Source organism: Musa acuminata, chromosome BXJ1-7 (assembly GCF_036884655.1).
Source record: "Musa acuminata AAA Group cultivar baxijiao chromosome BXJ1-7, Cavendish_Baxijiao_AAA, whole genome shotgun sequence".
NCBI classification, from domain to species: Eukaryota; Viridiplantae; Streptophyta; class Magnoliopsida; order Zingiberales; family Musaceae; genus Musa; species Musa acuminata.
The window spans coordinates 26,997,983-27,070,071 of record NC_088333.1 but is presented as its reverse complement, the minus strand read 5'-3'; the positions used below and the strand labels follow the sequence as shown (position 1 = coordinate 27,070,071).

Below are 72,089 nucleotides of genomic sequence, written 5' to 3'. Positions count from 1 at the left end.
TTCCCAGGAACAAGCGGAATGCAGGCATATATGGGAAATCAATACTGAACTACCACCAACACTGGAAGAATGCAAGTGTTGCAAAAGAAAATCACAAAGGAGGCATAGGAGACATTGTCCCCTATGCAAGATAACGTCATGCGGAATGTGCAGTATCTACTATTTTGACAAAAGAACACCCATCATGATGGAGGAACCACCAAGGTATGAACCAAAGAACCTGCTTCAAACTCAGCAAGACTTTATTAATCACTGTGAAGCAGAGATAAGAAGACTCAAGCTAGCAGTCGAGTTTAAACAGCAAAAGTCCAAAGAGCTTGAGGAAATAAATATTCAAGCTATAATAACAGCACAAGAGAATCTTCAGCTGAAAAAGGAGCTCTCAAAACTACAAGAGAAATATGGAAAATTGGAAAAAGAAATACTAGAGGTAGATCAACTACGACTGGAAAAAGTAGATCTACTAAGAGAAATACAAAAGCTCGGAAAAAGAAAAGCTGAAGAAAATGAAGAAGATGAAGAGGCCTTTGTCCTCTTAGAAGACGAAACTCAAAAGATCCTCTCTATGGAGACAAGAGAAACAGGAGGATCAAGGAAGTCCAAGAACATGCTCTTCAACCTCAAGGTACAAATGGAAATCTTAAATATTCCTCCTTTTGAAATAAATGCAATACTGGACACAGGAGCCACAACCTGTTGCATAGATGAAAAGGCTGTACCAAAGCCGGCGCTAGAAGAAAATCCCTATGTAGTTCACTTCAGTGGGATTACCTCCAAAACTACCGCTAGTAAAAAATTAAGGGGAGGAAAAATGACCATTGGAAATAACAGCTTCAGAATCCCATACACCTATGCGTTCCCGATGAAGCTCGGTGATGACATCCAGATGATAATAGGCTGCAATTTCATAAGAGCCATGCAAGGAGGAGTAAGGATAGAAGGTAACACTGTTACATTCTATAAGAATCTGACGACTATTAACACTCTACCTTACATCTCAGCAGCCCCAGCAATAGAGGAATTGGATTTAGAAGAAGATGATTACATACAAATACAAGAATCAGTGTTATATTCAGCAGAAGCCCAACAAAGTCATGAAATTATAAGGGCTAAATTCGGAAGCCTACTAGACCAATTGAAGGCTCAGGGATATGTTGGGGAAGATCCCCTCAAACACTGGAAGAAAAACAAGATAATGTGCAAATTGGAAATCAAAAATCAGGATTTCACAGTAGAAGACAAACCCCTGAAGCATCTAACACCGCAAGCGAAAGAAGCTTTTTCTAAGCACGTAAAGGCATTACTGGAGATTGGGGTCATCAGACCTAGCAAAAGTAAGCACCGAACAACTACAATAATTGTCAATTCAGGAACAACGGTGGACCCCATAACAGGAATAGAAAGAAAAGGAAAAGAAAGGATGGTCTTCAATTACAAGAGACTCAATGATATCACTGAAAAAGACCAATACAGCCTTCCGGGTATCAACACGATTCTCAAAAAGGTTAGCAACAGCAAAATTTATTCAAAATTTGATTTGAAATCTGGATTTCACCAAGTCGCTATGCACCCGGAATCTATTGAATGGACTGCATTCTGGGTCCCTGAGGGATTATATGAATGGTTGGCAATGCCATTCGGCCTTAAAAATGCTCCTGCGGTATTTCAAAGGAAAATGGACAACTGTTTCAAAGGCACTGAAGATTTCATTGCAGTATATATAGATGACATCTTAGTCTTTTCAGAAAATGAAAGGGAGCATGGACAACATCTCGCTAAAATGTTGGAGATATGCCAGGAGAATGGACTCATTTTGAGTCCAACAAAAATGAAGATAGCGGTAAGGGAAATTGAATTCCTCGGGGCAATTTTGGGAAATTCGAAAATAAAGCTCCAGCCCCACATTATCAAGAAGATTGCAGAATACAAAGAAGAAGACTTGACCACAAAGAAAGGCCTTAGGTCATGGCTAGGTATTCTAAACTACGCCAGAAATTATATACCCAATTTGGGCAGACTCCTAAGCCCGTTATATTCAAAAACAAGCCCAACGGGAGAAAAACGAATGAATGAGCAAGATTGGAAGTTGATCAGAAAAATCAAAGGCCTAGTACAAAACCTTCCGGATTTGGAAGTCCCCCCTGAAAATTGCTTCATAATCTTAGAGACAGATGGATGTATGGAAGGATGGGGAGGGATCTGTAAGTGGAAGAAACAGAAGTATGATCCCAAAAGCACTGAAAAAATATGTGCATATGCTAGTGGCAAGTTCAGCCCGATCAAATCCACCATTGATGCCGAAATGCACGCCGTTATGAAGACTCTAGAAGCTCTGAAGATATACTTCCTAGACAAAAGGGAGATTATTATAAGAACGGATTGTCAGGCCATAATAAGCTTCTTCAACAAGTCATCTCAGAACAAACCTTCCAGAGTCAGGTGGATGGCCTTCGTAGATTATATAACGGGGAGCGGCGTGGACGTCAAATTTGAACACATTGAAGGAGAAAGTAATGTCCTGGCTGATTCATTATCTAGACTAATCAATATTTTGGTTGCAGGATGGCCAAGCGAATCTCTGTTTCTGATCCTAGAAGCCACCCAGGAGGTACAGGCCAAGCCCAATGCTCGGGTATTGGCTCACCTGAGTCAGATGATAAAGCAAGTGACCTCCTCCTACAGTACCAACAAGAATTGGATAAGATCACAGCCGGAACACGTGGAGGACTTTCATTCAATAAGATGGGATTATCAGAAAGAAGACTTGGAGCGATCCAGAAAGAAGCCTCCAGACAAGCGGTCAGTGCGCTCCAGCAATTCATCAACATCCACTCAATCAAAACAAAAGAATACAAGAAAAGAAGTGGAGGAAGGGACAATTGGTACAGGGATTGGTTACCGGTCATCATCCAACAACATGGCATATTGATAGGGGGAGTTTGTTTAAACTCTGGGAGTTAAGTTTAACTCCGTCATCAAGTGGTTATCATAATAAAAAAGGGGGAGATTGTTGAATCTCGTATTTTGATGATGAAACTACTTGATATATGTTTATGATTTAATCTGCGTTTTGAGTGACGCAGGATGCTTCGATCAGGATAAGACAATCAAAGTAGGAAAATCATGTTGTGCCGAAGGAACATGTCAGAAGATTGGACGTCGGGCCGGTGGATCGGTCGACGTATCGATAGAAGGCTTCGGGCCGTGGAATCGGGCATCGGGCCAAGAAGAGCGGGTATTGTGCCAGGGATATCGGAGTTGCGGAGTCAACTGGACGATTGGGCAATAGGCTGTAGGAGAGGACGATGCGCCGAAGAATCAGACGAAGCGTCGAGGGACCAATGACATGTCGGACAACTTGGTTAATTGCTTAGGATTAATTGTCTCGATCGAAGTTTTGTTTTTGTTGTGCAGGATTAACTATGATAACGATGAAGACATAAAGCGAAACAAAGTGTCGGAGTCAAGCGCGAAGGATTTGTTGCGAGTTCGAGAGTTCGACGGAAGTCCGAATGTTCGTCGGGAATGCTACCGGAACTAGCCGAGAATGAGTTGGGAGATTGCCGAAGGGTTTTTCGGAAGCTCACCGGAAGGTTCGTTGGAAGTTCGCGGAGCTCACTGAGAAAGATCGGAGCTTGTCGAAGAAGCTCGTTGGAACTCGCTAAGATCAAATCGTGAAGTCTAGGAGCTTGCCGGGAGTCCGCAGAATGGTTTCCGAGAGTTCATCGGAAGACCGTCAGAAGTTTGCCGGAAGCTCGCCAGAAGAAGTATTGACTTGCGAACTTTGTAATAGCTTAGAAAATGTCTTTAAATTCAAAGTTAACACGTTAATTAGGGTTAGGATTAGGTGTTAATCCTATAACCCAACTAGGGGCCAATTAGGCCCAAGTTCGGACTGGTTTGAACCAAGTTTGGAGACAAACCAAGTGAGCTGAAATAGTGAAAAAGGTGGCACCGCCAGGGTTGGAGGTAGCACCGCCCAGGAGAGGATCTCCCAGCGAAGCTGGGCGGTGCAACCGCCCCAGGCAGGAGGTGGCACCGCTTGGGCTCAGTCTCCGAGCGAGAAGGGCGGTGCAACCTCCCCTAACAGAGGTAGCACCGCCTGAGCTCGGTCTTCGAGCTCTGGTAGGAGAGGTGCAACTGCCTTAGTCAGGAGGTGGCACCGCTTGGGGCTCAGATACCGAGCCAGACTCAGGTGGTCCAACCACCCCTGATAGAGAGGTGCAACCGCCTGGGCTCAGTCTCCGAGCTTTGCCAGGCGGTGCAACCTCTCTAGTCAGGAGGTGCAACCGCCTGATCCCGGAATTTCGGGATTTGATCGTTTTGAGCTCCAAATTTGAACTGGGTTGGGGCCTATAAATACCCCACCCATTCAGCAAAGAAAGAGCAATAGATAGACACCGAAATCTTGATCTTTTCTGTGATTCTTAGAGCTCAAAATTGTGGTTAAGGCCTAAAGTTCTCCTCCATCTGTTCTTCAAGTTTTGAGTTGTAAAGAGAGGAGAGAAAGGTTCTGTAAGGGTTATCTCCTGAGCCCGTCAAAAGGAGTGAAACTGTAAAAGGGCAGTTGGCCTTCGCCTATTGAAGGAAGGCCTCTAGTTGACGTTGGTGACCTCGTTAGTGGAGGAAGCCAAAAGTGGAGTAGGTCAAGATTGACCGAACCACTCTAAATCTCTGGTTTGCTTTTACTTTGAGCACTTTATCATTACTGCAAACCTCCTACATAGCTCCTACCCTCTGCGCTTTTATGAACTAGTTTCTAAATGCTGATCTTTCTGAATCTGCATTCAGACGTAAATCGGTGTTTTCGTACAATCTTTACATTGCAGTTTACGTTTACGTTTTGATTCCATTTATAACTGCAAACTGTCTTCTGCGCTTTTACGAACGAGTTTCTAAGTTCTGATCTTTCCGAAACTATGTTTAGACGTAAAACTGCGTTTAGACGCAAACTGCGTTTAGACGCAAACTGCGTTTAGACGCAAACTGCGTTTAGACGTAAAACTGCGTTTAGACGTAAACTGCGCAAACTGCGTTTAGACGCAAACTGCATTTAGACGTAAACTACGTTTAGACATAAAACTGCATAAACTATGTTTAGACGTAAAACTGCATTTAGACGCAAACTGCGTTTATACGTAAAACTGCATTTAGACGTAAAACTAAGTTTAGACGCAAACTGCATTTAGACGCAAACTGTGTTTAGACGTAAACTGTATTTAGACGTAAACTGCGCTCAATCTTAAGTAATCTTAGAATCGACTTTTACATCGAAATCATTTTTATCGAACGAACGCAGCTTTCGTTTTTAATCGCTGAACGATTTCCGCTGCACTAATTCACCCCCCCCCCCTCTTAGTGCTCTCGATCCTAACATAAATAGCCATGTATTCCTCCTCTTTTCATAAGCAATAGATGAATCTTTTCTGCAGCCTTTGAGCAGCAAATTGGAGGGAGGAACCCCTATAGAGTTCCAAGGAGGCCGATCCCCTAAAGAGATCAACCCCAAGTTTAGAATCTGTAAGGGTTCTAACACAACTGTTCTCCGTTGCTATTTTTGAGTAGTCGAACCTTTGATTCGCCATGCTGCTTTAACTCGCTAATGACTCTGACTCTAGTGTGGGGTTGGCTGAGTTGTGTTGATCCCTGTTGGTTCCCGCGGATCCTCTAGATGAAGGAAAAGACCATCCTGACTATGCGCCAGTCTCTCAAATGCCTCATGCTGCTTGAACTAGGTGAATGCTTATTGGAGCTTTAACGAGCATCATCTCACAAACTTCTGAAGTTTTGGGTCCTTCCTCCACAAAATTTGCCTATTGACTCTTCTTTCACTTAGTTGTCACTTCCAAGTAGTTTCACATCACTTCCGCTTTCGATTGAAATCGTTGGGAAATGAAGCGGACAATCTATTCTCAGTAGCACTGATCACCGTTGGTGAGGATTTGACAACTATTGTCTTCCATTATCTTCGAAGGGTCTTTGAACCTATGCAGAGCTCCTCTGTTAGATAGATAAGAGAATTGGGGTACTCGGTTTTGCCCATTCTCTTAAGAGTTGAGAAGACAAAAGTTACTAGACTTCGTCCGCCTCCTCGAGGTTGTACTCTATGCAACGAGCTGGTTATTGGCTTTTACCTGTTCTTTGCTCACACTTCTGAAGCATTTGAAGTATTTGCACTCCTTGCGTTGAGTTAGTTACTGTAATTCACCTTCTCAATGCCATCGAACTTCTGGAATGCAGGAAGTTTTCACCCCAACTTGAAGTAATTCTCAAATAGATTTGGTCGCCTTTGGGATTGTATCATCTTCTCCATTAACCCTACCGCCTACTCCACTGAGTAGCAAAAGTACAACACCGCGTACTGCCTGCTTCGTTCCTTGGTCGTGCACTCTTGCATGACCCGAAGTCCTTCACTTTCAACTATCTTGATGAGAAGCTCGTTAACACCAATCTTACGAAGTTCCTTGGCCTCTACCCTTCAACCTTGTTTCGGTACTTGGAGTTTGCCTCTGTATACTCCACCTCCTTGGACCCTTTCACGATCGAGCACTCTCCCTCCATGAGAGCAAGGGATCAATGACTTTCATGGAAGTCCCGCCTCTACGATACCATGGCGCTACCATGCCCATGGCCCTACTATCCGTCGCCTCGTATATGCATCCCTTTTCTTCATGATCAGTAGATATGTCTCTATGGCACTCCTTCGAGTCCATCTCTATTCTAACTTATACTTGATTTTGGGTAGCTAAGTTCCTCTGGACTCGTCATCGCTTCCTTACCCCTTTCGACCCCCTGCTTCAACACCTCTATGTTCTCCATGCAGCTCCTTTTGGTCGATGGAAAGATAGACTGCAACTCCCACGCATGGCCTTTGCCATCACATTGTAGGATTTGCACCGATTCTGTTCTCCTTAGCTTCCTTGGTAGCAACGTTCGCTTACTCGACCTTGTCCTCTAACTTTCCGGGCTCTCTTAAGTGAATATGGGCTCTAGAGTAGTCCAACTCTTCAACTGCTTCAATTATACCTCTGCATGATCAAGTCCCTCCCATGGGACTCACTTGTATATGCATTCAAACTTTTTTCCTTGGTGGAACACAACCCCCATATATTGATGACCAAGGCTTTCATCCGATGCAAAATTTGATGCACGCACGGAAGACCCGCCTCTATGGTACCATGGCCTTTACTCCTTGAATCCATAGCCCTTCTTGCCATCGTGTTTTTCATCGAAGTGGAGCTTCTAGTAGCTCCCGATCATACCTCCGTATGATCTAGTCCCTCACGGGACAATGTCATGTGTATCGCATTGCCACGAACTGTTCCACCACGATCCGCTACACCATGTCACCTCCTGGTGACATCTCTATTATATTCTGATCCTTGTGGGATGAACTCGAATTGTGATCCCTCCATGTGTGGCCTCTGCCAATACATCGCAAGGTCTCTTCCACCTTCGATTTTGTTCGCTCCTTTGGCAATCGACCCTCATCCACTAACTCTTGGGTCACACCTAGATGAAGCACCGCTCTAAGATAGTCCGTCGCCTAGTAGCTCCCGAAGTCCACCGACTTTGTTGAAAATGGTACACCATTGTCTGGATCCTGGACCTCTGCCCCTACCAGCACAATCTCCGCTGCGCACCGCTTCCTGCCTAGCAACTTGACTGGCAAAACTGTGGCATATTCTTCAAGAGTACCCGCCTCTGCGTCCTCTTGCCCCATTGTCATGGACTTAGCTAGTTTTGCCTAAGTCGTGCAGCACCCTTGCGTGTCCGTCCGCAAAGGTCAGCCTCCCCAAAGCCACCCATGTCCCTTAGGACCCAAAAAAGAGAGAACGGGTTATTGAAAATGCCTCATTTGGGATCCACAAGCAAACAATTCTGAAAACACTTCATAAACAATGTAAATTACAAACAGACTTTACAAGCTCTGAACAGTTGTAAACAAAGGGTAACATGGTCCACTATAGACCAAAAATCTCTCATAAGTGTCCACATGACACAACCTTTATTTACAAGCCTAAAATGGCCACCAAACCCAATTAAAATGGGACTATTAAGCCTTTGACTATCCCTCTATATGTTAGGCAAAATATGAACATACCAAAAGACACGGACATACATAAGCATTACATCAAACATCCTGTTTAGAAGTTTGTCCATGACATTCTCCCCTACTTATTCCTTCGACGTCCTTGTTGAATTCTTTGCCGACACTGCAACTCTTTGCCTTTGTTGAGTCTTCAATCTTCTATTCCAGCTACAATGCGCCTCTTGGCTCCCAGCTGTTCTCCGCTGCTATTTTTGAGTAATCGAACCTTTGATCTGCCATACTACTTCAACTCACCAATGACTCTGACTTTGGTGTGGGGTTGGTTGAGTTGTGTTGATCCTTGTTGATTCCTGCGGATCCTCCAAATGAAGGAAAAGACCATCCTTAACGAGCATCGCCTCACAAACTTTCAAAGGTTTTGGTCTTCCTCCACAAAATTTACTCATCGACTCTTCTTTCACTTAGTTGTCACTTCCAAGTAAATTTGCATCACTTCCACTTTCGATTGACATTCTGTTGGGAAATGAGGCGGATACTCTACTCTTAGTAGCACGGATCACCAATGGTGAGGATTTGACAACTATTATCTTCTAATATCTTCGAAGGGTCTTTGAACCTGTGCAAAGCTCCTCTGCTGGATAGATAAGAGAATTAGGGTACTCAGTTTTGCCCATTCTCTTAAGGGTTGAGAAGGCAAAGGTTACTTGACTTCGCCCGCCTCCTCGAGATTGTACACCATGCATCGAGCTGGTTACTAGCCATCGCTTGCTCTTTGCTCACACTTCTGAAGCACTTGAAGTGTTTGCACTATTTGCGCTGAGTTAGTTACTGTGATTCACCTTCTCAATGCCATCGAACTTCTGGAATGCAGGAAGTTTTCACCCCCAACTTGGAGTAATTCTCTAATAGATTTGGTTGCCTCTGGGATTGTACCATCTTCTCCATCAACCCTACCGCCTACTCCACTAAGTAGCAAACATACAGCACCGCATACTGCCTGCTTCGTTCCTTGGTCGTGCACTCTTGCATGACCCGAAGTCCTTCACTTTCGGCTATCTTGATGAGAAGCTCGTTGACACCAGTCTTACGAAATTCCTTGGCCTCTGCCCTTCAGCCTTGTCACGGTACTTAGAGTTTGCCTCTACATGCTCCACCTCCTCGACCCATTTCACGACCAAGCGCTCTCCCTCCATGAGAGCAAGGGATCAATGACTTTCACGGAAGTGCCGCCTCTGCGGTACCATGGCACTGCCATGCCCATGGCCCTACTATCCGTTGCCTCACATCTACATCCATTTTCTTCACGATCAGTAGATATGTCTCTGTGGCACTCCTCCGAGTCCACCTCCATTCTAATTGATGCTTGATTTTGGGTAGCTAAGTCCCTATGGACTCATCGTCGCTTCCTCGCCCCTTTCGACCCTCTGCTTCAACACCTTTGTGTTCTCCAAGCAGCTCCCTTTGATCGATGGAAAGATAGTTTGCAACTCCCATGCATGGCCTCTGCCATCACATTATAGAGTTTGCACCGATTCTATTCTCCTTAGCTTCCTTGGTAGCAACGTTCGCTTACTCGACCTTGTCCTCTAACTTGCCGAGCTCCCTTAAGAGAATATGGGCTCTGGAGTGGTCCAACTCTCCAGCTGCTTTGATCATACCTCTGCATGATTAAGTCCCTCCCCTAGGACTTACTGGTACTTGCATTCGAACTTTTTCCTTGCTGGAACATAGCCCCCATATGCTGATGTCCAAGGCTTTCATCCGATGCACGCACGGAAGACCCGCCTTTGCGGTACCATGGCCTTCGCTCCTTGAATCCATAGCCCTTCTTGCCGTCGTGTTGTTCACCGAAGTGGAGCTTCCAGTAGCTCCCGATCATACCTTGTTAGGACTCTAGCTAGGAGAGTCCTAATTGAGAGGAACATTCTGTTAGGACTCTAGCTAGGAGAGTCCTAATTGAGAGGGACATTCATGTAGGAGGTTTTTTCTTAGAGAGGAATTAGGAGTTGTAAGGGAATAGGAGTCTTGAGTAGGAATCCTATTAGGAGTTGGTTAGAAGTAAGAGTCTTAAGTAGGAGTCTTATTAGGAGTTAGGGTTTAGAAGCCCAATAAATAGCCATGTATTCCTTCTCTTTTCTTAAGCAATAGATGAATCTTTTCTGCAGCCTTTGAGCAGCAACTTGGAGGGAGGAACCCCTATAGAGTTCCAAGGAGGCCGATCCCCTAAAGAGATCAACCCCAAGTTTAGAATCTGCAAGGGTTCTAACACCTGGTATCAGAGCAACGTTCTTGGCATCTCGCTGCCCTTCTACTGCCATCCATCAACCCTCCACAACTATCCAAAGCAATTCCCACAATTGCTTAAAAGATCGTCGCCAAATTCCGCCATCATCTCCACCACCGCGGATCATCCCGTGAATTGCAACGGGTTCTGGTTTCCTACCTTATTGCTACTGCAATTTAGTTATCCCCATCCGAAAATCCAAAAAAAAAAAAAATTGTTCCTATATTGCTGCATAAACTTTTCGTCACAAAGTTTTCATCTCTACAACGAAAGATACATTGTAGAATTTCAGCCACATAGCATTGTTTGTTTGATCTTGATACTATATTTTCTCTGTCATATAAACTAAGATATTACTATCAATTCCCTCCTCAAATCTCTCAAATTTTTTGTGGAGACTTCGTCGAGAAATCACTGTTTCTTTGACGATAATTCTGCTCTTATAAGACAACACAATTATGCAGCAAACTTTCGCTGATTTCTATCAAACCTATACATGCCTTTAACCCGTCAACAAAAGAGAGATCTTAACATCACATATTTGGAATCATATACTATGGCATCTGAGGAGGCAATCAATGCTAAATTTGAAGCCTTTGAGGCATGAATGGAGGATAAGATTCGGACTCTCCTTACCGAATTCAGTTTGGGCCAACCACCAAGCCCGAAGAAATAACAAAAAGGAGAGAGCTCTAACCAATCACATCATGCCCAAAGAGATGACTTCCAAGAGAGGGGAGGCTCTATGACTGACCCCAACTATTCGCGCATGAGAGTGGACTTCCCTAGATGGGAAGAAGGAGACCCAATTGGTTGGATCTCGCGCGCGGAGTGATATTTTCGGTACCATAAAACTGCAGATACATCCATGGTGGAAATTGTAGCTATACATCTTGAAGGGGATGCCATACAATAGTTTGACTAGTTTGAACACACTTATGGAGTCCTTTCATGACGACAATTCAAAGAAGGACTACTGATCCGCTTCGGACCAACTTATTACGAGAACATTGACGGACAACTAGCAAAGATCCGACAAACCTCCACCATTCAGGAGTACCAAACCAGGTTTGAAAGATTATCTTATCAAACTTGTGATTGGTCTGAAAAATAACTATTGGGGACTTTTATTGAGGGCTTAAAGCCGGAGATCTGGGGAGAAGTTAAGGCGCGACAACCATACACGCTTATGGCAGCCATATCTTTCGCACGACTTCAAGAGGAGCGATTGAACCATGAAGCTCTGAGGACTAGGATCACTCCATGACCTACAATACTAAAGCCCTCAGCCCCCCCTACTATCAACCGAGTCCCTGCACCGAAAAGGTTAACAAGAGAAGAACTTCGGGAGGGATCTGCGAAGGGGTTACGTTGGCATTACAACAAGCCGTGGAGCCGCGAGCATCGTTGTAAAAAAGGTAGACTTCTTATGATTGAACTAGTAGAAGAAGAGGTCATTAAACATCTAGAAGAGAGCCTTGAACATGAAGAAGAATATATGGAATAAGAGCCACAGCCGACCGACATTACGGTACACGCACTAGCCGGCTACTCCAATCCGCAAACGATGAAAGTTGGAGGCCTTCTCAAACAACAGCCGATCACTGTTCTCATCAACACGGGTAGCACTAATAACTTCTTGAATAGTAAGGTTGCTGCTCGGATGACACTGCATATTGAAGGTTGCAGCAAGTTCGATGTAAAGGTTGCCGACGGCAGAATCCTAAAGTGCGACCAAAGATGCCCGCAGGTGAAACTATTACTGCAAGACCAAGAAATTATCATCGATTTCTTCCTCCTACCAATCGATGACTATGAGGCAATTATTGGTATAGAATAGCTAACTACACTAGGCGATGTCTCTTGGAACTTTTCTAAATTAATTATGAAATTCTACTGTAAGGGCAAACAGATCATCCTACGCGGGAAGCGCGGAAGCAACGTTACCACTGTTTCGACCCAACGAATGGAGAAAGTTTTGCACAAGGTAAATGGTGGCTTTTTGATACATCTCCAGCCACAACCAGAAGAGAAGAAAATAGAAATTAAAGATCAAAATCTTGCCCAATTGCTTACTGAATTTGCCAACATATTTGCTGAACCACGCGGTCTTCCTCCTTCTCAGCAACATGACCATCGAATTCCAATCCTTCCGGGCAAGCCACTAGCGAACACTAAACCGTATCGATATCCTCACCTCCAGAAAGATGAAATTGAAAACATCGTAAAGGAGATGCTTGAAACAGGGTTGATTCGGCCAAGTTGCAGCCTATATTCCTCACCGGTGCTACTTGTACGCAAGAAGGACGGAACTTGGCGGATGTGCATCGACTACCGAGCTTTAAATGGCATCACTGTCAAGAACAAATACCCAATACCAGTGGTGGATGAACTTGTTGATGAATTGAAAGGAGCTCGAGTCTTCACGAAGTTGGACCTCCGATCAGGTTACCACCAAATTCGGGTATGTGACGATGACATTCCAAAAACTGCATTTCGCACACATGATGGCCATTATGAATTCTTGGTAATGCCTTTTGGACTCACTAATGCTCCTTCAACCTTTCAAAGTCTCATGAATGATATATTTCGGAGCTTTCTTCGTAAATTTGTGCTGGTATTTTTCGATGATATTCTCACTTACAGCCCTTCTCTTGAGACTCACTTTCAGCATTTACGGATTGTTTTGACGATCCTTCGGGAGAATACTCTTTTTGTTAAGCAACCAAAGTGTAGCTTTCTCTAGCAAAAAGTAGAGTACCTTGGGCATATAATATCAGAAGGAGTGGCGGTAGACCCAACAAAAATTGAGGCAATACAAGGCTAGTCGAAACCTACAAACGTGAAATTACTACGGGGGTTCCTTGGGGCCAACGCATCTGGAGTCGGAATTGGAGCCATTCTCATGCAAAATGGTCGACCACTCACATACACTAGCAAGACATTATCTCCCTCCCATCAAAACATGTCAATATATGATAAGGAGATGCTTGCCATTGTATACGTAGTAACGAGGTGGAGACCCTACCTGATCGGTCGGCGATTTCAAATTAAAACTGACCATAAAAGCCTCAAGTACTTTTTGGAGTAAAATATATCATTGCCTGAGCAGCAAAAATGGGTAACCAAACTTCTTGGATTTGATTATGAAATTATTTATAAAAAGGGGAAAGAAAACATTGTTGTAGATACACTCTCACGGCTACCTGAACAAGCTAAGGTTTTAGCCATCTCCCTTCCTACCACCGGTCTCCTCGAGGACATTAGGGAAGAATGGAAGAAGGATCCAGAGATCAGCAACATCATAAAAAAATTGGAGGAGGATCCAAGTGCAATAGCCCACTACACTTGGGATTCGAGGGATCTACGCTACAAAGGTCACATTGTGCTTATACCTAACTCCCCTTGCATCGCAATCATCTTGCATGAAATGCACTCCATACCTTCAGCAGGGCACTCTGGATTCCTAAGAACCTACAAAAGAGTGAAGCAAAATTTTTATTGGAGAGGGATGAAAAAAATTATTATTGAATATGTGGCACAATGTGATGTATGTCAACAGCACAAGGGTGAAACTATGGCAAATCTAGGGAAGCTACAACCACTACCCATACCAGACTCAGTGTGGACTGACATCTCCATGGACTTCATTGAAGGGCTGCCATCTTCCAAAGGTAAAAGCACAATTCTCATTGTGGTTGATCGACTTATGAAATATGCTCATTTTTGTGCTGTGAGAAATCCCTACACTACTGCTAGTATTGCCCAGATTTTCATAGAAAATATTATTAAACTGCATGGGATGCCATGGTCCATCGTAAGTGATCGTGACAGGTCTTCACTAGTAAATTTTGGACCGAGTTATTTCAGTTACAAGGCACCAAACTCAAGATGAGCACAGCGTATCATCCACAAACTGACGGCCAAACAAAGGTGGTAAATAGGTGCTTAGAGACGTATCTCCGGTGTTTCGCTAGTGACCGACCAAAAGAGTGGGCGAAATGGCTTCCCTGGGTCGAATGGTGGTATAATACTACATATTATTCATCTACAAAATGTGCCCCTTATGAAGCATTGTATGGTCGACCAGCACCTGTGATTCCAAAGTATGTAATTGGCTCGGCCAAGGTAGATCAGGTTGACCAAGAATTGATTAATAGGGACAAACTCTTACAACTGTTAAAAGATAATCTCTCTACTGCTCAAGCCAGAATGAAGCAGCAAGCCGACACACGACGAAGTGAAAGAGAATTTTCAGTGGGAGATTGGGTTTATGTTCGCCTACAACCATACAAGCAACTCTCTATCAACACTCGAGCCTCCATGAAGCTATCCCCACAATTTTATAGGCCCTATCAGATCACAGAGCGTATTTGAGCCGTGGCGTGCAGACTTAAATTACCTGAGGATGCCAAAATTCACCCTGTCTTCCACGTATCATGCCTAAAGCCCAAGTTGGGAGAACATGAGTCACCCTAGATCCAATTGCCCAACACAACTGAGGATGGAGTTATTCAAGCCCAACCCCAAGCCATCCTTGATCGTAGGATCGTGATGCGTCGCCGACATCCTTTTACTGAAGTACTAATGCATTGGAATAATCTACCACTTGAAGACGCCACATGGGAACCATATGAGGAGCTGAAGACCCGGTTCCCTGAGTTCATGGAATCTCAGCCTTGAGGACAAGGCTGATTTGAAGAGGGCGGCTCTGTTAGGACTCTAGCTAGGAGAGTCCTAATTGAGAGGGGCATTCTGTTAGGACTCTATTAGAACTCTAGCTAGGAGAGTCCTAATTAAGAGGGACATTCTATTAGGACTCTAGCTATGAGAGTCCTAATTGAGAGGGACATTCATGTAGGAGGTTTTTTCTTAGAGAAGAATTAGGAGTTGTAAGGGAATAGGAGTCTTGAGTAGGAATCCTATTAGGAGTTGGTTAGAAGTAAGAGTCTTAAGTAGGAGTCTTATTAGGAGTTAGGGTTTAGAAGCCCTATAAATAGCCATGTATTCCTTCTCCTTTCTTAAGCAATAGATGAATCTTTTCTGCAGCCTTTGAGTAGCAACTTAGAGGGAGGAACCCCTATGGAGTTCCAAGGAGGCCGATCCCCTAAAGAGATCAACCCCAAGTTTAGAATCTGTAAGGGTTCTAACATACCTCCATATGATCTAGTCCCTCACGGGACTAGTTCATGTGTATCTGCCACGAACTGTTCCACCACAATCCACTACACCATGTCGCCTCCTAGTAACATCTCCATTGTATTATGATCCTTGTGGGATGAACTCGAATTATGATCCCTCCATGTGTGGCCTCTGCCAATACATCACAGGGTCTCTTCCATCTTCGATTTTGTTCGCTCTTTTGGCAATCGACCTTCATCCACCCACTCTTGGGTCACACCTAGATGAAGCACCACTCTAGGACAGTCCGTCGCCTAGTAGCTCCCGAAGTCCCCCGACTTCACTGCAATTAGTGCACCATTGTCTAGATCCTGGGCCTCTATCCCTACCAGCACAATTTTCGCTGCACACCGCTTCCTTCATGGTAACTTAAATGGCAACACTATGGCATATTCTTCAAGAGTACCTACCTCCGCGTCCTCTTGCCCCGTGCTAAGGCCTTCTAAACCTAACTTCGCCTCTGCAAGTTGAGTCACCTTAGTTCCTCCATCAAATGCTTCTCCGAGATAAGGTGCATGTGCCCAGAAGCTCCCTTAGTCTTTGGCACCATGCAAGATAAGTCCGCTCCGTCAGAATGAAGGACCCATGAAACAACATGATCCTACTCTTGCCTCTATAAGAGTTCATGTCCTTGACCTCTGTCCAAGGAAAGCACTGTGCCTCCGCTCCATGTTTCATCTTCTATGTTGGCTTCCTTCATGCGGCTTGGGTAATTTGCCAAGTTACGCCCAAGTTGCTCCGCTCCTCGTTTTTGCATTGAGTTGATGGTGGCCCTCGCGCCCACCATTCCACAGGTCAGCCCTCCCTTAAGTCCGATCTCCATATCGACTCCAAGTGTGCCTTCATTTGTGTTGCTTTGGGTCGCTCCCCCACTTGATCTCGTAATGCATCCACCAATGCATTCTCTCAAGCGAGATCATGAGACGACTCTTCGTCGCTTGCTCGGTCCATTGAGCTTCATGGAGTTATTGTTTGTTGAGGTACTCCTTCTCAATATATGCGGTCCGTCCCACATGATTCTCCCTCTGGAGAGTTAAGCCTTATCCCTCTTAGACAATTATCCCATTGGAGTAACATCTCTCTTCGTTTTGGAGACCACCATCCCCTTGGACTACTCTGATTTGCTGAACAAACTGTGCATTGGTCTGCCTCCTGCAAACACACTTGCTAGATTGCAACTCCACGTCAATACAGCCCCCGCTGCACCACTGAAGGCCTAGCAACATGCTGAACTCGTTGCACACTTCAACCTCCTATGGACGTATCCTTCACATGTCGAAGAGAAAGTTTCAATGCTCCATGGCGCCGAGTTTCGGTCGCCTTGGGATAGTTGCGAACATTCCATCGTCCGCATACAAGCCCATGTATGAGTATTGAATTCTTTGAGTTAGCAATTCCCCTCACCTCTGTGAGCTTTGCATAACTCTTACGGTCGCTGAGCAACTCATTCCACCTTGTATGGTCTCATCCTTTACCAAGCGCCTTGCTTGCTTTGAGCACCATCAAGTATAGTTGTCAACAGTGAGCCGTAGCTTAAACTCAACCATCCCAACCTTTGTGTGCTCCGCATTCTTCCAAGCTCACCTGTTCTCGTGATGCCTCCTGTGCGAAGGGTTGGTCATTCCTCTGAATGCCAATCTCAGATGCATGCTCCTCCGAGCGACTCCTTTTCCCCACATCTCCATGCCTGTTTTCCCCCAAACGGTCGCACGTGTGTTGACTGCCCTCAACGCTGCCTTGCAATGTCCCCCACATTTGTATGCTAAGTGTTTCTATGAGTGCTTGTTCTGCTCTGATACCATCTGTCATGGACTTAGCTAGTTTTGCCTAAGTCGTGCGGCACCCTTGCGTGTCCGTCCGCAAAGGTCAGCCTCCCTGAAGCCTCCCATGTCCCTTAGGACCCACAAAAGAGAGAATGAGTTAGAGAAAATGCCTCATTTGAGATCCACAGGCAAACAATTCCGAAAACACATCATAGACAATGCAAATTACAAACAGACTTTACAAGCTTTGAACAGTTGCACAACAAAGGGTAAAATGGTCCACTATAGATCAAAAATCTCTCACAAGTGTCCACATGACACAACCTTTATTTACAAGCCTAAAATAGCCACCAAACCCAACTAAAATGAGACTATTAAGCATTCGACTATCCCTCTACATGTTAGGCAAAGTATAAACATACCAAAAGACACAAACATACATAAGCATTACATCAAACATCCTGTTTAGAAGTTTGTTCGTGACACCGTGCTAAAGCCTTCTGAACCCAACTTCGCCTCTACAAGTTGAGTTACCTTAGTTCCTCCATAAAATGCTTCTTCGAGATAAGGTGCATGTGCCCAGAAGCTCCCTTCGTCTTTGGCACCATTAAGATGAGTTCGCTCCATCAGAATGAAGGACCCATGGAACAACATGATCTTGCTCTTGCCTCTGCAAGAGTTCATGTCCTTGACTTTTGTCCAAAGAAAGCACTATGCCTCTGCTCTATGTTCCATCTTCTATGCTAGCTCCCTTCATGTGGCTTGGGTACTTCGCCAAGTTACACCCAAGTTGCTCCGCTCCTCGTTTTGCATTGAGTTGATGGTGGCCCTCGCACCCACCATTCCATGGGTCAGCCCTCCCTTAAGTCTGATCTCCATATCGACTCCAAGTGTGCATTCATTTGTGTTGCTTTGGGTCACTCCCCTACTTGATCTTGCAATGCATCCACCAATACATTCTCTCAAGCGAGATCATGTGATGACTCCTCACCGCTTACTTGGTCCATTGAGCTTCGTGGAGTTATTGTTTGTTGAGGTACTCCTCCTCAATATGTGCGGTCCGTCCCACATGATTCTTCCTTTGGAGAGCCGAGACTTATCCCTCCTGGATAACTATCCCGTTGGAGCAACATCTCTCTTCGTTTTGGAGATCACCATCCCCTTGGACTACTTCGATTTGTTGAACAAACTGTGCATTGTTTTGCCTCCTGCAAATGCACTTGCTAGATTGTGACTCCACATCAATATAGCCTCCGCTGTATCCTTCACATGCTAAAGAGAATGTTTCAATGCTCCATGGCACCGAGTTTCAGTCGCCTTGGGATGGTTGTGAATATTTCATCGTCCGCATACAAGCCCATGCATGAGTACCAAATTCTTTGAGTTAGCAATTCCCCTCACCTCTGTGAGCTTTCCACAACTCTTTCGGTCGCTAAGCAACTACTTCCACATTGCATGGTCTTATCCTTTACCAAGCGCCCCGCTTGCCTTGAGCACCATCAAGTATGGTTGTCAACGTTGAGCCGTAGCTCAAACTTAGTCATCCCAACCTTTGTGCGCTCCGTATTCTTCAAAGCTTGCTTGTTCTCGTGGTGCCTCTCGTGCGAAGGGTTGGCCATTCCTCTAAATGCCAATTGAGATGCCTATTCCTCTGAGTGACTCCTTTTTCCTACATCTCCATGCCCGTTTTTCCCACAAACGATCATAAGCGTGCTGACTGCCCTCAACGCAGCCCCGCTAGGTCCCCCACATTTGTATGCCAAGTGTTTCTATGAGTGCTTGTCTCGCTATGATACTATCTGTTACGGACTTAACCGGGTTTGCCTAAGTCGTGCGGCACCCTTGCATGTCCGTCCGTAAAGGTTAGCCTCCCTGAAGCCTCCCATGGTCCCTTAGGACCTACAAAAGAGAAAACGGGATAGAGAAAATGCCTCACTTGGGATCCAAAAGCAAACATCTCCGGAAACACTTCATAGACAATGCAAATTACAAATAGACTTTATAAGCTTTGAATAATTACACAACAAAGTATCAAAATAGTCCACTATAGACCAAGAATCTCTCACAAGTGTCCATATGACACAACCTTTATTTACAAGCCTAAAGTGGCCACCAAACCCAACTAAAATGAGACTATTAAGTCTTTGGTCATCCCTCTACATGCTGTACAAAGCATGAACATACCAAAAGACACGGACATATATAAGCATTACATCAAACATCCTGTTTAGAAGTTTGTCCGTGACAACCAGGCCCAGACGATAGTATCACTTGAGTCAATCAACAAGCACTGTTTGTACTTATTAGGCTTTTGGGTGATGGTACCACCTATAGCAATGATAGTACAACATATAACATAGGTCAGCATATTTGATTTGCTGAGAGAAGAGAAGAGAAGAGAACACTTTTCTCTTAGGCCTATAAAAAGGAGAAAAGTTGTAACAAAGAAATTGATCTTCATCAGTTAAAAAGAAGATCGGTAGTGAAAGCCAATGGTCTTGAGAGAAGAGGAGTTGAGAGTGGATATAGGTCGGAAAGATTGAACTACTATAAATTAATTTGCATTCCTTGTCTTGCCTATGACTTTTGTTTATGATTGCTTACTTATTATTATTCACTTTACTCACAAACCTTACTTGCACTCAATATTTGGTTAATATTGTTTTTGATACGGATTTTATGATCAAGCTTTAAATTAGAGCAGTTATTAGCCTAAGAATAGGAGGTGGTGCTAGTAGCAACTTGAGGATATGATATTGTAGAATCAGCAAGTAAAGGTTTAGAAAGAATGATCCACCAGTTATTAGATATCCACTAATGAGTGAGGAGTGGATAAGAAATATTGAGGAAATTTTTGAGCATGTAAGGAATCTAGATGAAGACAAAATAATTTGTGCAATATATATGCTATGAAAAGATCTCTATTATAGGTAGAATCTAAGAAGGGAGATCGTAGATGTTGAACAAATGATTTGAAAAAGATTCAAGGAGATTTTTTACTAAAAAGTATTTCAATACAGCCCATCGATTAACAAAAATGATAGAATTTATTAACCTCAAACAAGAAGGATAATCGATGATGGATTGTATCAGAAAGTTTGAGGAGACAATAAGTGTTTATGGTTTGATCTGCGTTTTGAGTGATGCAGGAAGCTTCGATTAGGATGAGATAATTAAAGCAGGAAGAATCGTGAAATATATGTCAGAAGATTGAACGTCGAGTCGAAGGATCAATCGATATATCGACAGAAGGCTTCGAGCCATGGATTCGGGCATCAGGCCAAGAAGAGCGGATATTGCACCAAGAAAATTGGAGTTGCGAAGGTCAACTGGCCAATTGGGCAATAGGTCGCAGGAGAGGTCGATGCGTCAAAGAATCGGACGAAGCGTCGATGGACCAATGACATGTCGGACAACATTCTTCATACATAATAATAATTGTCTAGATCGAAGTGTGCTTTTACATATGCAGGATTAACTATGATAGCAAGGCATAAAGCAAAATGAAATCCTAGAGTTACGAACACGATTTTGTTGGGAGTTCGAGAGTTCATCAGAAGTCCGAACGTTCGTCAGAAGTTCTATCAGAATTGACCGAGAAGTCCCAGAGCTTGCCAAAGAAGCTCATTGGAACTCGCCAAGAAGATCATCATGAAGTCCAAGAGCTTGCCGGGAGTCCGCTGGAACATTGCTGAGAGATCATCAGAAGTTCGCCGGAAGCTCATCGGAAGAAACTTAGACTTATGGACTTTGTTTAGCTTAGTAAATGTCTTAAAATTCATAGTTAGCACATAATAGAGATTAAAATTGGGCCAACCTAATTAGGGGACAATTGGGCCAAGTTTGGGTTGTATTGGGCCAAGAGAAATGCCCAAACAGTGATCAAACAAGTGAAACCGTCGTGGCATAGTCTCCGAGACTATGTCAAGGAGTGGTACCGCCAGTCTGGGTGGTGGTACTACCAAGACTCAGTCTCCAAGAGTGTATGGGCGGTGGTACCACCCAGTGTCAAACTATAGACGGTGGTACCGTCCAGTGTTGGCGGTGGTATCGTCCAATGCAGGAGGTGGTACCGCCCGTACCTTGAAATTTCAGGGGTTTAAATTTTAGGCTCCAAATTTGAATCCATTTGGGGCTTATAAATACCTCAACTATTCCTACATGGATTAGTAAGAAATATTGAACAAAACTATGTGATTCTAATGTTGTGAACCTTAGAAAGTTTAGTTCCCTCCTCCCTAGAGAGTTCTAAGGGAGGTGTGAGAGGGATACCTTATAAAAGAGGGTTGTAAAAGGTTGTCACCTAAACCTGTAAAAAGGAAAAGAGAGTGTAAAAGGGTAGTTGGTCTTTGCTCATTGAAAGAAGACCGATAGTGGATGCATGTGGCCTCGACGGAAGGGGAATCGGTGGAGTGGATGTAGGTCACGACGACCGAACCACTAAAAAAATCTGGTTTATGTTTCTTCTTGAGCAATTTACTTTAACTGCAAACCACTTTACTTACTTACTGCTTTCAATACATTTACAAATATGTTTTAAGTTAAAATCTTTATGAAACATTTTTCATTGGAATTGGTTTTAATCGAAACAAAGGTTTTTTAAACTAACGTAATATACCACTGCACTAATTCACCCCCCCTCTTAGTGCTGACTCATTCCTAATAGTTGGTATCAGAGCCACGTATTTCTCATTTGGTTTAATACCCAAGAAAAATGACTCTTCTTGGCTTTCAAGATGGTTACTCTCGTATTCATCGTCTCTTTTTCAATGGGACGGACTACATATATTGGAAAACTGAATGAGATTTTTCTTGCTTTCGTTAGATTTAAATTTATGGAATATTATTGAAAATGATTTTCGAAAGTCTTCTCTTCTAATGAATCATTAGAATGATTTGGAGAAGAAGACTTTTTCTTTAAATGCTAAAGCTATGAATGCTCTATTTTTCACTTTAGACAAAAAAGTATTCAATCAAATTTCTATATGCGAAATAGCTTTCGATATTTGGTAAACTCTTGAAATCACACACAAAGCCACTACTAGAGTTAAAGATTCTAAAGTTAATCTTTTAATTCATGATTTTGAGCTATTTCAAATGAAGCCGAGCGAAACTATTGTTGACATGTACACCCGCTTTATAGATGTCGTCAATAGTTTAAAAACTCTTGGCAAATATTTTTTGAATCTTGAACTTGTGAATAAAGTTTTATGCTTACTTTCTAAAAATTGGGATTCTAAAATAACGACAATACAAGAAGCAAAAGATCTCAATATTTTTCCATTTGAAGAACTTTTCGGTTTATTATTGACATATGAAATGACTTGCAATGCTCATGAAAAGCTTGAGAACCACCTTCCAAAGAACAGGAAGGATTTTGGACTTAGAACAATCGAAGATCACTTGAGTATAAGCTCAAGTGATGGTGAACTTGAACTCCTTACTATGAAATTTAAAAAGTTCATGAAACAAAAATTAAAGAATAAAAAGAACGTAACTACTTGCTATAAACACAAGAAGAGAGAAGCACTTTGGAATGAAACGAGCTCCTCCAAATACAAGGAGAAAATTAACAAAGGCGAGGTGACAAACTACGCCTTAATGACTTTCGTCAATAAGGTAAACAACTCAAACGAAACTCCTTTAATTTATTTCGAAATTACATGATGCTTTCATGAGTTATTCTTAATTTAGTTTAGAATAATTATTTTTCATAAAAATTACATGTTTAATAATGTAATGAAAATGCAAAAAAATTAGGATCATGCTAGATGTCTAATGAAATCATGCTTAATGAGTTTATCTTTCTAAATTATGCATGATGATTCTTATGATTTATGGATTATTATCGATTTTTACTATAATGAAAGTGGCTTTTTTGGTTTTAAATATGATACATGTTTTTATTTGGTATAAATGAAATAAATTATATGAATTGAAACAAATAAAAAGAGGAAAACATTTTTCTTGAAAATTCTTTTTCCCTATCTTATTGATTTTGATGAATCTATTTATATCATTTTTATGAATATATTAAAAGTGACTTTGTTGATTTAACAAGTTGAATGATTTGAAGATAAATGATGATTTTTCTCTTGATTATAACTTGTGATGTTTTGATTTCTTGATTTTGATTGGAGATGCTCTATGATTAATGAAATCATGTTTGATTTGAAGTAATGCATAATGATCATGCTTATTAAGTTTATCTTTTGAAATTATACATGATGATTTGATGTAATGATGATTTTTGAGTGATTTATGCCTTATTGATCTTTGTCGTAATAAATCTTACACTTTCGATTTTTAAACCATGATGTATGATTTTCATACAAAAATGACAAAGGCATGCTTGTATGAAACAAACAACTTCAAATAAAAACATAAAAAGAAAAATATATTATCATTCGAATTAAAATAATGAATCTACTTATGTTATGAATTTTATGAATATCTTGAAAATGATTTTGATTTAACGATTTGAATTTGAATGAGCTTTATCTTGATTTTTTGAGATTTATAACTAGAGATTTATTATGCATCAATCAAGATATTATATCATTTATTTCTCCTATGTTTCTTTTTGCAAATTGCTAAAGATAAAATAAATGATCAAAATATTGATTTATTGATGAATGTTTGGTACCAACGATCATGAAGTGATAAATGGTTAAAAATGTTGATTTAATGTTTGGTATCATGAATGTTTTATCATGCATGGGAGTAATGATGAAGGTTTTGAACACAAATGTTTGTATCATGTTTGATGATTTTATATTTTAAAATTATGTATGATGAGTTGAAGTGATGTTGGTTTAAATATATAAATCAACAACCTTTTTGTCAAATGAATCATGATTTTTGTTAATTCTTGAATTATAACTTGAGTTTTCTTTTTGAATCAAGATCATTTCCTATCATGCTTTCTATTTACAAAAAGTAAAAATTTGTTAAAAATAAGATATGATCTTTTGATATTTATTTTTGTTATTTACCTTTGTCATGATTTAAAAATTGATGTAAAGAAAAAAGAATTACAACATTGTATTCTTCCTTTCGTTTGACAATGACAAAGGGGGAGCAAAACTTGCTAGAAAACAAAATTGATAGCTTGTACTTCTCAAATGAGAAGAAAGAATGATGCTATCTTATGAATTTTGCTAAGTTAGATATTTCAAGAAATGCAAAAATGATCATATCTTGTACATTTCAAAAACTTGCTAGTTTGAACATTGTAAAGAAAAGCAAATATGCCAACTTACACATCTTTAAATTTGCTAGGTTGCATGATATAGAACTTGCAATCTTGAACATCACCAAGACTTGCTAGTTTACAAAAGAAGCAAAAGTGCTATCTTGCCTATCTCAAGAAACAAAACATGCTAAACTTGCACATCTAACAAAATTTACAAACTTACAAAACTCAAAATTATTGCTAGCTTGCATGATGATAAAACTTGAGATTATATTGCAATGATTTGAAATTATTTCTAAACACTTGTTAGTTATACTTCTCTTTTTTTTTATGACAAAGGGGGAGAAGTTATGATGATAATCATGCATGGAATGATATATTGAATAATTTGATTATGCAAGATTTTATGATGACATATTACAAATATCCATGATTAAATTTGCCTTAACTTGAATTCAATTTGAATTCAAGAGTTCTATCAAATATGGTATATTGATAGGGGGAGTTTATTTAAACTCCGGGGGTTAAGATAAACTTCGTCATCAATTGGTTGTCATTATCAAAAAGGGGGAGATAGTTGAATCTCGGATTTTGATGATAAAACCAATTAATAAGTGTTTATTATTTGATCTGCATTTTGAGTGACGTCAGAAGCTTCGATCAGGATGAGACAATTAAAGCAGGAAGAATCATTTTGGACCGATGAAAAATAAGTTAGAAGATTGGACGTCGAGTCGAAGGATTAATCGACGTATCAACAAAAGGCTTCGGGCCATGGATTCGGGCATCGGGCTAAGAAGAGCAGATATTGCACTAAAGAAATTGGAGTTACGGAGGTCAACTAGCTTATTGGGCAATAGGCCGCAAGAGAGGTCGATGTGTCGAAGAATCGGATGAAGCGTCGATGGACCAATGACATGTCGGACAATATGATTCATGCTTAGTAATAATTGTCTAGATCGAAGTATGTTTTTACATGTGCAGGATTAACTATAATAGTAAGGCATAAAGCAAAATGAAGTCCCGGATTCAAGAACGCAATTTTGTTAGGAGTTCGAGAGTTCGTCGAAAGTCTAGACGTTCGTCGAAAGTTCTGTCGGAATTGAACGAGAAGTCCTAGAGCTTGCTAAAGAAGGTCATCAGAACTTACTAAGAAGATCATCATGAAGTCCAAGAGCTTGCCGAGAGTCTGCTCGAACATTACCGAGAGATCATCGGAAGTTCGCCGAAAGATTACCAGAAGCTCGCCAGAAGAAACCTAGACTTATAGATTTTGTTTAGCTTAGTAAATGTCTTAAAATTTGTAGTTAGCACATACTAGGTATTAAAATTTTGCCAACCCAATTAGAGGACAGTTGGGCCAAGTTTGGGCTATGTTGGGCCAAGAGAAAGGCCCAAAAAGTGACCAAACAGGTGGTGGTACCGCTAGTCTGGGTAGTGGTACCGCCTAGACTCAGTCTCCGAGACTGTCTAGGCGGTGGTACCGCCTGTACACTGAAATTTCGGGGGTTTGAATTTTGGGCTCCAAATTTGAATCTATTTAGGGCCTACAAATACCCCAGCTATTCTTGCATAGACTAGCAAGAAATATTGAGCAAAAATCTATGATTCTAAAGTTGTAAACCTTAGAAAGTTTAGTTTCCTCCTCCCAAAGCTTAGAGAGAATTCTAAGGGAGGTGTGAGAGGGATACCTCGTAAAAGAGAGTTGTAAAAGGTTGTCTCCTAAACCTGTGAAAAGGAGAAGAGGTTGTAAAAAGGTAGTTGGTCTTCACCCATTGAAAGAAGACCAATAGTGGATGCTGATGGCCTCGACGAAAGAGGAATCGATGGAGTGGATGTAGGTTACGTTGACCAAACCACTATAAAAATCTGGTTTACGTTTCGTCTTGAGCAATTTACTTTAACTGTAAACCACTTTACTTGCTTACTGCTTTCAATATATTTACGAATGTGTTTCAAGTTAAGATCTTTACGAAACGATTTTCATTGGAATCGGTTTTAATCAAAACGTAGGTTTTTTAAATCGACGTAATTTACCGCTACACTAATTCAACCCCACCCCCCCACCCTCTTAGAGTCGATTCATTCCTAATAGTTCTCTCAATTTACATGCCATATGGTTAGCACTAATGCCTTTAGAGTGAATCAATTTATATAAGAACTTAGAGTACAAATCTATCGAGATGTAAATATGATAATGAATGCCCCAGATATTCCCTATTCTCTAGTAACGAAAAAGGTCATGGAGGTAGAGAAGGTCGAGCAAAGAATTTTTTAAGCCCAATAAATATACTGCAACCATGATATGCTAAAGAATGATTATTTTTTTTGGCAATAAGCCCCCACAATAGATTCAGGGTAGTAATAGGGACAATCCAAATACCCTACATAAGGAAAAATGGGTCAAACCTCTTATTTTTCTCAATCAGCTCAAGCGTAAAGACTCACTTACCTTGAATATATGAAGCATTATATGAAGTAATGCCTTAAAGGTAAAGGATTGTGTTTTTGATATAGAAAGCTAATACATTTAGCAAAAAACTGTATAATAATCTTATCAGAAGAGAAAAAGAACCGGGCAAAGTCTTTGTGATGACCAAGATAGAAGCAAAGGCAATCTTATCAATAATCTCAGGTAAGATTTATTTATAACGTTTTCTTGCAATGCATTAATTGATTCCAGCACTACATATTCTTTTGCATCATTAGATTGTATAGAAAAACTAGATAAACCATCTAAAGTACTAAATGTGATATATTGCATAATTAATACATAATTATTCCATCAAAGGATATAATGTATTTAGGTTAGGGATTAGGATCTTATCCATTTCACATTGTTGATAAAGAATTGATTGTATATATGATAATATTGAACATATAATATTTTGATGTTATATTGGGCATGGACTAGTTGTATAAATATCATAATAAGAATACGATAGTATTACAAAGTTTGTATTTGACTAGTTCTAAAGAAAAGACATTAATCTCTATTATTTTAATAATAAAAGCAAAGATACTCTTAAATAGTGGATGCATAAAATATTTGACAAATATGATTGATACTATAGTGGAACGAGAGGTTTCCTTTAGGTATTCTAGAGGGCCTCTCTAGATTGCCACCAAATAAGGAGATTAAATTTGTCAAAAACTTAATGTACGACAATGCACTTATTTCCAAAGCACCTAATAGAATGGTTCCAATAGAACGAAAGGAATTAAAGATACAATTACAAGAGTTCCACGATAAAGGGTTTATTCATCTTAGCTTTTCACCATGGGGAGCATCAGTCCTATTTATAAAGAAAACTGATGTGTGATCAATTATTATCCCGAGAAAATAAATGTAATTATTGATGCATTGAGTATAAAGTCTGTCAATTTAACTAGTTTATTAATAGTCCAAAGACCTTTTATATAAAAATATAAAAATTAAATATGAGATTATTCTTAGAAAATTAATTAAGAGATTAATAGTACTATCACCGGAGCCAACCCTTTTAGGAAAATAAAAATAAAAATTTATATGTCAAGGACCTTTATTCGAATCGATTGAAGTATGAGATTAAGGCAAAGAAAAAAAAGATTTTTATATTAACGAAGGGATCATCATAGTTCGAAGTAGATAATGTATACCAAAGGAGCCTAACATAAAATAAAAAAATTTAATAAAAGCATACTCATTTTTATACTCAATACATCTCAAAACAACCAAGATATATAAAAATTTGAAAAGCATGACTAGTAGCTAGGAAAAAAAGAGAGATATGATGCAATTTGTTAAGAAGTTTCTCACATGTTAATAAATCCAAATACAACATCATAGGCCAAATACAACATCAAAGGCCAGGTACCTTAAAATCATTATAAATACCCTAATGAAAATGGAATGAGATCAACATGGATTTTGTCATGGGTTTGCCTAATACTTAACAAAAGACATGATGAATTTTAGGTCATTGTAAATAGATTGACTAAGACAACCAGCCCACTTAATGACCTATTCATGTTAATTATTCTATAGATCAATATGTTTAATAATATATCTAAGAGATAATTTGTTAGGATCGAGAGCACTAAAAGGGGGGGGGGGGGGGGGGGGTGAATTAGTGCAGCGGAAATCTTACAGCGATTTTAAAAACGAAAGCTGCGTTCGTCCGATAAAAAACGATTTCGATATAAAAGCAGAATCACAGTGCAGTTTGCGTCTAAGCGCAGTTTTGCGTCTAAGCGCAGTTTGCGTCTAAACACAGTTTGCGTCTAAGCGCAGTTTGCGTCTAAGCACAGTTTGCGTCTAAGCGCAGTTTGCGTCTAAACTCAGTTTTACGTCCAAACGCAGTTTTACGTCTAAACGCAGTTTTACGTCTAAACGCAGTTTTGCGTCTAAACGCAGTTTTGCGTCTAAACGCAGTTTTACGTCTAAACGCAGTTTTACGTCTAAACGCAGTTTTGCGTCTAAACGCAGTTTTACGTCTAAACGTAATTTTACGTCTAAATGTAGTTTTGCGTCTAAAAGCAGTTTTGAACCTTGAAAAGCATTTTACATAGAAAGCAATTTGCAGTTATAAATGGAATCCGAATGTAAGCGTAAACTGCAGTGTGAAGATCGTACGAAAACACGATTTACGTTTGAATGCAGATTCTGAAAGATCAGAGCTTAGAAACTCGTTCGTAAAGGCGCAGAGGGCAGTAGCAATGTAGGAGGTTTGCAGTAATGATAAAGTGCTCAAGGTAAAAGCAAACCAGAGATTTAGAGTGGTTCGGTCAGTCTTGACCTACTCCACTTTTGGCTTCCTCCTCCGACGAGGTCACCGACGTCAACTAGCTGCCTTCCTTCAATGGGCGAAGGCTAACTGCCCTTTTACAGTTTCTCTCCTTTTGACAGGCTCAGGAGACAACCTTTACAGATCCTTTCTCTCCTCTCTTTACAACTCAAGACTTGAAGAACAGAAGGAGGAGAACTTTAGGACTTTACACAAATTTGAGCTCTTAGAATCACTGAAAAGATCAAGAATTCGGTGTGGATCTGTATCTTTTCAGTGCTGAATGGGTGGGGTATTTATAGGCCCATCCTAGTTCAAATTTGGAGCTCAAAACGATCAAATCGATCAAATCCCAGAATTCTGGGATCAGGCGGTTGCACCTCTTGGCCTAGGCGGTTGCACCGCCTGGTGCAATCAGGGTCCGAATGGTTCGCTCCATTCGGCCCAATTTGAATCTTTTCAGGGGCCCAATTGCCCCAAGATTAAGCTAATGGGATCACCTCCCATTTTCAAGCTTAATCATCATGCTAACTACGATTAACTCTAAGACAACTTCTGCAGCTATACTCCGATGCGTCAATCGCTTCTTCCGGCGAGTTTCCGACGAACTTCCGTCGATCATCCGATAAACCCTCGGTGATCCTTCTGCGGACATCCGGCATACTCCTGGACTTTGCGACGATCCACTTGGCGAGTTCCGACGAGCTTCGCTTGGCAAGCTTCTGGACTTCTCGGATCTGTTCTCGCTGAACCTCCGACGACCGTCCGAACTTCCGTCGAACTCTCGAACTCCCAACGTGATCATGATCTTGACTCCTGCGCAACACCGGCTGCTTGTCTTACTCTCATCGTAGTTAATCCTGCACACTTATCTCAACACATAGATTAGATAACAAATGACAATTGACTTCATCATCAAAATCCGAGATTCAACAATCTCCCCCTTTTTGATGATGACAATCAATTGATAAAGGAGTTGTCCTTAACTCCCCCTATCTATATGCCATAGTTGAGATAAGTCAACCTTGAATTCAAGACCTAAGAATCCAAATGACGTATTGATAAGTTAGATCAGTTAAACTTATCAATGCTCCCATCATGATGTATCTCTTCAAGAATGATGTCAAGGCATGACATACATCATCAAGTTTGTATGATAGTGTTTGTAACAATTCATCATGTAATCATATAAAGCTACGAAGGACTTTTACATGATGCACACATTTGAGATTTTCTAGCAAGTTTGCATTTACTTCACAAGATAGAATATCAAATCAAGACATGATGCAAACTATAGCACATGTTCACATATCTCTTGGTGATGCAAGGATGGCATAATTATAACATTGTTTATAGCATCACTCAAGTATTTGCAACTATGACATAGACATGATTATGGCAGTTCAGCTATGACATAGTGTTTATCAATTCATATGTTTCTCCCCCTTTGTCATCAACAAAAAGCATGATAGCATTATCAAGCACATAAAGGAAGTTATGACACATATAATACTTTGAATATCTCTTTATTGTTTGTTGCTTGAAGGAGGAAAGTCATTTTTCAAAAAGTTTTCATAAGAGTGTACAGGAAAATCCCATTTTTAGCATACAAACCGAAAAATGAACTTCTTACATGCAATTTGGTTAAAAATATTTGTCACATAATTTGCAACATGTTATTTGATCAAGCGATGTCAAGGCATGTAATAGTAATAACATCCGAAAAATAATTTTAACTAGTTTAAGTATTCGGATACATCAACATTCCTAATTCTCTTCTTATGTAATCAAATTGTTATTCACATAGGGGTTTTGTAAAGATATCAGCTAGTTGATGTTTGGTATCAATAAACTCTATGGTTACATCATGATTAGTGACATGATCTCGTATAAAGTGATGTCTAATATCAATGTGTTTTGTTCTTGAGTGTTGTATAGGATTTTTAGTTAAGCATATTGCACTCGTGTTATCACATTTAATGGGAATATCTTTAAGATTCACTTTGTAATCTTCTAAAGTGTTTTTCATTCATACAACTTGTGCACAGCATGCACTTGCTGCAATGTATTCAGCTTCGGTTGTTGATAGAGCAACCGAGTTTTGTTTCTTAGATGACTAGGATACAAGGGCATGTCCTAAAAATTGACATGATCCTGATGTGCTTTTTCTGTCTAGTCTACAGCCAGCGAAGTCCGCATCAGCATAAGCTGTTAATTCAAAATTTTCTGATTTTGGGTACCATAATCCTAGATTGGTAGTTCCATTAAGATATCTGAGTATTCTTTTGACTGCTTTGAGATGAGATATCTTAGGGTCTGATTGAAATCTAGCACAAAGTCCTACACTGAACATGATGTCTGGTCTGGTGGCAGTGAGGTAAAGTAAACTTCCTATCATACCCCTATAGGTTTTTTGATCGAAGCTTTCTCCATTCTCATCAATTTCTAACTTAGTGGAGGTGCTCATAGGAGTGTCAATGGCTTTTGAATTATTCATTTTGAACTTCTTTAGCAAACTCACAGCATATTTGGTTTGACTAATAAAGATGTCATTGCTTAGTTGTTTGATTTGTAGGCCTAAGAAGAATGTTAACTCTCCCATTAGACTCATTTCGAATTCACGACTCATAGTTTTCGCAAAGGATTCACAAAGAGATTCATTTGTAGAACCAAAGATAATATCATCAACATAAATTTGAACAATGAGAAAATTGTTTTCAAAGTTCTCGATGAATAATGTAGTATCAACCTTGCCTTTTATGAAATTATTTTCAATAAGAAAAGAACTAAGTCTCTCATACCAAGCCCTAGGAGCTTGTTTTAAACCATAGAGAGCTTTAGTTAATCTAAACACATGATTAGGGAGACTATTATTTTCAAATCCAGGAGGTTGTTCAACATAGACTTCTTCGGAAATAAAGCCATTAAGAAAGGCGCTTTTAACATCCATTTGAAACAACTTAAAATTATTACTGCTAGCGTAGGCAAGGAGCATCCTTATGGCTTCCAATCGTGCCACAGGAGCGAAGGTTTCTTCGTAATCGATACCTTCTTCTTGGTTGAAACCTTTGGCCACTAATCTAGCCTTGTTTCTAACCACGATACCATTTTCATTTTGCTTGTTTCTGAAGACCCATTTAGTACCAATAACTAGATGATCATTTGGCCTAGGAACAAGCTTCCACACTTCATTTCTCTCAAATTGATTTAATTCATCTTGCATTGCGATAATCCATGAATCATCTTTCATGGCTTCATCAACGCATTTGGGTTCAATTTGGGAGAGAAAGGCGGCATTTGCACAAAAGGTTTTAAGAGAAGATCGTGTTTGAACTCCCTTTGATGTGTCTCCTAAGATTAGCTCCTTAGGATGAGCATCTACATACTTCCAATCCTTGGGTAAGGAAATCTGAGAAGTGGATGCATCCAAGTTGCTAGTTGGAGACGGGGTCTCGTTTAAATTTAAAGAATCAAAATTAACATCATCGTCAAGATCATTTTTCGTGATTTCAGAAGTCTCATTGAAAACAACATGAATGGATTCTTCAATAATTAGAGTTCTTTTATTAAAGATACGAAAGGCTTTAGAAACTGTAGAATAACCAAGAAAGATTCCTTCATCGAATTTAGCATCAAATTTTCCTAAGTTGTCTTTTTCATTCAAGATAAAACACTTACACCCAAAGACTTTGAAATATGAAACGTTGGGTTTTTTATTGTTCCATAACTCATAGGGAGTTTTGGTTAGTAGAGGTCTCACTAGAACTCTATTTAAGATATAGCATGCAGTATTTACGGCTTCGGCCCAAAAATATTTGGGTAGGTTATGTTCATTCAACATGGTTCTTGCCATTTCTTGTAAATTTTGATTTTTTCTTTCTACAACTCCATTTTGTTGAGGGTTTCTAGGAGTAGAGAAATTATGGTTGTATCCATTGAGTTCACAAAATTCTTGGAAATCATGGTTTTGAAATTCACCACCATGATCACTTCTAATTGACGAAATCATAGAACCTTTCTCATTTTGAACGAGTTTGCAAAACTTGGTAAAAGATCTAAGGCATTCACTTTTCTGTTTTAAAAAGTAAGTCCATTTGTATCTGCTATAGTCATCTATGATGACGAAAGCGTATTTGCTACCTCCTAGGCTTGATGTGGAGATGGGTCCGAACAAGTCCATATGGATCAATTGTAAGGGCCTAGAGGTGCTTACTTGATTTTTAGATTTGAAGCTACTCTTAATTTGTTTACCTAATTGGCAGGCATCACATACATTATCTTTGATGAACTTGATATGAGGAATTCCTCTTACAAGTTCTTTGGATGATATTTGAGTGATTAGCTTCATGCTAGCATGACCTAATCTTCTGTGCCATATCCAAGCATTCTCATTTAAAGCAGAAAAACATGTTTCATTACATAAATCATTGATGTCAATAGTGTATACGTTATTTTGTTTTAATGCAATCATAGATATGTTTTTGTGAGGTTTTTCAATGACGCAAGCATTAGATTCAAATCTGATAATATATCCTTTATCACACAATTGACTAATGCTCAGGAGGTTATGTTTTAGACCATCAACTAGCAAAACATCTTCAATAGAAAAGTTGGATTTGTTACCTATGGTTCCTTTGCCAATGATTTTACCCTTGTTGTTGTCTCCGAAGGTGACATATCCTTCGTTTATGCTAGTGAGCTTAGAGAATTGGGATGAATCTCCGGTCATATGCCTTGAGCATCCACTGTCAAGGTACCATCTCTTGCTCCTAGCTTGCGATGGTTTAGTTTTCTACAAGAAAGGATGATGTTTAGGTACCCATTTGCTTTTGGGTTCCTCACAAATAGATCTACATTTTTTATCATGTTGCATAGAATTTGTCATGGTTCCTTTAGGAACCCATATCAATTTGTTTGGACTCAATTTCCTGAATGGACAATAATGTGTCTTGTGACCAAACTTGCAACAAAAGGTAGTTGGATTTTGGTGAGGACTCCTCACAAATCCAATCCCACTTCTTTTGGGAGCATGACCCTTGTTTGTAAGGATCATGTTTAATGACTTGCTACTAACCTCGAATTTCTTCAAGGTGTCCTTAAGTAGCAAGTTTTCTTTTTGACAGATTTCTAGATCATGACATTTTATACATGAATTTAAACTATCATGATATTCAATTTTTAACTTATTAAAATCACAAGTAAGACTATCATGTACCTTTTTTAGCAATTTGTATTTTCTATTTATAACTTTGCATTCATCAAATAAATCATGGAAGGCATTTAATAATTCATCGAAAGATAAATCAGCATCTAATAAATCCGTTACCTCCTCTCCGATGGCCATTAAGGCGTAATGAGCAACTTGCTCGGTGTTGGACTCCTCTTCTTCAGATGCGCTCGAGTCATCCCATGTTGCTTGAAGAGCCTTCTTCTTTGATGTTCTTCTTTTGACTTGGGGACAATCATTCTTATAGTGTCCTGGCTTTTTACATTCGTAGCAGATCACTTGGTCCTTCTTGGGTTCAAGTTTATTTTTCACATCGTTTTTAAACTTGTTTCTTTTGAAGAATTTCTTAAACTTTCTTGTCAAAAGTGCCAAGTCATCATCACAGTCCTCATCACTTGAGTTTTCTCTCAAGTGGCATTCAGAAGTTTTAAGTGTCATATCCTTCCTATTCTTTGGAAGGATGTCTTCTTGCTCTTCATGAGCTTTGCAAGTCATTTCGTAGGTCATTAATGACCCGATTAGTTCTTCAAGAGGAAAGTTGCGCAGATCTTTTGCCTCTTGAATAGCAGTGACTTTAGGATCCCAACTTTTAGGAAGGGATCTTAGTATTTTATTTACGAGTTCAAAATCCGAAAAACTTTTTCCGAGTCCTTTTAGACCGTTGACGACATCCGTGAAACGGGTAAACATGTCGCCAATGGTTTCACTCGGTTTCATTCGAAAAAGTTCAAAAGAATGCAGCAACAGATTGATTTTTGACTCTTTCACTCTACTTGTGCCCTCGTGGGTCACTTCAAGTGTGTGCCAAATATCAAATGCAGTTTCGCAAGTTGAAACACGATTAAACTCGTTTTTATCAAGTGCGCAAAATAAGGCATTCATAGCCTTTGCATTAAGAGCGAAAGCCTTCTTTTCCAACTCATTCCAATCGATCATTGGAAGAGAAGACTTTGAAAATCCGTTTTCAACAAGGTTCCACAGTTCAAAATCCATAGAAATAAGAAAGATCCTCATTCGGGTCTTCCAGTAGGTGTAGTCCGTTCCACTGAACATGGGTGGACGTGTAATAGAATGCCCCTCTTGGTTTCCGGCGTATGCCATCTCTTTTAGGTTTTAATCCTTTAGAGAGTTAACCTTGCTCTGATACCAATTGTTAGGATCGAGAGCACTAAGAGGGGGGGGGGGTGAATTAGTGCAGCGGAAATCTTACAGCGATTTTAAAAACGAAAGCTGCGTTCGTCCGATAAAAAATGATTTCGATATAAAAGCAGAATCACAGTGTAGTTTGCGTCTAAGCGCAGTTTGCGTCTAAGCGCAGTTTGCGTCTAAGCACAGTTTGCGTCTAAGCATAGTTTGCGTCTAAGCGCAGTTTGCGTCTAAACTCAGTTTTACGTCCAAACGCAGTTTTACGTCTAAACGCAGTTTTACGTCTAAACGCAGTTTTACGTCTAAAAGCAGTTTTGCATCTAAACGCAGTTTTACGTCTAAACGCAGTTTTACGTCTAAACGCAGTTTTACGTCTAAACGTAATTTTACGTCTAAATATAGTTTTGCGTCTAAAAGCAGTTTTGAACCTTGAAAAGCGTTTTACGTAGAAAGCAATTTGCAGTTATAAATGGAATCTGAATGTAAGCGTAAACTGCAGTGTGAAGATCGTACGAAAACACGATTTACGTTTGAATGCAGATTCTGAAAGATCAGAGCTTAGAAACTCGTTCGTAAAGGCGCAGAGGGCAGTAGCAATGTAGGAGGTTTGCAGTAATGATAAAGTGCTCAAGGTAAAAGCAAACCAGAGATTTAGAGTGGTTCGGTCAGTCTTGACCTACTCCACTTTTGGCTTCCTCCTCCGACGAGGTCACCGACGTCAACTAGCTGCCTTCCTTCAATGGGCGAAGGCTAACTGTTGGGAAATCGTAGGGGGCGACATCATATGCGCAGCGGAAGAACAAGAAAACAAAAATCCCCGATTCCCAAAAGGATGTTCATCGTCGTGCGAAGATTGGTGCGCAAAATCCGCAAAAACACAAAACTGCGTATAGAGATTGTGTTACCTAGGGAGATCGTATATCCCTGTTTCCTTGCAGATCCTTAGGAGAGGGTAAAGGAGGTCAAGCGTCCTCCTCTCTAGCGGTGATCCACACAGCAGGGTTGCGACGACGCTCCTCAAAACTCCAGGCCTTCTCTGAGGTGGAGAGGGAGAGGAGAATAGGAAGGGCAAGCAAAGACTCTAGCCTATGAGACTGTGAATCCCTCCTATTTATAGAGATCCCGTGTCAAAACCCTAATGGGTCCTTTCCCTAGTGGGTATTGGATCTGCATCCAATAAGACAAGGGCTCCGTCGGATATCTCATATCCGAACCTCTACTCATCGCAATGCCTACCATATGTGTGTGACCCTCTAGGCCCAATATCGAGCTGGCCGTGAGTCATACCTGTCAGAACTCCTTCTAACTCAGTGAATTATTATCTCTGTAATAATTCACTCGACTCATCGACTACGGAAGTACTAGGCCACTACGCCGTAGTCCCCAGACGATACAGGGGAATCCAATCCATTGGACCTGTCTGTCCTCAGTTACCATGTACCTATAGTCCCTCATCCATCTAATATCCCAGAGACCGTATATCGAGCATGGTGCTGTCAGACCCATACGGTTTCTACTCGAGTCTTGCTCTAATCGGATTCTCCCGGAGAACTTTTTCTCTCTCAACCCGAATGACCCTGGCCAGGGATTTGTCTGAGCAAGAACACATGGGATATTCCTCTCATGATACCGAGAGTGGATGATCCTCTATCGACACTCAATAGCCCTCGTAAGGTCGACTACCACTCCCAATGACCAGCTGTACTAGATCTGGGAACAGCCAAACCTATAAGTCTGGTATCAAAGAGTGGAGCACTCATACAGGACATCCTTGGTGTCTCAAGTCTAAGAACCAGATACACCACTAGGACTACGGAATCGTTGTCTGACAATAAGGCATCATCAACCATCCAACATTCCGTAAGCGGATCAATCAGTGAACTCATTCTCCAATGAGCACCTGTACTGTATCCCTAGTGTCCCTACACGAGCAGCTATGAGACCAGCTGCATCCATCATATGGACGGGTATACAGCACACCAGTCTATCCGGTTATCACGATGTCCCTCTCGAGTAACCTATGACCGGGATTATTTAGGATATGTGTTTAAAGGTGAATCGATCTCATTATCGTGATCTCATCACGATCCGATTCCCATTGCACAAATCCAAGGACATCACAATATATATGCATTTATGCAATAGTTATAAAGTGATATACGCCAAAATATAATAAGCAAAAAGATTCTGTATCAAGTCACACGTGCCATCACTCACGTGATTGGCTTGCTGGGCACTTATGACTAGCAATCTCCCACTTGACCTAAAGCCAATCACCTATGTGTCTGATCCCCATCAGACCCCTGTGACGCTCAAAGACAATCTGAGACAATGGCTTTGTTAGTGGATCTGCAATGTTATCTTCGGATGGAACTCTTTCCACTGCTACATCTCCTCGGGTTACGATCTCTCTTATAAGCTGGAACCTCCTCAGAACACTTCTGATAAGACCCGGGTTCCCTTATTTGAGTAATCACCCCATAGTGGTCGCAATATAAGGAAGTCGACTTGTCGCTATCTGTATCGACTCCCAAACTCCCTCCTTTGCCGCATCTAATGCGGCAATGTACTCCGCCTCTGTGGTCGAGTCAGCAGTGGTATCTTGCTTGGAACTCTTCCAGCACACTGCTCCTCCATTCAAGGTGTACACATACCCTGAATTCGACTTGCTATCATCGACATCAGACTGAAAACTTGAGTCAGTGTAGCCTTCAACCTTAAGGCTATTACCTCCATATACTAGTAAAAGATCCTTAGTCCTTCTCAAGTACTTAAGGATACACTTTACTGCTTTCCAGTGCTCCAAGCCTGGATCCGCCTGATACCTGCTCGTGACACTCAGAGCATGCGCTATATCAGGCCTAGTACATAGCATGGCATACATGATAGACCCTATTGCTGAGGCATAAGGTATCATATCCATGTTCGCCCTTTCTTCTGGAGTCTTTGGGGACATACTCGTAGAAAGCGATATCCCATGTCTCATCGGTATGAGACCTCTCTTGGAATTTTCCATGCCAAACCTTTTGACAATAGTTTCTATGTACCTGGACTGGGACAAGCCAAGCATCCTTTTGGATCTATCTCTATAGATTCTAATCCCCAAGATATAAGATGCTTCTCCTAAGTCCTTCATGGAGAAGTGTCTAGATAACCAAGCCTTTATTGTGGATAGCATTCCTATGTCATTCCCAATGATGAGGATGTCATCCACATATAACACCAAAAAGCTAATAGCGCTCCCACTTACCTTTCTGTATACACAAGGCTCATCTTCGTTCTTAACGAAGTCATAAGATCTGATTGCCTCATCAAATCTTATGTTCCAACTTCGGGAAGCTTGCTTTAGTCCATAAATGGATCTAAGCAACCTACACACCTTATCTAGGCAGTTCTTGGACACGAATCCCTCAGGTTGCATCATATACACCTCCTCCTCCAGGTTCCCGTTGAGGAATGCGGTTTTCACATCCATCTGCCAGATCTCATAATCATAGTGTGCTGCAATAGCCAATAGAATTCTGATGGATTTTAGCATTGCTACGGGTGAGAAAGTTTCGTCGTAGTCAACACCTTGCCTTTGACGATACCCCTTAGCCACTAGCCTTGCTTTATAGGTCTCTACCTTTCCATCTACTCCGATCTTTTTCTTAAAGATCCACTTGCAACCGATGGGTACAATACCTTCGGGTGCATCAACTAGGTTCCAAACCTTATTGGAGTACATAGAATCCATCTCAGAATTCATGGCTTCTTTCCACTTCCCGGAGTCTATACTCATAATAGCCTCCTCATAGGTCTGAGGATCAATATCCTCTACATCCTCTGCTCTAATATGTCCCACATATCTCTCAGGAGGATGGGATACTCTATCAGACCTACGTAAAGTTGAAACTTGTGTATTAGATACCTGAACAGACTCGGGCTGTAGAGTGGTGCTTGAGCTTGGTTCTCCAACCTCGCTCAATTCTATCATTCTCCCACTGTCTCCGTCAAGAATGTGTTCCTTCTCAAGGAACACTGCTCTCTTAGCTACAAAGACCTTTTGGTCCTCGAGATGATAGAAGTAATACCCACAAGTTTCCTTGGGGTATCCCACAAATTTACATCGCCCTGTCCTTGATTCTAACTTATCGGGGTTGTGTCTTTTAACATGGGCAGAGCAGCCCCAAATCTTAACAACCTTAAGATCAGGCTTCTTCCCTTTCCATATCTCATATGGTGTAGACACCACCGACTTAGTTGGAACTCTGTTCAGAAGGTAAGCTGCGGTCTCTAGAGCATATGCCCAGAATGAGATGGGTAGGTCAGCGAAACTCATCATGGACCGTACCATATCTAATAATGTACGATTTCTCCTTTCAGAGACACCATTGAGCTGAGGTGTATAAGGAGGTGTCCATTGGGATAATATCCCATGGTCCTTGAGGAAGTGAGTAAACTCTGTACTTAAGTACTCACCTCCTCGATCTGATCGAAGAGTTTTGATACTCTTTCCAGTCTGGTTCTCCACCTCATTCTTATACTCTCTGAATTTCTCAAAGGCCTCGGACTTGTACTTCATTAAGTACACATATCCATACCTTGAGAAATCATCAGTAAATGTAATGAAGTAGGAGTAACCTCCAATGGCATGAGTTGACATGGGTCCACATACATCACTATGTATGAGTTCCAACAACTCAGTGGCTCTCTCTCCAATTCCACTAAATGGAGAGTTGGTCAGTTTTCCACGAATGCAAGGCTCACAAGTTGCATATGACACATAGTCGAATGGATCTAGATATCCATCATTTAGCAACTTTTGAATCCTTCTTTCATGGATGTGACCTAGCCTACAATGCCACAGGTATGCACTGTTCAACTCATCTCGTTTCCTTTTGGACACATTTATATTCATGATATGTGGAGTGGTGTCTAACATAAATAAACCATTATGCAATGTTCCTTTCGTGATGATCTTATCATCTAATAATATCGAACAACCATTGTTCTCAAAAACAAATTTATATCCACTAACTGTTAAACATTAAATGGAGATAATGTTTTTGATAATAGAAGGAACAAAATAACATGCATCTAATGCAATAAAAGCTCCACTAGGCAGATGTAGGGCGACCTCGCCAACAGCTAATACAGCAACTTTTGCTCCATTACCCATCTTGAGGTCCATCTCGCCTCTCTCTAGTCTCCTAGGCCTTGCCAGAACCTGCAACGAATTGCATATATGATAAGCACTACCGGTATCTAATACCCATGTGTTATCATAAGAGTCTGACAAATGGAGACTGATCATGAATGTACCTGAAGCTTCATCAAGCTTTTGTTTCGCCCTTTCTGCAAGGTACTCTTTGCAGTTTCTCTTCCAGTGCCCATCTTTACCATAGTGGAAGCACTGGCCTTTGTCCTTTGCTGGGTCTTTCTTAGCAACCTTTGCTTTACCTTGTTTGCCCTTGCCCTTTCCCTTCTTAAGGGACCTTTCTGCTTTCCTTTTCTTTCTGGTCTCACCAGTGTAGAGAACTGGCTTCTCTTTCTTAATAGTACTCTCTGCCTCCCTCAACATATTGAGGAGCTCTGGGAGAGTCACCTCAAGCTTGTTCATATTAAAATTCATTATGAACTGTGAAAAGGAATCTGGTAGGGACTGAAGCACAATGTCCACACACAAGTTATCCTCTAGGACCATTCCTAGACCTGTGAGTTTCTCTATCCACTCAATCATCTTTAGGACATGGTTCTGAACCGGTGTCCCCTCAGTCATCCTAGCGCGGAAAAGGCTCTTGGATATCTCATATCGTTGAGTCCTTCCCTGTTCCTCAAACAATTTACGGACATGTAGGAGAATGGATCTGGCATCCATCTTTTCATGTTGTCTCTGTAACTCTGGAGTCATAGAGCCCAACATATAGCACTGAGCAAGAGTGGAGTCATTAATGTACTTCACGTAGCGAGCGATCTCATCCTCGCTTGCCCCTTCTTCGGGCGTAGGCATCACTGTATCAAGGACGTACACGATTTTCTCCGCTGTGAGAACAATTCTCAAGTTACGGAGCCAATCCGTATAATTTGGACCAGGGAGGCGGTTGACATCAAGTATGCCACGTAAGGGATTTGAAAGCGACATTTTCTGAAAATAAAGATGTAGCAGAAATGAATAACATGCAGATTTTGCAAGAAATAAACTATCAAGATATGGACTTCTATCTTAATATGCTCCCACTATTTTACTAACGAGTCACGCGACACCCTCAGCACGTGAAACGGAAGTCTCCGGCAGACTTCTAGTGGGGATCAGGATCCAATCAGCGTCTTAGTGTAACCTCGAGGGACTCGACCAATCACACTAAGCCTAAAAGGTAGACAACTCTTGCCGATCACAACTCCTTGTGATTCCCGTCCTGTTCGGCCTCCGAATCACCATGGCCTCGAGGGACTCGACCAACCATGATGCTCGGTTAAGTCAACACCTTCGTTACAAGATGAGTCTGATTTGATGATATACCCTCGAGGGACTCGACCAAGCATATCATGCCCTCAGGTCACCGGTGACATCTCTATGTCGTAAGCAAGATAGCGAATCGCGATATAGGTGAGTCTCGAGGGACTCGACCAACTCAACCTACACCGGGATTCGGTTCCTACTCATAACGATGGAAGGCCACGTGGGTCAATCTAATTGCCTCACGTTTACCGACTTAATATTATCGAGAGATGTTTCTATGATTTGGTCTCCTAATATGACATGTCACACATATGCATATTTAATATATATCTACATCGCATGCAAATATATATACATATCTAGTATGTGTATAAGCAATCACACCAGATGATCATGGACCACAACCTAATATGATTAGGCCCGAGCCAGTAGGCCTAATCACTCACATCAAGATCTATGTGTGCAACGGTGCATCTCCATGCCTTGTGATCGCCCATCTCATCCTCGTCGGTTCCGTCGACATCTTGATGCATCTCCATGCATCACGATCGTCCGTCTCGTGGGTCCCGCTATGGCATCCACGCTCCCGCTGCGCCTCCTCATGTGATTACAACTTAATCATAGGCACGCAGGCCCGACAATAAACGAGAAATATAATGGAGGTTCGCAGACCTCAATAATAATAATCACAAGTACACACATCACACGGTCCATGATCATCCGTCCACACATCATACATCACATGTATAAGTAATCATCATCATGTAGGACTACTAGATAATAATAAAAATAATAATCAACTAAACCTTTTAATTAATTAATATTTTCTGAAATCAGGGATATATAGGGAATTTCTCAATTCATAAGGGTATTTTCGTAATTTGGACAAAAGACAGAAACTGGAATTTCTCAAATTCCGAGGGGCAAAACTGTCTTTTGCCCAGAAAACCCTAATATCCTTTCTCCTTTCGCTGCTGCCGCCGCCGCCACCCTGCCGGCGGCGGCCTGTGCGGCGGGGCGAGGGCACTGCCCTCGCCTGCAGGCGGCACGCCCGCTGGGGGCGCTGCCGCTGCAGGTGGGCGCCCCCGCGGGCGCCGCCGCCTCCGCGGGCGGTTCTGCCCGCGAGGCAGCGCCCGCAGGCGGTGCTGCCTCGCTGGCGGCCGCCCCTGCGGGGTTTTTGCCCGTGGGAGCAGCGGCCACAGGCGCCGCTGCCCTGCGGTGCCTCAGCCCGCGCTGCTGCCCCGCGGCGCCTCTACCCGCGGGCTCAGCGGCCGCAGGCGCCTCTACCCGCGGGCTGCCAGCCCCGCCGGCAGCAAGCCTGCTGCAAGCAGGCCGCCGGCCGGCTGCTGCAGACACAGCGCTTGCGCATGCGCCGGCGCTGTGCTGCCTGGCTGCGACTGCGGCTGCCGCTGCAGGTGGCTGCAGGCATGCAGATCGAGGGCAGCAACAGTTGCTGCCCTTCCTCGCTTTTGCGTCAACGATTTTGACGTCAAAATTCTTCCTAAACACAATACACGCAGTTCAAAACCAATCATTCGCACGAACAACCTGGCTCTGATACCACTGTTGGGAAATCGTAGGGGGCGACATCATATGCGCAGCGGAAGAACAAGAAAACAAAAATCCCCGATTCCCAAAAGGATGTTCATCGTTGTGCGAAGATTGGTGCGCAAAATCCGCAAAAACACAAAACTGCGTATAGAGATTGTGTTACCTAGGGAGATCGTATATCCCTGTTTCCTTGCAGATCCTTAGGAGAGGGTAAAGGAGGTCAAGCGTCCTCCTCTCTAGCGGTGATCCACACAGCAGGGTTGCGCTAGAGGCTGTGAATCCCTCCTATTTATAGAGATCCCGTGTCAAAACCCTAATGGGTCCTTTCCCTAGTGGGTATTGGATCTGCATCCAATAAGACAAGGGCTCCGTCGGATATCTCATATCCGAACCTCTACTCATCGCAATGCCTACCATATGTGTGTGACCCTCTAGGCCCAATATCGAGCTGGCCGTGAGTCATACCTGTCAGAACTCCTTCTAACTCAGTGAATTATTATCTCTGTAATAATTCACTCGACTCATCGACTACGGAAGTACTAGGCCACTACGCCGTAGTCCCCAGACGATACAGGGGAATCCAATCCATTGGACCTGTCTGTCCTCAGTTACCATGTACCTATAGTCCCTCATCCATCTAATATCCCAGAGACCGTATATCGAGCATGGTGCTGTCAGACCCATACGGTTTCTACTCGAGTCTTGCTCTAATCGGATTCTCCCGGAGAACTTTTTCTCTCTCAACCCGAATGACCCTGGCCAGGGATTTGTCTGAGCAAGAACACATGGGATATTCCTCTCATGATACCGAGAGTGGATGATCCTCTATCGACACTCAATAGCCCTCGTAAGGTCGACTACCACTCCCAATGACCAGCTGTACTAGATCTGGGAACAGCCAAACCTATAAGTCTGGTATCAAAGAGTGGAGCACTCATACAGGACATCCTTGGTGTCTCAAGTCTAAGAACCAGATACACCACTAGGACTACGGAATCGTTGTCTGACAATAAGGCATCATCAACCATCCAACATTCCGTAAGCGGATCAATCAGTGAACTCATTCTCCAATGAGCACCTGTACTGTATCCCTAGTGTCCCTACACGAGCAGCTATGAGACCAGCTGCATCCATCATATGGACGGGTATACAGCACACCAGTCTATCCGGTTATCACGATGTCCCTCTCGAGTAACCTATGACCGGGATTATTTAGGATATGTGTTTAAAGGTGAATCGATCTCATTATCGTGATCTCATCACGATCCGATTCCCATTGCACAAATCCAAGGACATCACAATCTATATGCATTTATGCAATAGTTATAAAGTGATATACGCCAAAATATAATAAGCAAAAAGATTCTGTATCAAGTCACACGTGCCATCACTCACGTGATTGGCTTGCTGGGCACTTATGACTAGCACTAACTGCCCTTTTACAGTTTCTCTCCTTTTGACAGGCTCAGGAGACAACCTTTACAGATCCTTTCTCTCCTCTCTTTACAACTCAAGACTTGAAGAACAGAAGGAGGAGAACTTTAGGACTTTACACAAATTTGAGCTCTTAGAATCACTGAAAAGATCAAGAATTCGGTGTGGATCTGTATCTTTTCAGTGCTGAATGGGTGGGGTATTTATAGGCCCCATCCCAGTTCAAATTTGGAGCTCAAAACGATCAAATCGATCAAATCCCAGAATTCCGGGATCAGGCGGTTGCACCTCTTGGCCTAGGCGGTTGCACCGCCTGGTGCAATCAGGGTCCGAATGGTTCGCTCCATTCGGCCCAATTTGAATCTTTTCAGGGGCCCAATTGCCCCAAGATTAAGCTAATGGGATCACCTCCCATTTTCAAGCTTAATCATCGTGCTAACTACGATTAACTCTAAGACAACTTCTGCAGCTATGCTCCGATGCGTCAATCGCTTCTTCCGGCGAGTTTCCGGCGAACTTCCGTCGATCATCCGATAAACCCTCGGTGATCCTTCTGCGGACATCCGGCATACTCCTGGACTTTGCGACGATCCACTTGGCGAGTTCCGACGAGCTTCGCTTGGCAAGCTTCTGGACTTCTCGGATCTGTTCTCGCTGAACCTCCGACGACCGTCCGAACTTCCGTCGAACTCTCGAACTCCCAACGTGATCATGATCTTGACTCCTGCGCAACACCTGCTGCTTGTCTTACTCTCATCGTAGTTAATCCTGCACACTTATCTCAACACATAGATTAGATAACAAATGACAATTGACTTCATCATCAAAATCCGAGATTCAACATAATTATGTTTAATAATATATCTAAGAGATAATTATTCTATAGATCAATATGTTTAATAATATGTTTAATAATATATCTAAGTGATATGTCAATATCCATTATGTTTGATAAAGGCTCTAGATTCATATCAAGATATTGGAGAAGTGTACAAAAAGCACTAGGGACAAAGTTAGCTTTTAGCACTATTTTTCATCTTCAAACAGTCGATCAATAAAGAAAATCATTCATATATTAAAGGATATGCTAAGAGCTTGTCATGAACTTTAAGAGATCATAGAGCAAATATTTACCTTTGATAGAGTTTGTCTATAATAATAATTACCAAGCAACCATTGTGATGATACCATTTAAAGTAGTTCATTGGGATGAGATGGGTGAAAGAAAGTATTTGAGGCTAGATTTGGTGAGAGAAATACTAGAAGCAATAGTAAATATTCGCTAAAAAATGAAAGTAGCACAAAGTAGACAGAAATGTTATGCTAATAATATGGATTGTTGATAGAAAAGAAAAAGAATTTTGTAATAAGAAGATCGATTTAGTCAAATTGCTATGGAGAAATTATACAACGGAAGAAGCAACTTGGGAAAGGAAAGAAGAAATACGAGAAAAATATCGAAAACTATTCAGGTAAAAAATTTCAAGGATGAAATTTTTATTAGAAGAGGAGGATTGTAGTGCTTGAGTTTTATGCATATTGAACTATAATCGTAATGTCAATAGATGTACAAATAATATGTTTATGTCACTCTCACTTAGTGATATGATTTGTAAGGTCTATGTTTCATAAATATAATAAATAACATGTTCATATTTTTAACATTTAAGAGTAAAGTACATGATTTTCAAAAATATTATTTTTAGTATTATATGAAGTATTGGTTGAGCATATTAATATGTGTGTTAAACATAGCGTAATAAACCCAAAGTGTACTAACTGACTTGAATATGAGGTTAAGTTATGATAATAGATGTGTATATAGTGATTAAAAATGATGATAAAATTTTAATGGATCTTAAGTGAATCTCAAAGCTTAAATATATTTGATAATGATTAATATAAAGAAACTTGAGTTTTAAACATTATGTACGTAGAAAATCACATAAATGGAATGATAAAAATTTAAATATAAAAATAAATAGTATTATACTAAATATTGAAAAACATAATTGAAATTAGAAGATGAGTTTAGATAAAAAAAATATATATCATCTTTATCAAATCAAATTAATTCAATTCAAATTACTATAAATTAGAATTATACTAGTAAAAATTTAATGTCGTTACATTCTGTGAAACCATGAACACTCTTATAATCTGTACACGGAATTTGTAAACAAATGATCCTTGGAGATATAGATTCATCCGCCCGCATGTGAAACTATGGAATATGAGAATAAACAAGTATGAGTCATGTGTCAAAAGCATAAAAAAAAAAAAAAAAAAGAACTACCTACTTAATTGATGGGATTGTCATGTTCAAATATTTAAAATCAATTTAACCATAATATATTTATTGACCTCTTATAAATTAGTTTAAATTTTTACTTATTTTGAATAACCCTTAATCCCAAACTTTTTATAATTTAGTGCATGCAAGTCTTTAGACTACTTCTTCACATTCTGATGAAGACCTTACATAGTTGAGAGTCCAACCTTGAGGCATAACTCATCAATGATTTCAACACCATGAAGTATCATCATCCTCTAGCATCATCGATGGATATCTTTTTCAACTCAAGTTTTTTTATTGACCCTTTAACTTCATTGAGCTCGAATCTTAAATTCAAAATACTTAAGCCTATACTAATGGTAGTACGTACGTACACTCATCAGTCGATCTCTTGTAAGTATTAAGTCTTAACCCACTTTTGTTTTGATATGAGAATAAATCAAGATAAACTTATTCATTTTTAATGACAAGTGATAAAAAGATTTTATGATGAGATCTTACTCCCCACAAAAATCTATCGGATGATGCTATAAACTGTTTGACCTTTTGTTTGTGAGTCGGATACACTCGTATGATACTAACGATTAGGAATAACAATGGCATCCATTGGTAATTCTATCAAATCCCTAAGTTATGAGGAAAGAACCCAATATATTTATAGGACTTCTTAACAACCCTCTTACGTATAGGTTAATTTAGGCTTTACCCTATGAGTAGAACATTAATGTATGATGCAAATCAAATAGAGGGAAAAGCAGCAAACAAGAATAGGGGAACGAACCGTTAAGGATCAAATGGAATAGAGTTGATTTTGGTTTTGATTCAATTTTTCAGTTTAATTTGAACATCTCTCTATATAAAAATTATAGATGTTCAAATTGAATCAAAAAAATCAAACCGAACATGAACTGATTAAATCCAAATCAATTCATTAATAATTTTGTTTTGAATGTCATAAATGGTTTTAATTTGGGAGATTATTATTTTTTCAAATTGTTTGTTCAGACCAAATCGAACTGATATTAATTTAAAAAAAAAAATACTAACCCAACCCAGCACAAAGCTCCAAAAATTCTAAAATCCCTACCCATACCAAATCGATGAGTTCATCCATCTTTTTTCCGACTCTGTGACGACTCCTTCGTCCTCCGTCCTCTGTCCTCCGTCGCTTTCTCGGTCTCGCTCTATTATTGTCCCTCTAGGATATTTTTTAATATAAAAAAAAGAAAAAAAAACCACTAGCGCAGAGGGGCGAGCGAGCTGGCTGGTCCATGAAGTGGGAGGCATCATCATAAATGATAATTGTTGATAATAGATTATAATGGAGTCATCTACTGACCATCAGCGGTTGTGCTCTCAATCTAATGATAATTTCATCTTTTATGTTATTATTATTGATTCCTTTCATCTTTTGTATCTAATAAATTTTTAGAATGATATCTATAATATAAATTTTTTGAGAATATCAATCCAATTGGATCAAAATTTTAATTTGGTTTAATTAAATAAAACTGACTCATCCAACCAAATCGATTCATTTAAAAAATATATATATATATATATATATTTTAAATTATTTAAACTTAGAAACCAATTAATCAATTAACATTAATCGATTTTGAATCGATTAAATATAAGTCCAAAATGATTTCAATTCATAATACCTTTAACCGAACACCCCTAATAAAAATCAATTAATCATCAAGTGTTTTTAAATAGAGAAGGGGCTGATAAATGTTTTGAATTGAGTGACCAACAATTCCAAAAGCCGGAAATGGATAATGTATGAAGCTACATTAATCGTTCAAGCCATACATCAAGCATCACAAGTGCACTGCAGTAACGAGTCTCTGCAGTAAGCCATGCCATGCACGAATCATGTTTACACCAGCAGATCAGCGTGGTAAAAAGCCTTGATTATTTGTATCACGTTCAGCAAAAGAAAGTGCAAGAGATACGGTAACAACCTATACTCCACAGCTAAGAGAAGCTTAGCTATAATTCAAATGTCACACGCACAACTCAATCCGGTAGAGGAATAGGACCACCCTCCCTCTCTTTAAGAGTAGGATAGCAAAGTCTACGTCAACAATCTCCCACACAGGATCATGCTACCTGACTCTATTCTTTGCCTCTGTTCCAGCCTTTCGAAAAGAAGATCTTCATATTGCTTTAAGTTCACGTACTCATCCATATAAAACGAAGACCGAGTAGTTCTGCCATCAGAAGACATGCTTACGTGGTTTCCTACTCCAAACTTGCTTATACTTCTGTCCCTAGAAACTATGGATGAGCTTTCAGTGCCTTCAGGGCTCCAACTCCCATAACTGCTTGCAATTTGATTACAGCTATTGAAATCGGTACTTGCTTCCTGAAAAAGATCAAATCAAATATTTGTTAACTGACAGCTCAAATGACTAATAGCCAACAGATTTAGTTTTATGTTGACTTATTAGTCAAATATGCTACCCAAGAATGTTGATCAAGGGGTATATATGGAACAGAAAACCAAAGTAAAGACTGACAATAGTAAAAGAAAACATGATATAATTGGTTTGATGAATCTAAAAATGATTGGATGAACTACAAGAGAATAAGAAGTTTTTATCTGAAGATTTTTTTTCAGTTTCATCAGTAATTATTTACAAAGAAAAAAACAATAAACCAAGCAGACCGGTGTACACTTATTGATGAAAAATACCATTAATCTCAAATTCAGATCATCATGTTGTTCGTGGCTCATGTAAGTAAAGAAACATATCCGCGACATTCAGAGTCCAGTTCAGATCCAAAATGAATGAATGATTGACCAAACAATGCTACGGACTGTATCATTTTTAAGTAGCTCCTATATGAAAAGAGAGAAAAACCATGACCACAAATGGTAACCTGTTTTGGCAGCGCTGCAGCTGATAAGTTATTTCCTGAGGACACAGGGAATCCTGCCTTACTCTTGCATGGTGAAGGACCAGAACTAGTTTCCCATTTCAACCAAGGAAGCAGAACACCATCTTTATCAACAGGTCCAGCAGCAGCTCCGGGCACACTTTCATGAGTTTCTGCTGCAGAATTATGTAATCCGGTATCTCTTATATTTGAGCTAGTATCACTTCTTTCTCCATCAAAAGAAGATATATCTGTATCTTCAACATTGAAAAGGAAATCTTCAAAGTACTTCTCTGCCTCTTCTGTCAAATGTTTAGACATTCTTGTTCTATCATGGTTCCTCTGCGGAACACACCCATCCATTAGTTGTAATGCCATAGAAATTATCATGTACTCAGACATTCTATAGAACAGGATTCTTACTCTTCTAGACCGTGATTGCCTTTCTGGAACAGCAGAATTCTTTGGAGAAGGCAGCAACTCTTTGACAATTTTGCTAAGTTCCTGGCCGCGTTCCTCCTCTAATGCTAACTCAGCCAACAAGTCCTGCTTGCGCTTCTCTGACTGAAGTGCATACTAGTGTCAATGAAGGTAGAACTAATAGAAATCAGGAATCACACATTTAAAACAAACTTGATGAGGATCCTTCCACATTTCATTACCAAAACCATAACTGCAATTAATAAAATAGGCATCTCAAATTAACAGAAAAAAAAGGACCCCACCAAGCCATAGACTCTTTGGTGCAGGAACACAAGTTTCAACCCATGGGATCAAGAGATTTGTGGTGTGTTACAAGTTCCAAATATCTTAAAGTATACACGAGAGAGAGAACACAGAAGATGAGTATACATTTATCTTAATCATTGAACCAAATTTATTAAAACTAAACCGAGGCAAGACCATGAAACCCTAGGGGGAATCAGCACAGCAGCTTATATTCTGATTTGTTGATATTATTTGTCTCAAAAGCTCTTAGAGACATAAAGCAATCCTATTCGTCTAACAATTTAGAGAATGAGTCTCAATGAACCTTTCATAACCACTGCATAGTTCATAGCACGACAGAGAAAATTCGAAAACATACCACCATGACAGTTTAGATAGACCATTGAAAAAAGCTGTACAATCACAATATTTTAAAAATATAGTCATAACATGCCTGTTCCAGTTCGGTTGTGTAGTTTCTTCTGATCTCAGCAATAGCTTGCAGAACTTCTGAACTCTTTGGTTGAACGCCATCACCACTGACAATGGTTGAGGGTTCATTTTTCACCATGACCTGTATCAAGTATGAGATAACAATATTGTTGGCAAGTTGTCTGAAATTGCTCGGTTCCATGATGATGCAAGGAAGATGATAAGGACAAGATAAATATGATCAAAAGAAAAAAAGAGAAAAATAAATTTGAATAATCAAATATAAATCATGAGTTCAAAATTGACAAATGAGCTGAATAAAGGCACACACCTTTTCGAGTTCTGTCCTGATTTCTTTGACTGCATGTCTTACTTCTTTGCGCATGACTTCATATAATCCAAAATCCTCCTCATCGCCTATGGGATTTTCTCCCTGTGAATTGCAAATGAAACCACAAAGGTTACAGTTTATTTGAGTCGCATAACAATAAGTATGATAAGATATTAGCATTCATATTGTTTCAGATAATAGCCATGGTCTATAAGGTCAACCTTTTCTGGGGCATAAACTGCCTGATTTGTCTTCTCAACCCCACACCTCCTTGAACAAAAATCCCGAGCTTCATCATCGGTTAATGAAGAAGAATGGCTCTATAGAAAAAACCAAACAATAAAATAAAAACATTTTGAAGATTGATTAGTTGTTGAAAGTAGATTCACTAAGACAAGCCTAAACCCTATGGTCTGATGATCAGCAAAGAGCACAGATGACATGAATACAAGAATTCTCAAGTTAAGTATCTCTTTCATCTTCTCGTATCACCTCTTTTCTGATATTACTTATCTATCATCATACTGTCTCCACCGAAAGAAAGAAATATCAATTCATGGTCATTAAAAATATGAGACAAATTACCGAATAGCTATCATGAGAGTGGAAGAAATCCTTTTGGCTCCCAGACCTTTTCAAAAAGTCACCATTCTTCACTGACCTATGTGATGAAGGCTCCTGCAGTTTACCATTGCCATAGATCCTTGATTTAACTTGCGTGCTGGCACTGTGAGAATCCACATCATTCTGTAGTGGATTATAAAAAAACTAATATCAGGTTCTTTTTGGCATAACAACCTACCAGATAAGGTAACCTGCCAGCTTCTAAAGTTCCATGTTATGGTACAAGCTAAAGACTACCATTCTTCTTTTATTCAGATGGAAAAATACCTTCAAGGGTGCATGTTGAATCTTTGACACTAAATCGCTTGGTTCAAATATAGAACGAGTCAGAGCACGCGCACTAATAGGATAGATGTCCCAACCATATCTTTTCTTTTCCCAGATTGAAAACTTGCTACAGAAATTAATCCCATGCTGGTTGGTTCTGACAAATGCTTACCCAAAAAACCATGATATGGAAAACTTCACCATGTTGATGTTATGTAAGTCATCACAAGAGTAGCAAAACTAGCTTAGCAACAAGATCAATGCTTACCAAAGAAAGCCATGTTAAAGAAAGCTTAGTATTATTGATGTTAATAAAGCATCATGAAAGTAGCAAAAAGAGAAAAAACATTAAATGATGTAACAACCAGAATGTCTTTGACTTCAATCAGTTATGTGAGATACATTAAATTATTTTTAACAAGGTTGTGTACTTTTGCAAGCTTCACATGTACAAATCCAGCATGTCGGGACCCTGATCCAGCATGTTAGAGGACCATTATCTATTAAACACAAGCAGGTGTGCCAGGACACATTCCAGAGTAACTGCATCCAAATCTCTATGACTCACTCTATCTGCCTTCGCTGGCATGTTAGGTACTCAACTATTATGTACATAACATGACGGCAAAATCATCATAGTGTATATTTGACTGTGTTTACTGCATCAGTTGCTGAATGCAGTAAAGCGGGCCTTTAGCATTTCCTCCTTTCATGATCATTCTATACATGACACTTCTCTAACTACTCAGATTTTTGGTGTATATGCAGTTTCTTTTCAGTTTGGAGTAGTCCAATCGGAAGAGCATCAAAAATCGAACGAAAGATCGTTCACGCCACATCGGCCATTGGACGCTAAAAATAGCAACTTTTAGTCAACCTAGACTAAAACACAGGGAGAGCGGGTACCTCCGAGTTGCTACACCGATGCCGATCAACGGAGACAGATCGCCGCCGCCTTAATACGCTATCCGAGACGCCCTTGGTCGGTGCAGCGTGGCGATCGGGAGGCCTCGACACGGACCTCCCGCGGCGGCGAGACGACTCCGTCTCCATCCGATAGCTCGAGACGGAACTCAAGGGCCTGGACCTGGCGGCAGACGGCTCGCTGTCCTCATCCGACTCGGCCCTCGCCCGGAAGAACTCATCGGCGATGTCATCGAGGCTGATCTCCGGGAACCCGGCCCCGCGCAACTTGTTGACGAACCTGCCACGGGGCGTCGGGAAGTCGTCAGGCTCCGGCGGAGGTGGGGGAAACCAGCTGGAATGGCGGCTGAGGCTCCTCGATCGGCGGTGGGGTTGGCCGCCGCGGGTGGAGGAGCCGGCGTCCCTTGCAGCGCCGCCTCCACCCCGACTGCCGATGGAGGAGCGCCCAGAGGTGGACCGGAAGGCCGCCGTCGCCATCTCGGCCGTGGAGCGGACAAGGATTAGGGTTGGGAGGAAGATTAGAAACTACGGGATCTGGAAACGGCCGGCACGCGGGGCGGAGGGGGGAAACGAGTTGGGGGATGGGGTTTGGGGACGATTCGTTCGTTTTCTACCCTTTTACTTTCTCTTCGTCGCGGTGACGTGCGTCGGTCAGAATCACGAGATTCCCACCGAATCATGTAATAAGGTGCTGGGACGGCGTTGGAATCGAACCGAATCGGGCGGAGGGATGTACGAGAGCACGGGTTGGGAAGTAGGGCTTTTTAATTGGTAGGGAGGGCTTCGTTAGCGAGCCGTGTGTCATAAACTCTGTTTCCAGTGCTGCTGGGTCGTAAGAATTGGCAACGTTACTTGATGCTGTGTTGAATGATCACAGGAGAGTGTGTGAGATTTTGTTGTACATCCAGATCGGAATAGAGAGTCGTAAGAAAACGAGGTTAGAAATGGCGCCAATTTTAAAAAAGATACGGGTTGGGTTAGGTTAGGTTAGGTTAGGTTAGGTTAGATGGAGAATACTATGTGTGGGGCCACGAAAGGGTCCCCCGCAGTGTTAAATAACAGGACAAGTTGGTGAGCGAGGTTAGCGGTCAATAGGTATGCGTGAATCATATGGGATTTTTCTAGCTTAACTAACGCCCCTTCCACGACGCCCCTTGTCTACCTATCCTATCGCTCATATCGGTGAGGACCACTCCAGAGCGACGAGTGGCTCCCTCCCTTTGTCCAATAATAAGACAGTCGGGAAAGGAGGTACGTTACGAACAAGTAGGTGTACTCATCTTCCCCGACTTAATACATTTCCTACCGATAAGAACGCCCCCGTCTTGGATACCTGTCGGCTATATCGGAGGGACCAATGTGGGCGCCGCAGGGGGCCACTCGCCGTGTTTAATAACAGGACAGGTGAATGACAGGAAAAAGCCAATATAAGCTAGCACGCTCAGATGTCTTGGTTTAACCCAACCCCCGTCCTCCCAATCTCCTTCCCCAACTTTTAGCCCCTTGTGCCACCCAACCAGACGATTCCGTCCACTTCTCCCATCCTATCCTCCGCGAATCAATCGTCAAAGCTCCTCCTCCTCGGTCGAATCGGAGAGCCCAAACGAAACCCTCTGCTCCGATCCAATAACCTCGCGTTGCGTCCTCCTATCGGCTTCATTCGTTGGCATTCTTTGAAGAAGCGCTGAGGGATCCGGGAAGGAACTAGCAAGTCCCCGCCTTTTGTCTGCCTTTGCTTCTTATAGGTTTCGATTCGTCTAATCCTTCGCTGTTTTTTTGCTATTTCCGTCGATTTTTGCATGTTCTTGATGCCTCTCATGGTGTCTTTCCCCGATTCGCTTTGGTTTTGTGTAGATTTATTAGTGGAGATTGGGATGGGTCAGCTAAGCCTTCACCGGATTTCAATTAGCTAACGTTTTCTGAATTCTACGCTTATCGGTCTTCGTGGGCTTGAAGCTTTGGTATGAAAGCTGTGATCTTTTTACTCTTTTTGATGCCAGTGGTGTGTCGTTTTGTCCAGACTTGCCTTCCGAAAGCGATTTACCATGAATTATCGAGGAAATAAATGAATTTTTTTTGCTCAACATCATATTCCTTTTTTCATATTTTGATGTATTGTATCTTAAAACATATCTGCCTCAGCTGTTAGCAAACATGTTCTTTCTGTTCGTTATCTTGGATCTCTGATTCTTGTGTTTTTGAGCCAAAGTTATAGAATTTCATGGTTCATGATCTGCTCCATGTGAGATATTATTCTGCATTATGATAGACTGGTGAAACTCCAACGATTCATATCTCATGGTTATTTCTTTCTTCACATTTTCCAGGTAAATAGTTGGCTCTCATCCCGTATTGCTCTAAAATGGGTGGTGTAGTTGGGAGGAGCAACTCGATAAGGCGAAGTTCTCCAGAATCAAAACTTGAGGCAAAGATGGTTGAGGCTATGCAGCGAAGGGCATCTGAAGGAACTTCTGTGAAGTCATTCAACAGCATTATTATGAAATTTCCAAAAATTGATGAGAGCTTACGAAAGTGCAAGTCCATTTTTGAGCAGTTTGGTGAGTTATATGTTCACCACAATCAAACAAGCAAACATAGTGTTTACCATAGATAACCTTGAACCTTTTGAGTTCTTGGTATTGATCTATCTTTAAAACCGTGATTAATAAAAGTTTAGATGCTAGTAATTGACACTAGAAGCATTAAAAAGGAAACAGTTCACTTTTTGACATAATAATTATAATCAGCAGATAACTTATGGCTGCCCATATTGTATATAGTGTTTCTTAGAATTTTGGAGAATTTAGTGGAACTTGGAATCGACTGACATGACTTCTTTACAGAAGAAAGAAAGAAATTTTATTAAAGAATGACTGCAGGTATAATACACAACATCAAAAAGTAAAATGTTTCAAAAGGTCCATTGGAGATGAATGTCCATGTACAGTCAATATTATTGATTTTCATGGATAGTCATACGTATTTGACTCACATATTCATGCTTAATTGATTTTTTTGAATCTTTTGTCTCCGCATTTATATTAATGCCATCATGTATTAGTATGTTATCATGTTAGGATAGGATAGTGCAGTTTTATAGGTCTGACACCAACTGGACATGGCCTGCCAGCAGGTTAGTCAAGCTTTCTTTATATGGACAAGATCAAGTTGGGTCGAAAAGGGTCAGGTTGACTTATCGGGATGGGACGTGACTTGTCTTATATTTTTAGCGTGCGTTGAACTTCACTATCAAGGAAACACAATGTTTACCCAAATCTAAACCTAAGAAGCACAGAAACATGCTTTTGGTGGACGTGTCCATGTCCAACATGTGTCAGACACACGGACACACGTGGCAGATACTCGTGTGGTGCTGGGCTTGTGTGGCCATCACGTGAGAGCCAAATTCTGTGCGAGAAAAGAAATCTGGAAATCGTCTCAAGGAAACATATATCAATATATCTAGATCTTGTTAAATATTATTTGATGATTTTAATTTTTTCAACCTATATGATGATATTCATTTGTTCACATTGTCGAGTTTAAAAAATTTAAGTATAAATACTATAAAACTCATGTTAATTGAATATTATATATACATATATTAAAAAATACATGTGTCCTTGCCATATCCGTATCCTAATTATTTTAAAAATAACATGTCGCGGTGTTCATTTCGTGTCATGTTCGTGTCCTGTGTCCGTACTTCTTAGATCTAAACCAACGTAAAAATGATCCAGGAGTTGTTAAACTAGACATGTTACATGGATCAAGACAGGTCATCTTAGATGAGTCGGGTTTGGTTGAACCTGACTATTATATTCATGAGGACTCCTTTCTAATATGGAGTATTGTTTATGTGTAACAAGGTAAGTACAAAGAATTGAACTCCAAGTAACTCAGAGACAATGTTGGAGATTCCTGATATTTTTAATTTTCTTATGGATAGATGAAGATTCAAATGGTGCGATAGATCAAGAAGAACTGAAGCATTGTTTCCAGAAGCTAGAAATCTCCTTTAATGAGCAGGAGATCGGTGATCTCTTTTTGGCATGTGACATTGATGAGAACATGGGTATGAAGTTTAATGAGTTTATTGTTCTTCTCTGCCTTGTTTATCTTCTCAAGGAACCGGCAGCTGTACAAGCAGTATCCTTATAAAAGTTAACAAATCAGTTATCTTCTTTTAGTTTATTACTTTGAGGCTGTCTCCCTGATATGAGAATGACAAGTGAACTAATTCTGTGTTACAAGTTTTATTCATTTTTTAGTGTTATTTCCTGTACTTCTTATATGTGATTTACTGTTTTAGAAAATTACTTAAATTAAGTTGCTTAGATCAATTCCCTGAACATTTTCAATTTCTATAGGATAAACTTTACAATAAGAAATTGGATGATTATTATCTGTAAAGTATAAGAAGTTGCATCACCTACAAGCACATGGACCTGATAATTTTGATCTTCACAATATGTTTAACAATAATGGAGCAAAAGGAAAATTTGTTTTTGGAACAATTGAAATGTTAGATTGCTTGTTTGAACGAACAAGGGAGAGAAGGTTCACAAAATATAGAAATTCTGCTTTCAATATATAGCATTGAATTAATCTTCATTATCTGGCATGGTTCTTCCACATAATAAATTGCTTATACATTGTTCTTTCACTTAAATTATTAACACAGTAGAGTTTCTGTTTTTCCACACAGGTTGATGATATCTATGAGGCTCCATTAGTATGATTTGTTCTCAATTTGTTGGTACAATGTATTGGCATGTTTGAAGGCATTTCTTGCAGCAATTGTATTAATGGACGAATAAGGCCAAACCCATATGAAAATAATTATTATCTAAATGATTTCTTCATGGTGCCAGTTGTTATCCAAGAGAGGTTGTTGATATATGTTTATGGTATCATTGTTCTTTCGCTTTTTAAATCACTGGTTTATGTCAATCTTAGTGGTCAAAGGAATAAAAACTTTTACTAGTAATTGTAAGGATGACAGACCTAACGACTAGAAAAAGACTGAATGTTATCCAAGAGAGGTTGTTCTATGTCTTGTCAACATAAGGGATTCAAAGCCCCATTTATTATACTTAAAAGTGATTAAAATTTTATGTTTTTATAGTTGGTAAAGAGAGTATCTTTTCGAACAGCAAACAATGGTATGCTAGCAATGGACTTATGCCAAGGCTAACAGCTGTTATAACTACATACATCAGTGTGCACAGGGACTTGGACATCATGTCATTAATGTCTGATAATATTACTTTTGTCTTCAGCTCATTTGTAAATTTCCTGTTAGAATTATGTTAGCGTGCACAGAAGATTTTAGTCATCATGTCATTGGCATTGAATAAGAGCAGCTCAGTGGTAACATTTCACAGAGACCTCGGGAGTAACAGAAGTTCTGAAGGAATGATAAAAACTAATAATAACTGGATAAAATCAGGTGGCATGTAGTTTGAGGCGTTTTTTTCTTCATGATGGACCTTATATGCATGCAGACCACACACCAACACATATATGCACATGAGATTCTACTGTATTTGAAAAACATTATATTGAGAATTGTTGTATATGGAGTTAAGAATCTGTTTGCAAGGGGACCATTCGACATAATTGGATAGAACAGTACATCACAGGTCTCCAGAGCAGGTGTGGTAGTTTCAAATCTTACAGAGCAGGATTGTCCAAAATATTTGGAGCAGGTTCCCTAATATTATGGATCTCCTATGTTAGTCAATTTGTCAGCTATGAATACTTACTCTTTTTTTTTTCTTCACATATTTTATACAGGGCAACCGTGAACATTAATTTATATTAGGAACATTTTATCTTTTTTAATATGTGAAGTGTAGTGTTATTGCCTCAGCTTCTGTTTCTTAGTTGATGTGTGTTTTCCTGGATCTCTTGAACTTTTGTTTTCCAACTGTAGTCTGCTCTTGTTGGAAATATGCTCTGGTACTAAACTCAAGCATGAAAATCAAAATTTTGTTCCCCATGACTTGATTGCTAGAATTCCCGTATGGGGTTGCCAGACCTTGAGACGACTTTTGAGACTCTGGTTGATGCTTTTGTGTTTTTGGACGAGAACAAGGATGGATATGTTAGCAAGAATGAGATGGTACATGCCATAAACGAGACAACTGGAGGTGAACGCTCTTCTGGACGCATAGCCATGAAAAGATTTGGTCAGTTCTTTCCTCTTACTAGCAGTTCTAGCTTGCACTACCATGCGAAACTTGAAAAACAAATTATTTGCATCAATTACCATATTAATAGCCCTTTTCGGCTTAATTTGAAAATAAATGTTTAAAAGGTTTTACTATTTCCTGATTTGTCTATTAGGCTTTATTCTTTTTCTTGGAAATAGTTGTTGATTTGCCTGATGAATTGGTATCTATTTGAGCATGTAAATGGAAAATTCGAAAAAGATAATCATGCATTGATTGTGGCTACTATTTAGAATTTAGTTTCCATTTACTTGTATTTTGAATCTGCGGATTCACCTAACAGTGTATTGACTTCCATCGAACAGAGCACAAGATCAATATTGTTTCAAACATAACCAATTTCTTCTGGTTTGCTGCAGAGGAGATGGACTGGGATAAAAATGGCATGGTGACATTTAAGGAGTTCCTTTTTGCTTTTACCCGTTGGGTGGGGATTGATGATGTTGAAGATGAGGAGTGATCGTTGCATGTCCATGTTGATCGGTTGCCCACAAGAAGGCCTTGCAGTACAGCAATGAAGAGCAAATTCCAAAGAGGCTCTGTGTATACATATATGTGTTCCCCTTTTTCTTTTGCAATAAGGACAACTGCTTTCGTACCATGTGAGTGATTGAAAGCCCTCCGATATCTGCTAAGTATATTCTAGTAAAGTTGCAAAATTTTAACTGCACGATTAGTATTTGACAAGCAAAATTACTGTTGAAGGCCAATTCTATGTAATTTCTTTCAGCAGGGCTCCATTGCCTGTCGTTGTTGGGTATGATTCTTCTAAGCTTTTCTAAAACGTATAAGCAAGTTCATAAATCCTTAATTATGTGTATTGGCTATGATGTGCATACTATTATTGTTCATTGTAAGCAATTATCCAGAGTATTATGTTACAGGAATATAACAAGTGATCAGTTATATGAATTTTTTTTGTCGTCGATGAATTTGTACAATACAATGTCTTTATTTTATTGTTCTTGTTGAGACTCTTTACCACTTATTTCCTCTGGAAGAAGGCACTTTTTGATCTCCAGGCCACTAATTTTAGATGATTAATTTTGTCTTTTTTTTCTCTGAAGCTCGATGTGTGTTTCAGGTCGGGACATATGTGGCAGTTTAACCTTCAAAGAAGATGATTTTGTTCAGTTGCCTTTGGCTATTCTGACTGTAACTAAAGACATTTTCTTTTACTGAAGTCTTTTGAGGAATTTAAAGTTTCTCATATATTTGCGGAAGAAAACAGAGGTAGATTTTATAACGTAAATTAGATTGAACTCTGATGTAAGAAAAAAGTTGTTTACACGTTTTAAGTTTGTAGAAAGTGCAATTCCATTGCAAGCAAATCCATGAATCAATCATGAGATCATTTTTCATGTTTTCCTTTGTCAAACACAGTGATCAGACTGTGTCCGAACCATGTCACTACAATTCCAACACAAATGAAACACGACCATCATCTCCATGAAACCTCTCCCTGCGACTGATTTCAATGACAGCAGGACAGTCATAGATTCACCTCTTCTACAACATGCAGAAAAACACATGGTGGACAACGATCCAGCCTCCAAGAAACATCACATTGGAAACCATTCACATATCCTCATTGCAAATGGAGTTGCTCGATGAATGCAAATGCCCCTCAGCAACCTAGAACTGGAAGTCTGAGCCGGTACCAGACTTCCCCCACCCACCAGAGTCAGGTGTCGGTGGCTCATGGGTGGCAGACAAAGAACCATCTTGCAGAAGGCCTTTGAGTGACCCACCGCCAGTGCCACTGCTAGCTGCCAAGTCCTCTTCCGGTGACTCAGAGGTCGGAACAGGCGTCGAGGGGTCGGGGCAGAGGTCACTTGGGACAGTAGCAGCAGCAACTCCAGAGGCAGATGTTTCGGCCAGCACGCCGCTGAGCAGCTGCTGCTCCTCGATCATCTTCTTGAGATACCTGCCTTGGGCCTCGATTCTCACTTGTAGCTGCTGCTGTATCTGCATCAACTTATGGAAGGTCAACTCCATGTTATGACTTGGCTTCCCCTTGCCACTATGGTTGCAAATTCACATCACAATTCTTTAAATCAAAACAACTATTCGCGTATAATAAGTTCAGTATAGATTGGGTCATTAGTTGTCGCTCAATCAAAATATTTATTATGGTATCAAAGCATATTATGAGTTTGAATTGTTAAGTCTATCATTGTGTTAATTTAGTTTTGCATCATGTACTTGGGTTCAGACTCCACACCATGGCATCTCTTAACTTAATGTGCAATCTCATAATCCACAACAAGTAAAAGAGAAACAAAAAAAATCAGATACTGCAATTTACATATTTAACTTGCCTCTAGTTGTTCGTGAAGTCGTTTTTTCACCTCCATCTGCAATTTGAGTGCTTCAGTTATTTGAATCCCACTAACACAACAAACATATAGTTTTAGCTGAATAATAGTCTGACATTGTGCACACATAGCTGGAAAGAACACTAATTCAAACAAAAATGAAAAACATCCAAAAGTCCGAAAAACAACTGAAATCAATTTTCCACATCAAAAAAGAAGAAAACACATTAAAAAATTCAAAAGTAACAGGACAGAAAACACATATAGGTTTGCACCAATCTTCCGCATACCTCAGTATGTTCATCTGGACAACATATAGGCAAGTTTGTAATTGCATGGTAAGGCTGGCAAGTAGCAAAAAATAACTTTATATTAAAGACTAAAAGAATGGCAATCTACTGTTGCACCAACTTTCCACTGTGATTCTTACAAATATCTCTAGGTAGGCCACACTGCTCCCAGTAGAAGCTCCTACACCCAAACTCCCTTTGGTACGCTGAATTATAAGCCCAATAAATTGATACATGTTTGTTTTAGTTCGTTTTGACCATCAACTCACATTCATAATATGCTATGATGTATTATATTTTAGATGCTATTCATAGTTTTTTTTACCAAATTGCATGATATCTGACCATAAAGGCAAGAAAAATGTGCACACATCCATTAATTGACCCTGAAAGCCTAGGAAATGCACTTTTTAGAGTTTCCCTTGTCAACCACAGTTTGAGTACCCCACTTGATCTTTTTTAGTACTACCAGATAATAAAGAAATTGCCTTCATGCATAATCACATATGTTATCTTATTTATAGAAAAATTCCCATAAACACCAAATTAACTACGATTGTGCACTATTACCAAAATTTGATAGTTGAGACCATCCAAAACCTATTCACAGCATTTGAGACAGAACAGGATGAGATGATTCATGTTTTTTATAACAATGTAAATAAATCCATAGCAATAGTCAAAAGTTCTTTAGGCAAGAAGGGCTGTCGATGTCATTCCTTTACAGTTGTTGAAACCTGACAATTGCTAGCTTGCATTTAAAAGAGATAACCCCAAAGACAAAATTCGATACACATGATTCTTTTATAGAAATTATATGTAAAAGATTCTATCAATAATCAATAGAAAGCACGCAATACAGAGGTACAGCACTTGTGCAATTCAGATTTAGTGCATACAACAGACATAAGGAGGTATGGTAATGGGTGAAGAATTACAACAATAGTTAATCTCTAAGAAATCCACTAGTTCTATAACAAGGCCAATTGTGACTTAGTGATCTTATCAAAACAAATAACGAACAGGTGGCTTATGTTCATTCTTGTAGGAAAATTAGCAATGGAGAAGTCATATTTATACTCACGAAGTGCTTTCAAGTCCTGAAATCAGGTCCCCGACATCTTTCATTTCTAGCTTTGTGCCTGCAAGAAATAAAACCAGCAGATTTGACTCGCCATGGAAACTGATTTATTTTGTAGAACTTTAACTCATTATTCATGCAAAAAATGTGAAAAGATAATAGAAGTTTAAATATTTCAGTCAAATTTTATTTAAAGCTTTCATAAGATACTTGCCATCAGCTGAAGAGTCAGGTATATACTTTGCAAGCCGATATTTCTGAGTGCATGGAAAGAGAAAATTAGGGAAAGCAAAGACAAAGTAAAAGGAAATTTTCAGGAAACAGAGCAGGTGTACCTGTAAATGACTCTTAATATGATATATAGTTAATCCAGGCACACCCATTATTCGAAGAACTCCTTTTGGAGTTGCTCCTGTCAATGTGCAGAAATACTGACCATATGAATCTTGGAATGGAGATAAGACTAACAGATAGTCACTTAGTTCAGTTTAGCATCGGAAAGTATTGAAGTGAAAGCAACTGTTGTTTGAATGTTCAAGAACATCATCAAATACAAAGTTCTTTTAAGGATAAATAATTTTCAGCTTTTATTGCATTAAATTCGTAAATAAGATTCATACCAAGATCGCTTAGTCTAAAACAGTTGAACTAACCATAAAGAGCTAATCGCTGAATGGATGGAAAATTCGTAGTGAGACTTTGTTGATAAATGAATTTGCTACATCCTCCAACTCAGTATCATGTCCTCACAGAACTAAACAATCAGAGTTTATGAAAGTTGAATATGGATAACTAAGAATCAGCATACACACTGCACGTAACATCTTGGGGGAAATTTTAGTTGGGCAACACTGTGAAATATGTTCAAGTAAATTGAGTTGAAGAGATCAAAGCAGCAAGCACTTACTGTCAGATCCACCAAGCTGTGTCACAGCACCGACAAAACGTTCATGGAGCTCATTTGTCCAGCGTAAACGCTGCCTTGAGAGCAAATTAGGATTTGTGGAGCTGTTCCCTCCATTCTTCAGATTCATTGGGTTGATACTTGATTCTAATAGCTGGTCATTACTTAAAGAATTGCTTTGATTTGGATCAACACCCAAATTCGGCTTTGGATGATAAAATTAACCGGAGCTTCAAAACACAAAATAAAATATATAAATAAAGATAATAGTTATGCATCACAAAGTATGTGATTAAGGAAACCTAAAGAAACATATTAAATCATTTATTCTATCTAAACATCAATTTAATAGATTCATCTTCAGTAAGTTCACAAATTTTAATATAAATAAAATTGCAGTAAAGGCAGTTAAAAATAGAATAGCTATCCAGAGATAAAATGGACAAACAATAAGTTATCTGACAAAATTATCCTAATTTATTGCCATATAAGCAAAGTTGTAAGTGTCATAATTGCTTGCAATACTTGAACAATCAAATTCTCTATACATATAAAAACAAGAGTTTAGGTAGATGCTAATATGAATTAGTTTTAAAATAACTATAGATTAGCTGATTACTGATAGGAATTAGATATAATTAGCATATTAGAATAATAATTTAAGATATTTTGGTGAGATGCATGCATATAAATAGATTAAAGACAAGCAAGCATTTATCTTAAAAGAAAAATGTGATAGATGAGTTGAACTTGAAAATGTCAAATAAAATTTAAATAATGACCAAATTGAATAGTCTAGGTATCAACCTTGCGTAATAGATGGAATTACACCAAAGGGTACCTAGTTGGCTGTCCGAATCCAATCCAAGTCTGAAACCTGAATGTCATTTGGATGTCCAATTCCTTTACACATACATCCATACCATATGAATCCAGAAAAAAAATCTGACTCAGGCACAACCCAGGTTCAGGAGAATATTATCAGGATCATTTTCACACCTAATTATAATTGATCACTTATAACAACACTAATTATCAGGAACTCTGTGAAGTTTTCTTCAGGGAGCCAGTAAGAGACCAGATCCTGGATTTTGATTCAAGAGTAGAGAACAAAATATGAAGAGAGGAAACATCTAAGAAATATCTCTTCTTATCTAGCAACAATGGTGAAATATCTCTTATCTAGTTTAATATGGTAGGAATCTGCCTCAATGACTCATGCCTATCAAGGGCCTTGTTCTTTCTACTTATTCTACTTAAAATCCTTCCTCCTAACTCAATCACAAGATTTTGATGTTATTCTCCACTGCTGTCACATCACATAGAAAAATGCAGGAACCTCTCTGAAGAAGCCTCGAATTAAAACAGAGTGACTGCCATGTGAATTAGCCTCAGTTAATATCCCAAATGTTTGCTGCTATAGAATACCAGTATGAACTTCATATTTCACCGTCAGCCACCTCTATAGTGTGATTTTTCAATGTATAATATCCTAAATGTTTGCTGCTATAGAATATCAGTATGGACTTCATATTTCACCGTCATGTCACAAACGGTCGACACGCACCCGCAACAACTTCGTTCAACGAACCGTTCGTCGCTTTTGCATGCTTGTACAGAGACATGACAGCATGTTTTGTTTTGGTTTTGTTTTTTATTGTTTGAAAAATGTAAACAACGATAGTTCGCAGTGCTACAGTGCAATCGCTCGTTGCGCCGGGCCGAACTGCCCCAAAATTACTCAGTTTTCGCGTGCTATGGCTTGTTTTCTGTACACCGCAGCTATACGTGAAATGTCAGCCATCTCAGCACCTTGGAACCCCCCGAGTGGCACAGGGCTGGATGGGGCTTCGGCATATTATCGGGCGTTGAACTATCTTCACAAGTTCATATGTTAACTTGGCGGGAACTTGCCTTCGCACCCGGCACTTGGTGAGCAGTTGTTTGTGGACTTGTAATTGTTCGTTTTACCTTCTAAAATCCTTGTTTTCTCCTTCCTCTCTTTTCTCCCTTGCACTTAAGGTGCTCTCTGAATTGCATGTAAAGGTTCCCTCTTCGTAAGATGTCGGGACTTGTTCGTCGCTCGTTTTCAATCTAATCAACTTTCTGTTTTACAGGTCCTTTGGGACCTGTACAAGATTGCAACTAGGCTGAACCTTTGCGGACGCATGTCGCAATGGTGCCTCATGACTTAGGCAATCCCAACTAAGTCCTAAGAGTTAGCGCAAGGGTGCTTCACGACTTAGGCAACTTCAGTTAAGTTCGTGACTTTACCGCAATGGTGTCTCACGACTTAGATAATTCCAGCTAAGTCCGTGACAGTCAGCCAACTCAATAGTGTGATTTTTCAATGTATACCATATGCAGTAATTTTTTGGGTGTAATAGTTTCTGATCCAAGAAATTGACAAATAAACTATAAATACAAATTTCTGAAGTAGACTAACAAAGACTGTCAGAAGACAGTTATAAAGCAATCTATTTTCCTTTCCACCCATTCTATGACAAAAATCCAAGCAATTTACTCTGCATTTGCAAATGCACGCATCAATAATGCTAATGCACTGACATCAACAAATTTGGGGATCCAAATGCCCGAGTTCATTCAGTGCATCTGAGAGACTCTATGCTAAATAGTGCATCCATCACAAGTCAAACAATTGCAACTTTATCCTAGATAGATACATTTTTTCTGTACAATTCCAGTGGAACACAACCCTTGAGCCAAGCAACAGCTTAAACCCTAGTTATTGGATGTTCAACCTTCTCAGCCTATTAGAACTGCAGGTGATGATGATTAGACTTAAGCTTGCCCAACCAAATTCAAAAACTTCGGTAAGCCTAAGCTGGTGGGGGGGGAACTCCTACAAATTTCATTAATTGTCAGATCGAAAAACAAAGCACAATCAACGAAAAAAGAACTTTCATTCCAGTAGCAGCATCCAATTTGCTCAAATCTTAGGTTTTCTTGAAGGCCGTAGTCAAGCAATGTAATAAATATATAGATAAATAAACCTGAAAACCTTGTTCTGAAAGAGCCATTAACTCAAAGACGGTCTAGGGTTTCTATTTCCTTTAAGAAAATGTGATAAAGGCGCAGCAGCACAACCCTCCATGCTTACCGTTCTCGCCAAAAAAATGATATTTTTCGGTCCTTCTTGCCATCAGAATAGCCTAAAAGCTACTACAACTCTTGCAAGCCAGCAATATGCCCCAGTGACATCAAGAATCCATGTTCCAAAAGAAAAAAAAAAAATCCAAAAGTGATCAAATAAATGCCGTAAATTAGCACTACGTACTGTAAATGGAAACCAAGTACATGAGTAATAACCGTTCGCGGAGCAACCAAGTCATCAAAATGAGCGAAGGAACCCATCAAATCCAACCAAAAGCATGAAGGAGTAAGCAAAAGCAGTACCCGAACAGCCAAGTCCAGCTTGAGTTGCAAGATCCGGAGGAATTGAAGAGAAGAAAGAACAGCAAAAATTAGCGAATGAGACCGAGCTCAAGCGACCAATGACACCAAAAATCCAATCTTTTTGCGGGAAACCGAGAGAGCAACGTGAGGTTTTTAAGCAGTCCCTACCCGCCCAGAGATTCGTCCGGCTTCACCCAATCAATTCTCTCTCTCTCTCTCCCCCCTCTCCCCCCAGCCCACCCAAAGAGGTGCAACGGAAGGGGCAATGACGATCTCATATAATTCCTTGGTGTATAGGCGGGACTTACAATAGCGTACGTGGCACCTCTCCATTCTTCCTAGCTCGACCCGATTCGTGCGAATATGGAAACACGAAAAGATACATTTACGTCTTTTCATACCCGTCCCGCTTACCTGCTTTAGAGCAATCGGATACGATTCCAAGTGGATTACACGTGTTCTCCACTGTCAACTCCATACAATCAATTGTAGACACGAAAGACCGGTATCTGAGGAAGAGTGAGCAACGCATGTGAGTTCACACGGCATCTACTCCGGAATATTCTGAAACCCAGTCGTTAATTTAATCCGCTTTTTACCAACAAATTATACAACTACGTCTAATAAACCGTATAGACGATATATATATATATATATATATATATATATATATATATATATATATATATATATATTGAAGATAAGGAAAACAACACCTATCACAGGTACAGGCTGTAGTAGCTCAACTCAAACCACATCAGTTGGGAGTATATTCTTGGTGTATATTCTATGGAGACTTTATGATAAGTATAAACAAGAAGCCCATTGATATCAAGTATTAGGAGAATTATGCACACATAAGAAATGTAGAAGAGAACAGATGTCAATGAGTCTCTTGTGAATCTTTCTTTGTTCCGTATAGGGTCCATTAGAAAGAGGGCAGCATCAAGGAGTTACAGTGGCCATCAGTGTGTTGTCCCTTTACTGGCAACGCTCCAAGATGGCCATGGCGGCTGTTGTCAGCTTCAAGTACAACGTTCTTCCTGTCTGTATGCAAAACCATGGCTGCAAAAATTGATGGGGGATAGTCTTTGTCGTTCATCCACGAAACAGATCGAGTTCATTTCAACGCTTCATCGTTTTACCAATCTAGTCACGGTCTAGTTGGCATTCAGGAAACTTCGCCTTCGCGTTTCCCTACTCGAGCCTCGAGGAAGACGATGTCTCACCCCCCCCTCCCACCCCCAGTCTGCAAGACAGATAAAGAAGGGGTATCGGCTGTTGATTGACACACCCTCCTTCCAAATTCAACCCAGAGGATGCTCCATGATAGGAGAGCGAGCTGCGTGAACTTATGATTGGAGGAAGCCGGGTGATAAATTAGGACGGATACAGGAGAAGAAATATTGCTTGCTCTTCCTCTTCCTCTTGTCAGGGAAAAAGGTTGTCCAAGAGAAAGTAGAAACTAGGAGTGGGATATGGATCTCCTTCCATGTATTAAGATGAGCTTGTCATGGTGGTGTGTTAGAGAAATCATGACGAGTGATTAGGGAAGCCCATTGATGATTCTTATGGTATCAGAAGATGTCTCCTTGCAGGTCGTGTTATGCGAGCTTGAAGTGGTCCTACAGAAGGAAAGTGATGTTGTTATCTCTTCTTCACCCAGGCCCTTGTGGCGCTAAAGATCAGACCGGTGTTGTTTTCTCTTCGCTTTGGTGATAGAGGTGCAGGCTTAAGACTCGCCGAGGCTCTGTATCATTGTATCGTCTTCTCAGGAGGGGAGGTAGTGATGTTATCCAAGCAGAATCAATGTGGACACATGTCGACGTCTAGTTGCTACTTTTATATTCTTCCCTCGTTAGAAAGTGTTTGACATTATATCGAATGAAAAAGGTACCATTAATTTATTATCTTATATCATAAAGAAACCTTAATAAGTTTATTATATTGGAAAAGGAAACCATGAAGAGGTGCATAGAAATAAAAAAAGGTTGTATTCAATAGGGTCACCATGAAAAGGTGCAACAACTTTTGTATTGGTACATTACCATAATAATGTGTTCTCTAATTTATCTAAATAGATTCGGGTTTCTAATAATAATTGTGCGGAGAAATTATAATTGTAAAGGAAAATATAATTCTCCATCTGACTCCTACCACCTCTCAATCGCTCCTTTCCGTTTTATATCTTTTATCATCAAATCGGTATTGGAGCTATTATGTTGCTATTAGATCAAGATGAGCGAAAACTGCTACTGGTATAAAGAATTGAGATGCTCCTGCATGGCGAGGGAGACTTGTAATTAAAAAAATAATTACTTTGAGATAACTATGTAATCGAAGCAAGTGTCAAAAAAAACAAAATAATAAAGAAGTGACAATGAGTAACGACTTAATTACCAAATAAAAAATATTATTAATATGACAAATGCTAGTCATAGGTGCCCTACAAACCAATTACATGAGTGATGACACGTGTGACTTGATATTTTATTATTTTATATTATCTATTTCATGAATATATTATGATGCCAATGGATCTATGCAATGAGAATCGGATCGTGATGAGATCACGATAATGAAACCGATTCGCCTTTAAACATAGATTATAAATAATCCCGGTCGTAGGTTACTCGAGAGGGACATCAAAATAACAAAACAGACTAGTGTGTTATATACTCGTCCATATGATGGATGTAGCTAGTCTCATAGTTGCTCATGTGGGGACACCAGGGATACAGTACAGATGCTCATTGGAGAATGAGTTCACTGATTGATCCGCTTATGAAATGCTAGATGGTTGATGATGCCTTATTGTCAGACAGCGATTCCGTCATCCCAGTGGTGTATCTAGTGTTAGGATCGGAGCGGCACTAAGAGGGGGGGTGAATTAGTGCAGCGGATTAAAACTTTGGTTTCGAAAAAATCTTTCGCACGATAACAAACAATATCAATGAGAACCGATTTGGAAGCTTGAAAACTTAGAGACGTATGGAAGCGTAATGACTAAGTAAAGAAATTTACAGTATGTAAATGACAAGATTAGGATGCAAACCAAATAACACAGTAGTTTTAAAGTGGTTCGGTCAAAATGACCTACATCCACTTGTGAAGCCTTTTTCGAGGAGGCTCCCAACTTCCACTAGCAAATCTCTTGTAGGGGAAGGACTAATACCCCTCTTATAACCTTTTACAAGTGGTTCACACTCTTACAAATTTTTGAATAGAAAGAAGGAGGTGAACACTCAAAGCAATTGAAGACAAAAACTTGCTAAAGACTTTGCTAAGACTTTTGGCTCACTCTCTTGCTTCTCAAAGGTTGTTCTCTCAGTTGAGATTTGAGGGGTATTTATAGGCCTCAAGAGGATTCAAATTTGGGCTCCAAATTTGAATTCTCGTGGAGTTCCCGATGCTGGCGGTGCCACCGCTTGTCAGTGGCGGTGCCACCGCCTGTAACTGTCAAACGTTGATAGTGCTGGGCGGTGCCACCGCCCAGCCCAAGCGGTGCTACCGCCCAGCTCTCGGGCACTGGGCGGTGCCACCGTCCAGCCCAGGCGATGCTACCGCCTACAGTGTTTTCAGCCCAACTACAATGTTTTCAGCCCACTAGTTGGGCTTCAATCTTGCCCCAAACTAGTCCGAACTTGGGCCCAATTGGCCCCTACTTGGGTTATAGGATTAACACCTAATCCTAACCCTAATTAATATGCTAACTACGAATTTAAAGACATTTTCTAAGCTATTACAAAGTCCGTAAGTCAAGACTTCTTCCGGCGAGCTTCCGGCGAACTTCCAACGGTCTTCCGATAAACTCTCGGAAACCATTCTGCGGACTCCCGACAAGCTCCTAGACTTCACGATTTGTTTTTCGGTAAGCTCCGATCTTTCTCGGTGAGCTCCGCGAACTTCCAACGAACCTTCCGGCGAGCTTCCGAAAAACACTTCGGCAAGCTCCCTACTCATTCTCGGCTAGTTCCGGCAGCATTCCCGACGAACCTTCGGACTTCCGTCGAACTCTTGAACTCCCAACGAATCCTTCGCGCTTGACTCCAGCACTTTGTTTCGCTTTATGTCTTCATCGTTATCGTAGTTAATCCTGCACACACAATCCAAAACTCTACTCCGATCTAGACAGTTATTACAACGCGAATCGACATTCCGTTGCCCGGCACGTCATTGGTTGGCACGTCGTCCGATTCTTCAGCGCATCGTCCTCTCTTGCAGCTTGTTGCCCAATCGGCGGTTGACCTCCGCAACCCCGATATCCTTGGCGCAATTCCGCTCTCCTTGGCCCGATGCCCGACGTCCGAAGCCTTCTGCCATCCAATATCCT

The 72,089-nt window shown here is 40.3% G+C and overlaps 3 protein-coding genes across 9 annotated transcripts; 1 reads left to right on the top strand and 2 right to left on the bottom strand.

The window, feature by feature from the left end:
• Nucleotides 1-49,233: 49,233 nt before the first annotated feature.
• LOC135678988 (uncharacterized) lies at nucleotides 49,234-54,222 on the bottom strand. The gene is made up of 8 exons (XM_065192298.1): nucleotides 53,493-54,222; nucleotides 52,281-52,442; nucleotides 51,917-52,015; nucleotides 51,696-51,797; nucleotides 51,387-51,506; nucleotides 50,648-50,788; nucleotides 50,228-50,566; nucleotides 49,234-49,709 (listed from the first exon to the last, which is right to left on the bottom strand). The coding sequence occupies exons 1-8, from the start codon at nucleotides 53,985-53,987 to the stop codon at nucleotides 49,419-49,421; spliced, it is 1,749 nt and encodes a 582-aa protein (XP_065048370.1). The 5' UTR covers nucleotides 53,988-54,222; the 3' UTR covers nucleotides 49,234-49,418.
• A 732-nt stretch (nucleotides 54,223-54,954) lies between these two features.
• On the top strand, nucleotides 54,955-60,475 carry LOC135678987 (probable calcium-binding protein CML21). 4 transcript variants are annotated; one of them, XM_065192295.1, is made up of 6 exons: nucleotides 54,955-55,255; nucleotides 55,365-55,471; nucleotides 55,838-56,068; nucleotides 57,460-57,659; nucleotides 59,530-59,704; nucleotides 60,106-60,475. In XM_065192295.1, exons 3-6 carry the CDS (start codon nucleotides 55,873-55,875, stop codon nucleotides 60,204-60,206), a joined length of 672 nt encoding a protein of 223 aa, XP_065048367.1. In that variant the 5' UTR covers nucleotides 54,955-55,255; nucleotides 55,365-55,471; nucleotides 55,838-55,872; the 3' UTR covers nucleotides 60,207-60,475. The 4 variants fall into 4 exon arrangements, with proteins under 4 accessions (XP_065048367.1, XP_065048368.1, XP_065048366.1 ...); XM_065192296.1 differs by lacking the exon at nucleotides 55,365-55,471 and having other exon boundaries at nucleotides 54,955-55,217; XM_065192294.1 differs by lacking the exon at nucleotides 55,365-55,471.
• A 606-nt stretch (nucleotides 60,476-61,081) lies between these two features.
• Nucleotides 61,082-68,010, bottom strand: LOC135678986 (myb family transcription factor PHL7-like). Of its 4 annotated transcripts, none has more exons than XM_065192292.1 (7): nucleotides 67,925-68,010; nucleotides 64,343-64,569; nucleotides 63,771-63,847; nucleotides 63,650-63,692; nucleotides 63,439-63,496; nucleotides 62,068-62,137; nucleotides 61,082-61,714 (listed from the first exon to the last, which is right to left on the bottom strand). In XM_065192292.1, exons 2-7 carry the CDS (start codon nucleotides 64,467-64,469, stop codon nucleotides 61,382-61,384), a joined length of 708 nt encoding a protein of 235 aa, XP_065048364.1. In that variant the 5' UTR covers nucleotides 64,470-64,569; nucleotides 67,925-68,010; the 3' UTR covers nucleotides 61,082-61,381. The 4 variants fall into 4 exon arrangements, with proteins under 4 accessions (XP_065048364.1, XP_065048362.1, XP_065048363.1 ...); XM_065192290.1 differs by having other exon boundaries at nucleotides 67,461-67,993; XM_065192291.1 differs by having other exon boundaries at nucleotides 67,757-67,993.
• Between the last annotated feature and the right edge of the window lie 4,079 nt (nucleotides 68,011-72,089).

Excerpts from the sequence above, each read along its gene's own strand:
- LOC135678986 (XM_065192292.1), bottom strand. The coding sequence starts at position 64,469 with ATGAATCTGAAGAATGGAGGGAACAGCTCCACAAATCCTAATTTGCTC. Across the intron at positions 62,138-63,438 it reads TCAGGACTTGAAAGCACTTC|TGGGATTCAAATAACTGAAG; the intron begins GTGAGTATAAAT and ends TTGTTGTGTTAG. Across the intron at positions 61,715-62,067 it reads GACTTCACGAACAACTAGAG|ATACAGCAGCAGCTACAAGT; the intron begins GCAAGTTAAATA and ends AAGTTGATGCAG.
- LOC135678988 (XM_065192298.1), bottom strand. The coding sequence starts at position 53,987 with ATGGCGACGGCGGCCTTCCGGTCCACCTCTGGGCGCTCCTCCATCGGC. Across the intron at positions 52,443-53,492 it reads ATCGGTGTAGCAACTCGGAG|AATGATGTGGATTCTCACAG; the intron begins GTACCCGCTCTC and ends AATCCACTACAG. Across the intron at positions 51,507-51,695 it reads TCAGGACAGAACTCGAAAAG|GTCATGGTGAAAAATGAACC; the intron begins GTGTGTGCCTTT and ends TACTTGATACAG.
- LOC135678987 (XM_065192296.1), top strand. The coding sequence starts at position 55,873 with ATGGGTGGTGTAGTTGGGAGGAGCAACTCGATAAGGCGAAGTTCTCCA. Across the intron at positions 56,069-57,459 it reads GTCCATTTTTGAGCAGTTTG|ATGAAGATTCAAATGGTGCG; the intron begins GTGAGTTATATG and ends TCTTATGGATAG. Across the intron at positions 57,660-59,529 it reads AACCGGCAGCTGTACAAGCA|AATTCCCGTATGGGGTTGCC; the intron begins GTATCCTTATAA and ends CTTGATTGCTAG.